The sequence below is a fragment of the Stylophora pistillata genome, chromosome 8 (assembly GCF_964205215.1).
Source record: "Stylophora pistillata chromosome 8, jaStyPist1.2, whole genome shotgun sequence".
NCBI lineage: Eukaryota > Metazoa > Cnidaria > Anthozoa > Scleractinia > Pocilloporidae > Stylophora > Stylophora pistillata.
The window spans coordinates 15,850,269-15,917,602 of record NC_142526.1 but is presented as its reverse complement, the minus strand read 5'-3'; the positions used below and the strand labels follow the sequence as shown (position 1 = coordinate 15,917,602).

Below are 67,334 nucleotides of genomic sequence, written 5' to 3'. Positions count from 1 at the left end.
AACGTGAACTTGGAACTATCTCGAGGAAAGACCTGGCATGGGAAGATAGATATACAGTAAATATAATTAGAGTGCACAGTTGTTGGCTATCCTCGAACCTGCCCTCGTGTTGCGGAAAGTGTTGTGCCCCTAAGCTGCAGGAGCTCCTGGGACTTGAGTTTGAAGACCCAAATAACAAAAAAAACTGGAGAGAATTGTATAATAACAATAGTGATTTTAAAAATAACAATGACAATCACAATAATAACGACAACTATAAAGATAGTGATAACAATATTAATAAAAATTGTAATAACTCGTCAGTGCCTTCGTAAAACGGTCAAGGTCTAGGAGAACGACCATGCAAAAGTCCTATGGGGCTTCAACATACAGACTGACTAGAACACATCAATGTGACTTGAAGAGTAATCTTTGATGAGCGCCACATAGTTTTATATTGTTTACATCAGATATATCGGATTTCGTAAACTCTTGACCCAATCTAATCACTATGACGTCATTAAGCCTTCAAAGCAAATTATGTAACAACAAAATGAATATTCAGATTTCTTGGGTTGCTAAGTCATCAACGCTGTTGGTCAAATTTTCCGCATTTTTTATGCAAATTTCTTATAAACAAGGCTCCTGAAGGATTTAAATTGTTCAGTTTCCTGTCAACTATTCGTGGAATATATCGTGTCGAAGGTATGTTGTTCAAGTTCCTATCGTTTTATCAACTGTCGGCCAAACTTTAAACTTTCCTTCGGTTGGGATAAGTTAAGCCGTTTCTACAGCTGTCATTAAGTCCCACTGCAAATCATAGTGTGTTATTTGTCCGTATTATTTTAGAAGGGCGACATTTCAACGTCGTCGTTTTTACTGAAATTAATTTTTTCCCAGATCCTAAACATGTTGTATTTCCTTTACAGTTTTTGGCAATTGATTCAGAGCTTAAAAGCAAATTTTAATCAAGAGTCAGACGAGCGAGGTCGAGGATCATCCATAATCCTTGTCAAGTCTCGCAGCCGCCGAAGTCTTCCAAGTATCGATCCAAGCAAAGACGAACGAAGGAGATCTAATTTTTTTCCTTTGCCTCGTAATCTTCAGTCTTAGTCAAGTAATTTAAGTCAGTATATCAAGCGAACACGGCAGATCATATCGCAACCGAGTTTATCCAAGTCTAAACAGATTACCTCAAGACAGATCATCGTAAGGAAACAACTTGGTGAAGATGCAAAACAAACGCCGCAGAATCGGTCCAAGACCTAGTTCTCCGGAAGATCCTTCAAAATGCATCAAATTCGCGTTGTTTTTCTTAAATGTTCTTTTCTGGTTAGCTGCGATCTTAATCCTTGGAGTCGGAGTGTACATGATGGTCGACAAAGACGTAGATTACCAAAGTTTGAGTGATCTGTCGTTTGACCCTGCGGTGCTGTTCGTGATTCTCGGCGGAGCATTGTTTCTTATTACCTTCCTCGGATGTCTAGGCGCTTTACGAGAGAACACTTCCATGTTATGCTGTTATGGCATCATTGTTGGCGTGCTTCTGTTAATCGAGGTTGCTTGTGGCACTTTAGGCTTTGTCTTCCGCGAAAAGGTGGAGGAAAACATCCAAATAAAGTTAAAGGAAGCAATCAATCTTTACCGTGATCCAGATAAACCAGACTTGCAGCTGATTATAGAGACTGTACAAACTGAATTCAAATGCTGTGGAATCACCTCGTATGAAGACTGGCAGGCAAACCTGTACTTCAACTGTTCTTCGCCGGGGGCAGAGGCATGCGGTGTGCCGAAAACATGCTGTAAGACTGAAGAAGACAGGATCAACAGCCAGTGTGGGTTTGGAGTTGGAGGAATGGATACCATCGAGCGAGAGAAGAGGATCTATACAACTGGTTGTTTGACGACCGCTGTTAACTGGTTCAAAAACAATCTAATTACTATCGGGATTGCGTCGTTCGGTATTTTCCTGCTACAGATCATAACCATTTGGCTCGCTATTACACTTCGGGACCAGGTGGCTGAGATCAAAGAATCGTTCAAGTCTCCATCCAACAGACGATGAAAATTGAGTCGAAAAAACTTCTTTCTTTGTTAAATGTAATAATAAGTGCAACACACTTTCAGTTTCGAATTTTGACCAGTAGTGGCAGCTTAGTTCCTTATTACATAGTCGTTACATAAGTGGAAAAATCAAAAGTATTTTAGAACTTTGAACAAACTAATTATTAGGTGGCCAAAGTTGCTATTATTGTTTACCCGATGTGAAGACAAGTGTTCTTCGGTCAGCCTTACTAGATGTATTATCTAAAAAACAGGCGATATAGGGTGCACAATAGCCTCCTACGCAGACGGTCTTTGGGCTCGTCACGCAATCTTCCTCCCCCATGTGGGAGAGGAAGATTGCGTGACGAGCCCAAAGAACGTCTGCGTAAGAGGCTAGTGCACAAGAGCTGATCGAGAAAATTGGAGAGAAAAATTCCATTACTTTAACAAGAACTTGGAAAGACTGGCTTGCTAGCTGTATAAATGTTTCAGGGGCGAAGTTAATAATTTGAATTATACCTCCGAAGGAACAGTATTTTTCGTTATTTAATTGTACGCGTTACATTTATTGTCTTTAATAGTAAGAGCTGGAAGTCGTAAGCCGTACCTAGTTTTGCCGCAGATCATTCGCTGATATCCATGCAATAATTTCGATGTATTTCTCTACAACGACTACATAAGTAAAGAAGTCAAGAAGATGCGAGTTGAGTGCCTTGTTTTTTTTTTCTCAACAAATCAAAATTGATTCACAGCAGGAATGATCCAGACATTTTCACAACAATAAAGGTTGCGCCCAGCATAGTAAGTAGAGGGGACGTCCCCTCTACTAACTATGCGCCCAGGCAGCATTCACAATGTAAGCAGTGATCCTGACGTGCGGCGAACATGCGCCGACGCAAAACAAAGTGCATATACAGAAAGGGACGTACTTGTCGGACGTAAATAAAAGAGTTTTAGATCCACGTTTGTTTCTGAATACGTGTGACCGCAAACCGCTAGGAATCACTCAAAAAGACTCTAGCGGTCACGTTTGCCGTTTGCGGTCCACGTTTGAACTTCGGGCAAGGTTTCAGGTTCGTTAACTCCTTTTCGCTATGCCTCCTGTTCGAAAGTTGTCATGCATGTCGGCCAGTTGGAAGATAGGGACTGGACTCTGGACTGGACTTTACTTTTTTGTTAAATTGTATTAATATTAAATGGATTTAATCTTTTACTAATTATTTTTAAATTTTTGAAAACTAAAAATTAATCTGAAAAACTACCCGAACGCTCCTCTGCGATAGCGCGTGGCTCGCGCGATATAAATTTTGTTCTGAGTGCCAGTGAGTGAAATATGCTTTGTTTCTAAGCTTGAAAAGTGTTGACAGATTCAAAACGCGGAATAACGAGTTACAGTACCTTGTATGCGAAAAAAAAGAAATAAACTGGAGAAAACGCCCTGCTGTAGTACATTTTACAGAACATTTTACTTTCAAATTCGTCTATAGATTTGTCAACGGAGTTGACTGATCATCTCCACTGACAACACTAGCGTATGTACACTTGGATCTAGCCTTCTCTTCTCCATTGTCAGAGAAACTACTACTTCCACAGTTCATTTTTTACACAGAGTTGACAGAAAAGAAATAACGTGGCGTCACTCGAGAGATTACGTGTCTCATCGGATTGTTAATCTTTAAACTTGCCAATACGGTCGTCAACACACCTGTCAGTAACCTATATGATCCAGATGAATAAAGGCTGATAGTTTCGAAAGAAACTGTTTGGGGCTGCGTCGGTGGGAGTAACAAAATAATTTGGATATATCAACAAAGTTGAAATGCGTATGATGCATGATCCTCGCAGTGGATAGCGCTATTTATGCAATAGCGAAAATCAGACTTGAAAAAAATCAGGCCTGTACGGGATTCGAACCACTGACCTCTGCGATACTAGTGCAGCGCTCTACCAATTGAGCTAAGTATCGCAGAGGTCAGTGGTTCGAGTCCCGTACAGGCCTGATTTTTTTCAGGTCCGATTTTCGCTATTGCATAAATAGCGCTATCTACTGCGAGGATCGTGCATCATACGTATCTAATACCGCAGTTTAAAATATATGAACTTCATATATTCATTGTATCTCATTTATCACTTTCACGGGTTTATTACGAATCAACTTAACGGCCTGCTCCCAGTTGGCTTGTTAGCTCAATTGGTAGAGCGCTGCACTAGTATCGCAGAGGTCAGTGGTTCGAGTCCCGTACAGGCCTGATTTTCGCTATTGCATAAATAGCGCTATCTACTGCGAGGATCGTGCATCATACGTATCTAATACCGCAGTTCAAAATATATGAATTTCATATATTCATTGTATCTCAAAGTTGAAATGGTAAATTGGCCACCGTAACGATTACAAAAGCTGACGTTTCGAGCGTTAGCCCTTCGTCGGAGCGAATAGAGGAATTGTGGGTTGTGTGTGCTTTTAAAGGCAGAAAATTGAGCTACGTTATTGGTGGGAACATGGCAACGAGAAAAACACAAATAAATTAGTGGAATGAAAAGCGTTCGTTGATCCCTGTGGGATTTAGACTGCCGGTTTGAAAGATAAGCTTTTTTGCAAGAGTTTTACGGCTTTCCGTGCTACCTAAGTGTAAGGAAAGACCGCAGATTGCCATATGTTGCTTAGAATGATTAGGTAAATTAAAATGTCTATTGCATAATTTGCACTTATTGCAAAAAGATATACATCGGCGAAACAGGCAGAAGACAAGGTGACCGATTCCGAGAACACCTTCGAGACGTGGAAAAGAATGACAAGGACACATCGAAACCAGTCGCTAGACATTTTAATTTACCTAATCATTCTAAGCAACATATGGCAATCTGCGGTCTTTCCTTACACTTAGGTAGCACGGAAAGCCGTAAAACTCTTGAAAAAAAGCTCATCTTTCAAATCGGCAGTCTAAATTCCACAGGGATCAACGAACGCTTTTCATTCCACTAATTTATTCGTGTTTTTCTCGTTGCCATGTTCTCACCAATAACGTAGCTCCATTTTCTGCCTTTAAAAGCACACACAACCCACAATTCCTCTATTCGCTCCGACGAAGGGCTAACGCTCGAAACGTCAGCTTTTGTAATCGTTACGGTGGCCAATTTACCATTTCAACTTTGTTGATATATCCAAATTATATAATCCAGATATTCCCAGAACAGAACCTCTGTCTTTTTTACTGACAATCGCACGCCAGATACCGGAAGTTTTCTCGCGCGGGCTTCGCGTGGACATGGCCAATCTATAGACGAATTTGAAAGTAAAATGTTGACATCGAATTTTTCTGTAAAATGTACTACAGTCGGGCGTTTTCTCCGATTTTTTTTTTTTTCATACAAGGTATTGTAACTCGTTATTCCGTGTTTTGAATCTGTCAACACTTTTCAAGCTTGAAAACAAAGCATATTTCACTCACGGGCAGGCTGCACGCAGAACAAAATTCATATTGCGCGAGCCACACGCTATCGCAGAGGAGCGTTTGGATAATTTTTTAGATTAATTTTTATTTTTGTAAAAATTGAAAAAATAATAAGTAAAATATTAACTCCATTTAATATTAATACAATTTAACAAAAACTAAAGTCCAGTCCAGTCCAGTCCAGAGTCCAGTCCAGTCCAGAGTCTAGTCGACGCTTTCCAACTGGCCACGCATGTCCCGTAAATAGAGATGACATGAGACGACATCTTCTGACCTCAAACTGCTGACCGCGGTTTGAGCTTTGCGGTTACCACATCAAATGTGGTAGCTAAAACTTTCAAATGAAAGGAACATACGATAGAGGTCGTCAAAGCTTTTTTCCCTCAGACAGAGAAGACGAAAATCTAAAAATTGTTCTCAACTTCTCCAGTAACACTGAGCGTATTTGATTTGAGAAACATTTTATAAATTGATAAAGGCTGAAAGTTTCTAAAGAAACTGTGGTGCTGCGTCAGTGGGGGTAACAAGATAATTGGTTATATCAACTAAGTTGAAATCGTAAATCGGCCACCGTAACGAATGAAAAAGCTGACGTTTCGAGCGTTAGCCCATCGTCAGAGCGATGTGGGTTGAATGCGGTTTCATATGCAGAAAGCGGAGCTTGGCACTATCTTTTCGAGCGAATGGAGGAATTGTGGGTTGTTTGTGGTTTTATATGCTAAAAGCGGAGCTTGGCACTATCTTTTCGAGCGAATGGAGGAATTGTAGGTTGTATGTGGTTTTATATGCAGAAAGCGGAGACTGGCAACATCTTTCCGCAACCTCCACTTACTTCATTCAAACGCGTCAAAAACAAAGGCAATTTTTTGGTCAGAAGTTCATTCCAAACTCGGCACTTTTAAATGCGCTCGCGCACGATGCAAAACTTGTCCCTTCATACACAACACTGAGAAAATAAGCGATCCATTAAGATCACCGATCACTTCAAGTGCACCTCCGCCAAAAAGTTATACATCGGCGAAACAGGAAGACGACTAGGTGACCGATTCCGAGAACACCTTCGCGACATGGAAAGGAATGAGAAGGACGCATCTAAACCAGTCGCTAGACACTTTAATTTACCTAATCATTCTAAACAACATATGGCAATCTGTGGTCTTTCCTTACATTTAGGCAACGCGGAACGCCGCAAAACTCTTGAACAGAAGTTAATCTTTTAAATCAGCACTCTTAATCCCACAGGTATCAACGAACGCTTTTCATTCCACTAATTTATTCGCGTTTTTCTCGTTGCCATGTTCCCACCAATGGCGTAGCTCCGCTTTCTGCATGTAAAACCACATACAACCCACAATTCCTCCATTCGCCCTGACGAAGGGCTAACACTCGAAACGTCAGCTTTTTTATTCGTTACGGTGGCCACTTTACAATTTCAACTTAGTTGATATAACCAATTATTTTATAAATTGGACGCAGTCCAAATTCTTTTGTTTTACCAGCAAACTTCTTCTCAGGTTGTTTGAATCTATACATTGTTCGCTGTAAAAAGCAGGGTGTTCTATAGCGCTCCTGGCCATTTATCGTTCTAAATAACTGTGGACGATATCATTGATGCATCGTCGACGGCTTCTTTAAACAATCTTTCAACTTCAATTCGTGGCACGGACGTAGATATCAACATTACCATTGAGTGCTTGAATTTAAATTGTCTAAATATGCTATTGCGTAAACCCATTTTTTTTTAAGCAGTTTTTTTAAGCAAATTGAAAATTGTGGTTTTCTTTGATCCGTATTTCAAAGGGATTTATCGGGGTACTGGATTGATTCTTTTGTGATCCACTTTAATCAAAAAAGCTTTTATACTTGATTACAAAGGATCACAGGATCAAAAACTGTGGTAGATGATCGACCTTTATTCCCAAAATATGAACAAAACAAAACAAAAAAAAAAAAAAAACAACAACAACAACAAAAAACGCCCGAGGGCGGGATACATGAAGCACTTTTCCTTGCTTGTTAAACAAAGAGTATCCTCCACACTTAGTTGATGTGGAAGAGCAAATCGCTAGACGTCCCTGTTTTCTCTCATGATTAATCCTCTGGTTGGCGGGCTCGTAGCCACTCCTCTATCTGTCTCCTGAGTTCAGTCGCTAACAATGGAATAAAAATATTCGTTACAAAAACTGGCAGAATGAGGAAATTCAGTGTGCATGATTAGGTATTAGATATATAATGCATGGTGTTTATTCTGCACTGCAGCGGTCATGCCACTTGCCTTCGGATATGTTATATTTCTTATTCATGTATCGTCTACTGGTCTTTATCGGACTGATCTGTTTCATAGAGTCGGTCGTCAAGAGAAAAAAAGAAAATGAAAGGATGCCGTTCTTTTCGTATTTCTTTTCTCACCCTCAGACTTGAAGAGCATGCTATCAATTTTAATCAATCCTATTTCAAACAGTTAGTTTGCAAAAGGTGTGAAATAGGTGTGCAATAGGTGTTACTGGTCAGTGCTATCGTGTGACCCACCTGGCTTTAGCATGTCCGTTGTAAGAGGTTGTCGATTAAAAGGATCTGTGTCAGAGTTTAATAAATGGCGCGTGATAACTGCCCTATCCATAATTTTACCACTGGTTGGTAAGATCACAGGCTCAAGCATGAGCGTCATCATGAGAGGATCTGTGTGGACGAAAACAAATTCTGTGAATATTTGGCGACACCCAAATCCAAAGGTACACTCGATATTTAAAGTTGGGCGAGGCCCTGTGTTTACTGCGAAGGACGACATCAACCAACTTGATAACTATTTCCGTGGCCTATCATAGAGCACGACGACAGCGGCTCAAGTGTCACTTGATTTACTTAACCACACAGTCAGTTCAATCCTGATCGCAACTAGCACCGTGGAGTAGACTGTTAACAACTTCCAAGCAGCGTTCTGTTTGATATGTTTGGTGTTGATATCAACTTCATTTCCACATGACGAAACAATGTTTCTGGGTCTGAAAAAAGATCCTGTAACAAGGTATGCGATATTACCTTTAAACTCGTCCGGTGCATCATCATAATCCTCATCGCGAGCAGCGTTTTCAGCAGCCTTCATTTCTACTTTTGTTGCAAATTCTTTGAAGCGATAAATCTCCGCCTGAGAGAATTAACATCAGATGATTTATGACAATAATTTTGAGGTTGACACAAACTGTTCTCCATTTAAACCCAACCTAGAAACTTTCGACAGTGCAGTAGCATGAAAATGAAAGAAAATACTGTGCAATCAGGGTCACATTTGTAGAATTCACGTCCTTTATATTCCGTTACGTGTGACCAGTTCTTACCTCTGTCTTCAGCAAGGATTTGTGAAGATGTTTCGCGGCATCGTTAAATAATTCTTTCCTATATGATCGCTAAAAAAGGAGAAAAAACGGTACAAATTTAAATTGCCCGGCGGCATAAACTAGCGGACTGTTAATTAGTTCGTTAAATAAACACCAGTGAAATGCCATAAAAAATCAACGGAAGATGTGTAAATCATCAACTGACAAACTTAGAGGTAAACCTCGTGGTCATAACACTGTTATGCAAAAATTAAAAAGGGAAATGGATAAAGGAAAAAGCCAAGTAGAGCATCCAAACCCAATGTACGGCGGTTGTTCGTTTTCATACCTGGTCACCAGCAACAGCTTTTGCAAATTCTTCCGAGTCTAGATTCACATAAATCTGTGTTAATCTATCCAGAAGAGTCTTGGGCTCAAATCCATATTTTTCTGGGTTTTTTACCTACAGAAAGACAAACACCATCAACAGTCTTGACATCAAGAATAAAACTGCTAGCATATCTGTTCTTATACCACTTGCTGACTATAACCTGCCACTACAGGCTAGCAAGCCTGTAGTGGCAGGCACAGGGGTACAGGATCAATCCAGTAACATAATATTACCTTTAAATTCCTGCACTTTGGTCCACAAAGTTGTTGTAATTTAAAATTAAGCATAGCAGCTATTCGATCTATCAATTCCTGCAAATAAGAAAACATATGAAAAGTTGAAAGACATCTTCAATGACTGAAACAAAAACATGCACGCTAGCCTGATTTTCATGATACCCTCACAGTCGCACTGTAGCCGTTATTGACCAAAACCCTAGATTCAATATAAACTTACAAAAAAACGACGCGTTTGTTCCAATGGCACCCAACAAAATGTACCATAAAAGGAATTCCGACCTACTAAATTCTAATTCATCTGTCGTCTTAATACAGTACATATTACATTTGACGGAACATCACATCCCTCGAAGGATGCATAGTACTCAATATGATCGTTGACCTATAAAAGCAAGTGGTCAGAACGTGGCTAACACCTCAGTCACTTTCACAACGTAATGCCACGATCCTTTAATCTCAAAAGAAGACAAATGTAAAACTTCTTAAGACTTACAGGTCTAAGGAAAGGCGCCTGTACGTGTTTCGTGAGGTAAAGCATCATGTCTAATGTCTCCGAGGCAAGGGTAAGATAAGACCGGCACTGCCGCTCATCGGTGGAAAGTTGTCGTAGACGAGAGGTACGCACGTCCTGTCAACAGATGGAACTCAAATTAGCCTGTATTCTTTGGGTAATGAACACCATTTTCCTCACGATAATTTCCAAACATTATGCTGGCTTCTCAAAAAAAAGCGCGATCCAATGATAACCAAAATATGTGCTTGTCCCATCGGTGCAGAGAGTTCAATTGTTAATTCAGTGTCATAAGCTATTTTGAACCTAAGGCCAGTTTTTTGTTTTTTCCATATCCCGTCTTTATGTAGATAACTTCGCCCACACAAACAGGAGATTTACACGATTGTTAAAGCTGTAGCATGGCAATGATAATCATTTACGGTTGTGATCATTACTCAGTTTTTGTGCTCTTTGGTTGTGTGCTCGGGTGACACCCCAATCACTCATGGACTTACCCTTGGTAATGCCTCCCATTCTGTTGTGTTGGCCATCATCTGTTGCGTTTCATTGATGCTCTTTAATGAATCCAAGGATTCATCCAGCAGAAATGTAGTGTCATTAATCAACATGTTAACAAAGCGAACAAACTGGGTCGTCCTAAAATAGATACAACACACGCAACTTCAACTGACACTGACATACTAATGAAGCTCTCCCTGGACTTAACTTAATGCTATAGGTTGAAGATCTTTTAAAAGAGGAACTTGCAAATCCCACAAAAAAGGCTATCAAAATGTCAATAATATGTGAGGGACCTAAACAGCGAGGACAGCAACGCCGAGGAAGACATCGATCAAAAATGAACTCATATTTTGAATTAGAATTTCGCAAATGGTTGGATAGGTTTACCGTCTCTTGCGACGCCACACATCAACTTCAGCATAATGTAAGTGAGAAGCGTTGGGTTCCCTATGGAAACTACTCATTAGCTCTTTTGTTTTGTCACCTAGTTGCCGACGTCAACGTGTTTACTTTACGTCTCTATGTTTACAGACAGCGCGACAATTAAAGACGTTTTCAGAACATTAGTGATAGGGAAGAGACGGTATAAGCATCTACTTTTGATTAACGGTGGCAGAAGACTTCGCGCCATGATTGATCTGTTAAACGGGACACAATATAACGGTTTTAGGTTCACCTGCTTTGCTTCATGATGGCTCCCCTGTGGCCTACATCTTGCCATAAACTTTTCATGATTATGGAAATATGATATCTTATACTAAATTTGTCGTAAAACTCATTTGAGCTGCCAGTCGTTTCTACATCTGCAAAACAAACAGAATAGTACATGCGAAAAACGGTGAAGATCAGTCTTTTTATCCTAAACACCTGACCAGGAAACAAGGTCATTACAATAATTCTTGATAAAGAACTGTGGGCTAGTTGAGTTTGTTCTCATCTACTGTCTTAGTGACTTTTTCTGTAAGTTACCAGAACCTCGAATCGTTTACTGCTTCACCTCCATGAATGCGGCGACATCTTGTCCCCTTTGCCTTAATCTGAATAACTTTAATAGTACTTTCAAGGTGACAAAGTGGAACGAAGCTGGAAAAATAAATGCGATTATGTAAGATAGACCAACGCCCAGCGAGCTCCAGCTCCACAGCCTACGAATTTGCCGCCAGTACAAGCCTATGAACAGCTAGTTCGTCTATCGAATGATACAAACCAGTATTAGTGTTATGTAATCCATTAAAGGTCCAAGAGGAGGACAAATAACAGAGGCAAAAATTTTAAAAGAGGAGGATTTACCTGTATAAAAATTCATAAGTGCTGGGGCTAAATGGTCCAAAGCCAGTGGATGAGAGACAATCATCTCATGGATCTTTGAGGCTGCTGGTTGAATGCTGGGATTCATCACAAACAATACCTATAGTACAAAACACCCATGTTTATACTAGGCTCAGACCAGGAGAAAATAAGGGGACTGAGTAAATTGGCTTCTGATCAATGTCTTAAGAAATTTTAGTTTCACTTTAAGTAATTCGTTATCGAAAGATTTTAAGTATCCGAAAAAGTCCACATGACAGCTTACACGTATCTGATCAATCAGCTCAAACGCGTGACTACATAAGTTCTGACTTGAAAAATGGCGGCCCAGGCTTGTTGTAAGAGAAAGGAAGTTTTTTCGAAGCAAATAAGTAACACGACACGAGTAGCCACAATTATGAACGTTTGAAGACGCAAAACGTGGCTCTTGTGTCATAGTATATGGATAGTTCGTGTTATAAACGGAACCCAGAACGTGGTAACTGAGCAAAAGTGAGGACCACCTCACTTGCGGAGAAGCCTCTAGGAAAACGACAAACAGCCTCCACTCCTAAAGAGTGGGAAACCATCAATACAGCCCCTACATGAGCTCCAGTGCCTGTACTGAGTAGAGGAACACGTTGCATAAGACATGCACAAGTCTCCGTGCGTGTCATCTGGGCACGCTTGGGGCAAGTTTGTCCAGGTTTGTGCAGAGCTGCAATCAGTGCAGCTCTAAAGCTAGCAGATATATTGTGGATAATATCTTCTGACTATGGTAACTGCAGGAGAAGTTCGAGAAGCAGCAGCATCCATTTTAAAACCTACGTTTTACACCGATCTGACAAGGACCCTCGATCTAGTTGGATAGTAAGATCGTCCCCACAGGCGGCTCAGCATTACTTGTCCTTCCATGAAGATATGTACAGAACAGTCTGCCCCAGTGGTACAACCTTGGATGCATAACAACGAACCTTAACCCCAAATCATATATTTTGCTGAATAAATTGAATGCCAACACGGTCGGAAAAGACTTTCTGGAAGGCCAACAAGTTTGTTTAGACGTGTTTTTTAAATTGCTGAACAAGAACGAACACTCGCAACAGATGATCTCAGCAGACAAGTACCAAAAATTAAAACTCTTAATAGCTGACCGGCTGGCTTTGGTGGTTAAGTCGAAATAACCTCTTCACTGTTACACCCTCGTATCTGCTGACGAAAGGTTAGGTTTAAAAAGGGACCGTCTATCTAGTTTAAATAGAATAACCATCCTTGTAGTAAAAATACAGCGGTTAAACATGTCACGAAACAGCACGTAATCGGTTAAAAGTCAATTTCACAAACCTCAACAATTTTCGCCACAAGATAAGGATTTGATATGTAGTTTGGTGAACAAACAAATACAACAAAAAAGGTGACGATGTCATTCATAGCAGGATCCTCCAGTACATGGTAGGCATGCCTGTAAAAAGAAACAACATACATGAAAATTTTGTAGTGAACAAGCAATGTGCTACTACAAAGTTGGCTCAGGAGCCAGGCAGCACCAGACCTGATACCCGACAGATTTTTTCACGTTTTGAGCCAAGCTGGAGAGGAAGGGGTACCCTTTCCATGTTTCACTTGCACTTTCGGTGATGCCCATCATGTTCCCCTACGGAAGTCCAGAGGGAACTGTAACAATATTCAAGCATGTAAAGCTGTGGTAACAAAAACAAACAAACAAAGCAATCTGAAAATGCACAAACTTGGGTCCAAGACTTGCTTATGGGTGAGCAAGATAGAATTCACAGCTTTCTAATCCAACAACAACGCTTTCAATGAAAACTGGCTTTCCCAAACCCATCACAAACACACCAGTTTGTCAATTCCACAAGAATCTTAAGCTCACAAAATTATTGATTCTAATACTGTTCAAGTTAGAAGAAAACCGAGGTATACTTAATACTGCCACAGCATTCTCTGTTGTTGTTGTTGTTTTTTTTTTTAATCCTTGGACCGTCACATTCGATCGCATGCAATCGAAAGAATCATTGGCTGCAACTTAGATTGCTTAAGAAGAAAAGTCTGAGACCAAACAAGTCGGAGTAGGCGTGTTGTGCTCTCGCTCTCTCGTCCGTTCTCTATCCTTAATTAAACCAAGTTGGTTCTACTGATTATGAAACGTGACTCTGAGTAAAATCCACACCAAACTAGAGGAACTGCCCGCGGTTCAGGCGCGTAGCGTCCTCTACGCATATACGCACGTGCGTACTTGAAGTGACCAGCAAATTTTGAAAACAATGTTGTGTTTGAGCCAAGTTTGCTCAAAATAAGGGCAAGACGCTTTGTCCTTTGCTTGTATTCACACAACTATTTCAAACAAGAAATAAAGAACGCAGTATTTTTCGCTCAGTTTACTTAGGTTTCTAGATCACATGTACCGCCTCCCGGTTAGCTCAATGGATAGAACGCTGGACTGTTATGCGGGAGGTCGAGGGCCCGGCCGGACCAACACTCAGGGTCTTAATTGATTGAGAAGAATTTGCTACCTTTCTATGACATCAAGAAATGGTTAGATATTCTAGTCTTCTCGGATAGGGACGAATAAATGGAGGTCCCGTCTCCTGTAGGGCTGGGGTAGGAGACGTTAATTTCCCGCACACGAGATTACTGTGTGATGGATGTCCTCCCCTGGAGTGGGATGGGTGGGTTGATAGAGGGCCACAGGATTATCAGTTTAAATACGGTCACGTGCTACCCTCTTGAAATATAGTCTCTCTCTCTCACTTGTGCATACTTGAAAAAACTGACCACGCTACGCGCCTGCGGTTTACTACTTGATTGGTATAATTGTGCAATGAAACCCACAAAACCATAACTTGTGCTAATTTAGTACATGTTAGGTATATTGTAGAATTATAATCCTTATACACTACAATCTCATTCCGCGATTCATTGTATCAGTTTCAAATATTATAGTCATTCTCTTACTGTGCGTACCGTTTTACGTAAAACGTCTATGCACACAGTTTCATACAAACGGAAAACACAAAGGATGGCCATTAGATATGTATCACCAACTGATTTGAGACGTGCTTTCTTCCCTAATATAAACTGCTTGCTTTTGTCATGTTGATAATAAGACAGTTCCTCCTTCCTGAAGATTTATAACGTAAATAATCTCAGCATTTTCTGCGAATACTTCCAACGCATTTCAATGAGATCAAGAGCCAATTGAGTGGATTCACAGACGTAAAAGAAGAGAACCTTCGTTTTGTGCCCTGTTTCGAGAGGAAAATTTGAGGCATAAGATTGTATTATTTGGGTTGAATGGCGTCCATATTGCAAAGCTTATACCTTTCCTTTACCTATCCATGCATACAGGCTTCAATTCGAATACTTACATGTTTACAAAGAGCAAGAACTCAGCCACATCGCCGACAAAATAGTCCGGAAGGGACGCGAGCTCCATGGCGATCGTTTCGGGCAAAGGGATACTAATCCTGTACACAGCAATTATATGCAATCAAGATCGTTAGCAAGTCTCGACTCCAAGCGACACACGAAATGTGTAGCAGTGAAAACGATCGGTGACAAGTGTTCATTAATTGATCTGTCACATATGACAGTTGAAGGAGTCAATCATGCCGATACAAATACTGAACATGGGCAAAAGTTGTGATCCTCACTGTCATCGCGGGAAAGGGGTGGGGCGGTGGGGTGGGTAGGAGGCAAAGAGGATTTCTTGACAATGCAAAAAAATACAAATACCACAGTAGTGCAAACAAATTTCAAAACACAAGACTGAAGAGAAGTCAAGTTGTGACAAATTACTGAAATTGTTACACAGAACACCACGTCCAAAGCATTGAAAGTAAAAAACAAGTGATAAATAAAAGGGACCAAAAGTAGCAAAAATGTTTGAAAACATCAGATTACGTTTACCCCCTAAAAATCCATCAGCACGAGGTGTGTAACAGACTCTCAATCGACCAAATATTCTAACTTTTTTACTTGCCCTTTTTTGTTAGGATCCACCAGTCTCAATATCCAAGTAGCCAAAAACCCATAGAACTTTAAACAGCCACGCAGAAGTTCATCATCAAGTAATACGACATCTGAGCAAGCCTTACCGTTTTCTAGTTTCTGAAATTGAAATAAACGACCAAAAACAAAATTGTAAAGCTTGAAATATTATCAAATGCATAAATACATAAAATGAAGATTTTAAAGAGCACTACAGTTGATTTCAAAGACCTTAACCGTTTACCTTGATCTGCTCTCTCCACTTTTTTAACAGGCCTTTGTTTCTAGAGGCAATTGGCGTTTCGATCCACTCACTTTCGTGGGACTCTAGATGTTCGATCATGCGTGTTAACTCCCGATGAGCTTTTTGTCTTCGAGAATGTCTCCTACAAGCTGGTAAAATTGCCAAATGATGGGCTTGAACGGCCATAAAGAAACACTCCGTGGGAAATTTTGGATCCAACCACGCATTTTTACCATCTGCAATAAATGAAAATCCTTTCAACATATATCTTCTAAGAAAAAGAAAAAAACAGTCTGCATCAGCGATTTAAACGATTAATTCGACTTTAAGAGCAGTTTTCATTTGAGTTTCGAAAACCAAAATAATCACAACAACCAATCGGAGCAAAAGGTTGACATCACCGTACGCCAATTAGAACTAAAGTAAAAGCAGGCAAACCGCATGAAAGGCGAGTAGACGCTTGTATCCAAATAGGGATTGGTTTTAGGCATGAATCTGATTGGTCGAGAAGGTGGCGTGAGTTTCTTGTAGACGAATCATAGAGTGAAGTTTAGCAAAACAAAAGCAATCATGGATTTCCCTGACACTCAGTTGATAATGGCCGTATATGTAGGAGGAGAGGCTAAAACTTCTTAGCTATTTCTCGATTAATCATGGGCAAGAAGATAAACATTTTTAAAGATATTTATATCGAAACTATGTGAAAAGTTGCCCTCTAAACTAAAAAAGTGAACGTTTTATTTGATATATTCTAATCCCTGGTGAAATGCGACTAAGAATCCCGTGTACATCAACGATGCAATTTATTAGTTCTCAGGTTATCACACCAACACCTAGGAAATACCGAGTTCTTGTTTCCATTCTTGAACTTGCTGTGAAGTAAGTTTCAACCTGGATTCTTGTGAGATGTTTACTCTTGATTTGGGATGATGGAGATACAAACTGTCAACCTGTTAAAAAAAGACAAAAAACAAATTTGAATTACCCCATTATCATCATCATCACAAGAATAATTCATAAACACAATATGGACACAATAATGGAAAAACTTCCATTTATTACAATGCGGATTAAACATCAAAAACGATTTCTTCCACTTAACCTAATTGACCTTTATTTAGTGTTACATTTAACATCAGCGTAAGTAGGACACGATCCTAAACATACTTGACTTAGAATTTCTCCTGTTCATATTTGATCAACAAGATTGTCGACACGTTTACTACTATGTTAAACAATTTTCTTTATTTTTCGGTCAATGGAGTATGGAGAGCAAATGCATCCATCATATTGTAAATTGTAAAAAATCGATTTCTATCCACTCAATATTGTGACGAAACATCAAAAACATTTCTATTCACTTAATAAGCAACTTTGGTTTTTAGTTAAAGTCAATGTCGAAACACTTGTTACCTTCTCAATTTTAACCTTTGTACACAGTTGTTGCAACACAGTCATGAGGTTTAGCATAAATCCATCAGATGCGACTTGTCTATCATCAACCTAAAATAAGCATCATTTGTTACTGTTTGGTTACTTGATGAGGAGGTGAACCAGTTAAAAGTAATCATTACAGTTGTGTACTGAAGTCCTTGAAACCCCTGATACTTTATTCAGTAATCAGTAATCAGTAATCAAAGTTTAATGTCTTTGCGTGGGCCATGGTTACCCATACAACAAATATATATGAAATACATATATATGAACTGCGGTTATGAAACGTATATGTGCACGATCCTTCGCAGTAAAGCACTATTTAAGCAATAGTGAAAATCAGACCTGAAAAAAATTCAGGCCTGTACGGGATTCGAACCACTGACCTCTGCGATACTAGTGCAGCGCTCTACCAATTGAGCTAACAAGCCAACTGGGAGCAGGCCATCAAATCAATTCGACATAAACCCGTAGATGATAAATCAAAAATCAAATATATATGAAATACATATATATGAACTGCGGTTATGAAACGTATATGTGCACGATCCTTCGCAGTAAAGCACTATTTAAGCAATAGTGAAAATATGTATTTCATATATATTTGTTGTTTGATTTATCATCTACGGGTTTATGTCGAATTGATTTGATGGCCTGCTCCCAGTTGGCTTGTGAGCTCAATTGGTAGAGCGCTGCACTAGTATCGCAGAGGTCAGTGGTTCGAATCCCGTACAGGCCTGAATTTTTTTCAGGTCTGATTTTCACTATTGCTTAAATAGTGCTTTACTGCGAAGGATCGTGCACATATACATATGGTTACCCATATTGCCCGAGCCAGAGGCTCATGTATGAAACGCAAGACAACAACCCACCCATCCCACCCCAGGGGAGGACATCCATCACACAGTAATCTAGTGCGTGGGAAATTAACGTCTCCTACCCCTACCCCTGCGGGAGACGGGACCTCCATTTATTCGTCCCTATCCGAGAAGACTAGAATATCTAACCATTTCTTGATGTTATAGAAAGGCAGCATATTCTTCTCAATTATTTTAAGACCTTGATTGTTGGTCCGGCCGGGGCTCGAACCCTCGACATCCCGCACATCAGTCCAGCGCTCTATCCATTGCGCTAACCGGGAGGCGGTTATTAAAACACCAATCTACAGTTTTAGTTCTTTGCAGCAAGAAGATAATCTGTTATTTACCTGTAGCTGTGCCTTGCAGTGATTTCTTTTTAAGACTGTAGCGATGAACTCCAAACAAGCATCCCGACTCTCAGTAGACACAAGCATACTATGAATGATCTTGAATACTTCTGTCTGTTTTAATTCAAGCACATGAACATTAAGAGGCATCCCTGAACTCACATCATAATTACCAGTGTCTTTGATACCATTATTACCTTCATGTTCCTGATTACCATTACATGGAGGCCCTCCCTTCATGTTCCTGATTACTATTACATGGAGGCCCTCCCTTCATGTTCCTGATTACTATTACATGGAGGCCCTCCCTTCATGTTCCTGATTACTATTACATGGAGGCCCTCCCTTCATGTTCCTGATTACTATTACATGGAGGCCCTCCCTTCATGTTCCTGATTACTATTACATGGAGGCTGGTGGAGGCCCCTCCCAGATTTGTACAGTAATAATAGAAAAACATTAATTACCAGTATTAAAAAAAGCTAAATTACCATTGCTATTGGGAAAGAAGACTGGGTTTAGTTTATAAAGCAATTTCTATACAAATTGTTCTAATGACTTTCAAGTTCAGTTGCAGACAAATTTGACTATCTTATGTTCAAAGGCTGCAAGTATCTAAGAAATGTGGTGCTACATCAATGGTGGATATTGAAAGATAATTTGACTTATCAACTGAGTTAATAAATAAATGTAAATTGACCACTATAAAGAATTTATAAACTTGATGTTTCTTGCATTAGTGCTCTAGCACAGAAAAGTCAAAATTAGAAAGTTAAACGAGATTTACTTGGAAGTTGAAGTTTGACTGAGATTCTGTGGTCATCATGAAGTGAAAGGAATCACATGAGATTGCACTAACCATTCCCAAAAGTCAATTTTTTAAAGTGGATGCAAAAATAATAAGAAATCCCCATGGGCGGGGAATTTTGATTGTATAACTTGCTTCAGTAGAAGATGGGTGGGCATGTGATTCCTTTCACTTCATGAAGACTTCACAGAATCTCAGTCAAACTTCAACTTCCAAGTAAGTCTTGTTTAACTTTCTAATTCTGTTACGTCATCATTCCGTGAAGGAATCCCATGAGAACTTTAGAGTTTTATTTGTGAGTGATCCACAGCGTTATGCAAAGTAAACAAACTTTACTTAAGACAGAATACTATGAGCTAGTTGTCCAGCATTGCGAATAGGTTTGTTATAGAACTTTGCAAAGGCTCTGCTGGAGGACCAACCAGCAGTTTTGCAAATAGTGTCTATAGAAACCCCCTTCCTGGTTGCGGCACTGGTTGAGCTGGACCGGGTGCTGTGGGGTGTGAGCCTCTTGAGATCGATTCCAGCAGCTCCCGTTGCTGACTTTATCCAACGTGCAATGGTATTCTTACTAACTTGACCATAAGGTCTAACAAAACTAACTAACAAATGAGTACAGTTCCCTCTTAGGGTTTCAGTACGTTGTAAATATTCTTGCATAACGGTAACAATACAAATCCTCCTGTCATGAGGGTAAGCTGGTAATTCCAATTTATGGATATGCTTTCCTGGTTTCGTATGCTTGAGTTTATCACCAACAGTAATTTTAACAATAGAAGGAGTAAGTTCCATGTTGCGAATGTCCAAGAAATGGATAGTTTGTTGTCTTTGACTTGAGAGTATAGCAATCAAAGCAGTGAGCTTAGGGGTTAAATCTTTTAGAGAAATTTTTTCCAAAGGTTCAAGGGTTTTCAAATAATAAAGTAAAATGGAAGGGTCCCATGTGACAATGTTCCTTGGTAATGCTGGCCTCAGCTGGAAAACACCTTTAAAGAACTGTTTGACAAGAGGAAGTTCTCCTAATGTGGTGTCCCCTGGCATGATAAGTATTTGAGACAATGCCAAACAAGCTGTGCTGAGAGTACTGTAGCCAATACCTTGATTAAACAGGGTAGTCAGAAATTCTAGAGCTTCAAATTGATTTTCTCTAAGGGGATCAATGTTCCTTTCAGTGCAGTATCGAATCCATCTGGACAAATAGACAAAGTACTGTTTCCTGGTACCTTCTCTCCATGACTGCAGAATGATGTTTGCAGGCCCCTCTGGAATTCCCTTGGTTCTGATGGAATCCCTGATAAGTAACAAGCTAACATCTTCATCTTGGTGATTAGTGGGTGTGCAGCCATTTTGTCTGTTGGTAAAATGAGAGTTTTCTTTGTCTGAGGCAATAAAAGGGGAGGCTTGATTAACAACTTTACTTGGCGCAGAAACCAGACTTATGTTGTCCAGAATGGGATTATGATAATTCCTTTTGTTTTGTCGTCTTCTATTTTCTTGAGAATCCTGTAGATCAAAGCAAAAGGAGGAAACATAAAAATAACCTGGTTTTCCCAGCTCATAGAAAAAGAATCTATGGCAATGGCATCAGGGTCTGGTTTCCAAGAAACATATGGCTTTATCTGATGATTTTTTCTGGAAGCAAATAAGTCCACCTCGGGTTTACCCCACTGTGATACAATGGAATAAAAATCTGGGGATTTAGTTGCCATTCAAGGTCAGAGTTTGTACTTATTCTGCTTTCCCTGTCAGCAACTGTATTCTCTTTCCCTGGAACATGTGCTGCTGACAGCCATATATTTCTGTCCATACACCAGAGCCATAACTGTTTAGTGATTTCATTACATTTTTGCATTGTTCCTCCCATTTTGTTTATGTAAGCTATGGCTGTTGTGTTATCAATCATGCATTGAATATGGACATGTGACTGGGTTGAGCAAAGTGACTTTAAAGAGAGAAAACAGGCAAATATCTCTAGATAATTTATGTGGTGGTCTTTCTCATTGTGAGACCACATGCCTCTTGCAGTATTGCCATTGCATACCCCTCCCCAACCAGTCAGAGATGCATCTGAATATACAATGACATTAGGGGAATGATGATCTAGAGGATTGACTGACGAGTGTACATTTGCAATCCACCAATTCAGGTCAGCTCTTGCTGAGCCAGATATGATCATGCTGGCATCAAAATCACCTTTGTTTATCTTAAGAGCTTGGGTTTTTTCCCTATCAAGATCATAATAGAAAAGTGGGGCATACATTACCCCATGGGAGTATGCAACCATCAAGCCCACCAATTGGGCTACCTCTCTAATGCTTGCCAAAGGGCTTATCAGAAGTTTAGAACTACAGCACTTCACTATTTTATCTGCTTTTGATACTGTAAGCGAAACACGCATCCTGGTTGAATCTAACAAAAACCCAAGAAAAGGTATAATTTGTCTTGGTTCAGGTGAAGATTTTCTCTTCATGTATAGTGAAGCCTAAACTTGTAAATAATTGTTTTGTCTGTGACATGTTGTTCTGACAATCCCCATATGTGTCACCCTGTAAGTAAGTGTCATCTATGAACCCAACATTTTTTAGACCTTGGGTCCTTAGGTGGGAGTACACAGGTTTCAGGATCTTTGTGAATACCCGTGGTGCACTTGCAAGTCCATTGGGCAGACAAGCAAATTGATAAAGTCTATTTTCCCAGACAAATCGAAGGTATTTTCTGTGAGATTTGCACATGGGCACAGAATAGTAGGCCTCTTTGAGGTCCACGGTAGCCATGTAGCAATTTTTTCTCATCAACAGTTTTGTATTCTCTAGGTTTTCCATTTTAAAGTGTTGGTACTCAACTGATTGATTGAGGTTTTTTAAATTTAAGATCAGACTATGGCTGCCATCCTTTTTTGGTCTTAGGAAAATATTTGAAATATATTCGCCATTAAAGTGACTGCATTCTTCTACAACCCCTTTGGATAGAAGATCTGTAATTTTGCCACTTATAAAGGTTCTCTCAGAATCATTAAATCTAATATGTACTCCTGTGGTTTTGAACTGGAAAGGTTCATCTACAAATTGTATTTTTGCCCCTTGTACATAATCAATACTAGTTTTGTCTAAGGTAATCTCTCTCCACTTTGGAAGGAAATGAGTTAATCTACCAGCTTGGTTTTTGAACTTACCTGAAAAGGTAGTTCTTGAGTTTTTCCTACTGCTTGATGCTGGTCCGTTTTTTCTTGTAAGGGTTTTTGTCCCTCTGGCCTTTGTATAAAAAAGGCCTCTTTGAGTAGTGTGCATGACTAGCCTTCCTATGACTATGATAGGTGTTTTTCCCTTCAGGTTGGTGTTGGGATGAGACCTTTTGACCTACTTTATTGGTCTCCCTGATATCCTTTATAGATCTACTCAAGTCATCTCCAAACAACATACTCGTAACAGGTATCTGACTACTACAAAGCTGGCTGCATTGTTTGTCGAGGTCAGGTTTAATCAGATCCCTTCTGATAGCATTTACTTCAGTCTTTAGTGGCATGACCTACAATAGTCATTGCATCAAGGACCAACTGGAGGAGACCTTTAGCTCCATCAGTGCTGATGGGTTCAGCTTTTTCTCTGCTTTTAAGCAAAGTCTCAGTAGTTCTGATTATTGGAACCATGCTCTTTAGCAAAACATTTTCTAGTTTCTGCATTGTTAGGTCCCTTGTTTTGGTGGCAGTTCTCAATTTTGGCCAAATTTGTGTGTTCACTTTAGTGCTGATCAGATTTTTACAGTTTTGTGGTCTATTAAATTTTTTAAGCTGGGTCTTTTATTCATTTATTTATTTAGCATTTTATCCACCAAATCTGCAAGGCTGTCCTCAGCATTTTCACTGACAGTGTCATTTTCATCGAGGAATTTTGACATGTCCTCCAGGACTTTGTCCCTGTGCTTGCTTTTTTCCTGGCCCTCAGCTGGATTCTTTTGGGACTTATCCCCCAGGTCAAGCAAATTTTGGACAGAGTTGTCTAGGTCAACACTTTCACCATTGTCCAGACCATCTTCAGATTCTGAGTCTGATAGGTCACTCTTGAGCTTTCCTCTTTACACCAGTGGTGTTTGAATTTTTGCTGATAGCCTGTGTTAGCAATTTTGTCAGGTTCGTAAGCATCTGATTCATAGAAGAAATGGACTCCTGTTGGAGCATCTTCAGTTCATTCAGAACAGAGATAGGAACTTGGTTGTTGGAGGATGGTGTAGTACCCAGTGGCTGATGTGATTGTGATGATGAAGCCTGTGGCTTTGTCACTGCAGGAGCAGGAGAAATTTGGTGCTCTTTTTCCCCTTAGAATCAGAGCGAAGACCTTCCTTGGTCCCTGTATCCTTCCCTGTAGTGCCACGTGGGCGAGTGTTTACGGTATTTGAAGCTTGAGAGGGCTCTCCTTTGGAGATTTCCTCCAAAATGTGCTTAAATCTGCTGCAGTACTTGTGTCTTCTGACATCTTGCCAAGTTTGACTTGAAAACAGTAATGATGAGTCGGATGAGAGCGGATTTCACAGATATTTTTGAGCAGAACTCAAAGGTACACGTCTGCCATTGACAAGGGCAAGGCGCACATTGACTTTTGGGAATGGTTAGTGCAATCTCATGGGATTCCTTCATGGAATGATGACGTAACAGAATGGTTGGATTTCTGATTTTGCAAAAATGAGTGTAAAACTCAAGAAAGAGAGGTTTATCAGCTAGCCTTAAAGAGTATTGAGACAATACTTTGACTAGGTAACACATATTTTGTTTGTTTTCTGTCATTTCTGTATTAGAAACATCACTCTTCATATCAGAGAAAAAAGTGATTTCTTTGGATATACTATGATGGTTATATTTGATTGTTTACCCTGACAATCCGAAGGGCACTTCTCAAAGTCACATTCACCAGCTTGACATTTTCTGAAGACTCGGAAAAGTAACGATCAACAATCTGTGGCTGAAGATGAACAAGAACAAAAAGTAAAAGCTGATATCTGACTGAATGAGGGGTTTCACAGTCACAGAGTCTCCATTTAACACATTAACTACAAAGATCTGATTGTCAATTCTCCCCTTCAGCTGCTACAGATTTTCTTGTCAATTAGATTTGATGATTTGGTGTTAGATCAAGATAACAACATCTAGCTAGTAAGTTTGAGTATTCTTTGTTTGCAGGATAAGTTATGGATATTATCAGTAGAAGTTACATGCTAATAACTTATGGGAGTTAGAGGCTAAAGTAATCACTGTTGCTTACTCAATCACTTGACTCAAAGCAATGCAAACTAAATTTAAAGGGAAGAGAACCAGTACCTATAATATTGTCTGATATTTCAACAAACAAACAAATAACTTAATACACATTCTTTAGGAAAGTTTAGAGGGAAGGAAATTAGCAAATACAGTGTATATTGTCTGATATAATAACAGATGTCAAATAACTTACACATTCTTCAGAAAATACTGACAAACTGAGAAATGGTCCAATGAGAGATAGTCTCTCTATTTCCTTTCCTTCAGCTTTTGATAATGGTGATGGAATCCACATGTTGGACAATGCAACCATCTATAAGGTGTAAAGAACAGTATTAGATGAACAGCAATTCACAATTTATAGCCTCCACTACCCTGATTGGTATCACGCTGAGAATCTTTCAATCAGTCAAGCCATTAGCAAAGGGATTTTGACCTTGAAATGCCCCTTATTTGGTGTATATATTATAATTACTCTTATTTCAAGGCTCAATTTTAACATAAATTATTATAATACATAAAAAGCAGGAAGGAAAAAAATTTTAAAAACATAGCAGGGCAGTGAAGGTGAACAACTATAGAACTACTTTTCAACTTGTGAGAGACCATTCACAAGTTTCTTTTTAAATTTTCTTTACCATTCCATCAGTTGTTGACAAAATGTGATGTTTTTTACCTACCAAGTTACAAATAGGTCTCACAGAAGTTGTTCCCAGGCGGATATCACATAGTTTTGACAGTGCCTGAGACAAAGAGAAATAATTGACATTCAGTTTTCATCATAGGGAAAATAATTTTATCCAGGCTGATTCTCAGCTTTCTTTATCTCTGACCCCTCAGAGATCCTTATAAATCACGGCTCAAGGGCAAAGGATGATACAAATCAAATCTTCATTGCCATTTTCATTTTTTTTCTTTTAAAAACATCAGTTAACAAAAAAATACACAGTCTTCCATTGAATTTATGAACCAGCTGATGCAAGTCACCAACTTACCAAAAGGGGAGCTTTAAATCCTTCAGCTGCAAGATGACAATTTTGCATTTCTTGATTTAAGCTCAACAGCACTGGCTTAAAAATCTATGAAAAGGCAATTCAATTGGTTTCATGTGAGCGAAAAGTGAAATTTTCTTACAAAATCACATATTAATGTGCAAGACAATCAAATCCATAAAACGAGAATTCCCATGAAAACATTTATCAGAAGTATTGCCCAATCCCACACAATACCTTATACAATCAACCTTTTTTCCCCATAGTTCCCTACCAATATCCCTACAAGAAGTCTTGCATAGAGGTTTTTGTCTGCATTCTTCAGTTGAGAGATTCTCTGGTGAGACTCCTCATGAGGAAAAATTGATTTTGGAACTAAAATAGATTAAGAAGCATGGTGATAGGTGAAAAACTTTCCAAATCCTGGAAAACCATCTGTATTTTGACCAGTCATACCTGACCATTTCATACCTGAAATTTTGCCAACCATTGGCTGAAATGTTGCAATCCCCTTAGCCCAAAATGTGATGTTAAACTTGACTACATATATCATGTCTCACAATATTAATGAAAAATTCTGCTGGTATTAATATTAAACAATTTCTAGTCTCAACACTAGTTATTCACTAATTTTGAATGAAAAACACAATCAATACTAGTAATGCATACTTCACCTGCATACATAAATGTGAGTCACTTGCTACTGTTGTGACAAGATCAACAAGGAAAGGAAAAGGAACGTCACATTCTTCATTGGTAAATAATTGTACCAAGGGTGACTTCTGAAGGACTGACCTATCATTAACAAGAATTGCAAAATCCAGGTTCTTGACAACATAAAGATAATCAGATACATCAGACAGAGTGAGGACACTTGATTATGACAAATTTTTATGGAGAGCAAAACACACCTGTCTGCAGAAAAACATCCCTGAAGAATAAGTACTGAAAATGACACACACTGGCGACGAGCCTGAGTTAATGAAGTTATCCATCTTTCTTCCTGGGATCTCTATAATAAAAATTTACTAATCATTAAACAAGCTATTCAAGCTGGTATTTGAAGCCAGCTTAAATCAAGCATAACTTCTTCTGTTCAGTCTGTAATTAGTACCCTCATTCTTAGGGCTGAAAACATGAAACAGGCACACCATTTTCATGTAGTGAAAACCCTCTTCAAAATAGCACCCCTTATCAAGGTGCTCCACATCTGATAAGCACATTCCCATCCCCCTGCCCCCATGTACTCACAAAAAAAGAAACATAATTATCCACAGTAGAGAAGGCCTTTCAGAATCTTACAGTGCAACAATCCTTTACTTTTGCAAATTTCTCAAAAAAACTTGAGAGAAACAACATGGACAAACGCAACATTGGAGCTGATTGTAAGGATTACCAGTTGCTTAGTGACAACTGGGCATAATACAAAGTGACAACTGGGCATTATAAGGTGACCACTGGACAATACAAAGTGACATCAGAGTATGGTATAACAAAGAAGTTTCCCATCAGATTTAGTTACAGCTATGTTAGTGGCAGTCTATACACTTTGCAAATACACAGTTTCAATTTGAAGCAAAAATCTGATACATTGAAAAATTTATTTTCAATACTAGATGTAGTATAGTTTGAACAGCCAGTCTTACCTTGGGAAAATTATTTTCTTCATCCAATGAGCGATTATAGCTATTTACCAAATATTTTAGCAGCTTGGACTGATACACAGCAGTTGACCCTTTTACACAGTTTGGTGGTGATGGATCAGCTTTGCCCTCCCCTAATAAACTGATAAATTCAGTTGACCTGCAGTCTATTGAATTATCATCAATAGCCATCTGTGAGGTTTCCTCAGCAATTGTAAGAGTAGGACTAACACTCATTCCACCTTGATGTGCACAAAGCTGGGTTAATCGCTCCATGATCAATTGATTTATGACATTACAAACAGTTCCTGTCACAGAGAAAAGTATAATTGTTATGCTTACATATAGTTGTGATAAATAGGACTGATATGAGTTAGAGTGTCAATTTGATAGGAGTAATAATGAATCAAAACAACCCTCTTGAAAGATTAAAATAACACTCCCTGAATGGGTTAAGAAATTAATTTTGTCATCCATTTATTTCTATCATGGATATTGTACTGATGAAGCAATTTTCTGGAAGGTAATGTCAGTAATTAGTTTTTGTCTGCTTGATACAAATTTTACCGCATGTCAATAGCCATGCAGTAAAACAGACAGATAACAGTCTCTACATGTATGTCATGTAGAATGCATTGTAAGTAAATGCAAGGAATTGTTTTACCTGGGCTTAGATCCACTTGACTAAGATCCTCAGCTAGTGTCGGTAAGAAAACTGAGTCACAGGAAACCTCTGAGTTCTGAAAATAGAGTCCATATGTTAGCAAATGGATGCAGCTGAATGGTTTCACCACTGTTATTTGGAATGACAATTCAGGAATTAAATCACTGTTATGATTCTCCGTGAGCTTGACCATTTACTTAAAGTATTAACATACCTATATACATACTTTCTTGCAAGCTTCCCCAAATTGGGGCCTCTTTCACCATATATCAAATTATATTAAAATATGAAGTTACAAAATTAAGATAAAACAATTTACAGATAAAAATATAGACTATAAAAACAGCTTACATTTCAATAATAAAATAACATCTTATGATCTATGAATAAATTTCTGAACAGTGTTGAAATCACTCCCAAAGGTAGTCAGGAGTCAAGTTGTTTATGCCTTTGTAAACCATAACTAAGTCATTAAAGAGCAGTTTGTCCTTCACATTAAGCCATTTAAGGGACTTCAGGGCTTCTGAAATATGATCGTGCTTTTTTATGTCAGTTATGATCCTGTAGGCATAGTTCTGAACTAACTGAAGTTTTCTAACATTATCTTTGCTGTTGTTATTCCAAACTGTTATACAGTCAAATAATTTCCAAAAGACAAAAGCAATTATGAGATACATCGGAGTTCTTCGATCCAAAAGGTGCTTTATCCTATTGACCATCATTAGCAGTCAGAGGCAGTTTTAGTGATAACAGATTACAGACAGATTTACATGTATGTTCTCCTAATTTTAAGCAAAAGCTTGGGAAATAACCCCCAGCTATCACCAAGCTGTCTTCTTGATAATATATAGTTAGAAGTGAAAAGGTGAATGGTCAGTCTCAATAGTGCCTATGGAAGGGTTTCTTGCATGTGGTAAACACACATCCATATATACATGTTTCCATGGAAATCATATACATTAAGAGCAGAGCTCACAGAGCATAGCCCCATAATTATACAAAATGGTAGTAGTAACCCAAGCTGAAAAATTTGGACTTATGACCGTACAGGCATCTGTACAAGGTGCTACTCTTAGCATGTACAGTCAACTGTACCACAGGCATGCCAACCCCATGGCTTTGTCCAGTAGTCCAGTGGTCAGTACACTGGGCTCCAAGTGGGACAACCTGGGTTCTAGCCGTGGCCGGGGCAAGGTGTTGTGCCCTTGAGATGTGTGGGAAAAATAAATGCGAGCAATAAATGCGACCTTCACTTTTAGGCTTGGTTATATCCATACATTTCTTCTATAAATGTGCAGGACATTGATTAGGGCTATAAGCAAAAAATAGTACCTTCAAGGAAACTTTAAAAATTTTGCAAAGACTTTTTACAATATGTTCATCTGTCACACTACTCATCTGTAAAAAAAAAAAAAGGTAGATATCATTCAGTCTTTAAATCAAATCCCAGTACTATTAATATATAATTATAATAAAAATATATATAGAAAGAGACGTCAAACTTATCTAAAACAATTTAAAATCATTTTAAAAAAGTAGTTAAATTCAATCAGTTGTAATGTTACTAAAATGTACTCAAGGCTGTACCCTTAGAAAAATTGAAGGGAGCCCAGTGCTCTGATACAGTGAAATCCAGGGTGCCCAGCATATGCTTTTTATGAAAAAACTAAGATTCCTGAGTTGCCCAAGAGCAAACGTAAGGCTCCAGGGGCCACCGGGCATTACTACACCACAGCCCTGGTACTACTGTGCAGGCATGTAACCATCACCATGCAGAATCTATGAGTGGATTTACCTTGAAAGTACATGTAGGCGAACCACAGAGTAATAGCAAGGGGAGGAATTTTGGTCTCTTTGGGTCAATGAATTTAGTGTAATGGAATAAACATGGTAATAAAGGTGTCAGTCTTCACAATTCTAAGAGTGACACAAGCATGACTACAAGTCAGACTACTTCTGTCAATACATCTTAAGTATAACCCATGAAGGAAAACCATGAAACACCTGACCTTAACCTGAGAAGTGTCATCTTTGTCGTAACCATCTCTTGTCCTCTTAAATTTAAAACTTTCTGAAGGAGAAGAAGAACAAGTTGGGGAGGTGCGCTTGCCACATTTGTCACCAGTGTCCTGTGATTCATCAAACTCGAAAGATTGTGACAAAGAGCCATAACCACTGTCTTGAGTGCTGACTGCAGAACCTTCTGCCAAGGGTTTCAGGCTTGTCCTTACAGGTATAGAGTGACTGTCAGATGGAGAATGGGATGATGTCAAGGTACCCTGGTTCAACCTAGCCAGGCGACGACGCCTAACCTATGAAAAAAGTACTTTGCATTAATCATCTACCTGCTATCATAAAACCCTTGTGCCAACAGTAGCTTGACATAAGTTCTACTTCTAAAAATAGGTACCTTGAACAAGTTGAAAGATTCTGCAGACTAGATCACATCTATTTACATACCAGTATTAGTATGATTATGCACAACAAAGCACATTCTGCAACATTTAGAAAAATTCTAGAACACTACTCTTCCCAACCACAAGTAACTACTAAATGGTGTTAGGACTAATGCTTCAACCATAAACTCACAGTAGCCCTTGTTAAATTGGATTTAAACATGAAGGCGCCCTATAAAAGGAGCCTTAGGTCCCACTGGACCAATTGTCAATCAACCGTCGTGTGATGTGGAACTCTTAGAGTCAAGTCAGCTTGAGCTACAGCTACTCCAAAGCAGTGAACAGCGGGCGCATTCCTTAAAATTGTTTTATGTCTTCATCACAATACAAGAATTTGTGAGATTTGTATTTCCTTTCTCCAATGGAAAATGTCTTTATTTGGGGCGGTAAATTTGAGATCGAAGTAGGTGGTTCGCACGTTACCTCATGCCACCATGCTGGTGGAAGTAAACAATAGACATCTCATTAGCTCCTCTTGTTCATATACCACCATTTGAATTTGACCCGCTCACGTCAACGGTGAGTGACAAATGAGCCTAGGTCTTCCCAGGGAAGACTTCCTTATATAGTGCGCCTTCGTGTTTAAAAGGAAAACTTAAAAGTGTAAAGTGCTCCTCAGCATTAGAGGTAGGGAAAAACTGTTCAATGAGAAGGCTCGGTCAAACACATTGCATAAAGAAAAACAGTAAAAAAGGACAGAAAAATTTTGAATGGTTTGACAGCTGCAAAGTTAGGCAGATCGGAAAAACAGTGACTTTTCAATTCTGACAGGTACAATGTATTATTTAGCCAATGTACAGTTGCAAATTATTGACATTTGTGACAGGCTGTACACATGAATAAATATTTGATTGATCTGCACTTAGTAGGTTTTAACTGTTTTTCAACTGGCGCACAGAAGTAAATTTAGTGGTAAACAATAAAGACAATAGAGTGTTTATGTCTTGGGACTATTGCTTTGATAGTTCCTTGACAGAAACACTCTATTGTTTTTAAAATAGAGCATGGAGCTGAGGTAAAGCTGTCATGCCATCTGTCTATTTGTACTTTGTCTAGCTTTTTTTCATTAATTGAAAGCAAAATTTCTGAATAAGCGAGCAGGTAAGTAGCGACAGAAGAACCATACAAAGGCTTGTAAACATGCCAACTGCCATAATTTGCATTGTTATAACATGTGCAGAGATGAAAATCCTCAAAGAGAAAGTAAAATGGACAGTATGAGTTTTGAAGGTTTTCAGACTCAGTTAGATTGTAAACTTGCATATGGTAATAAAAATAAAACACAGCTAATGCTCGTATAGTATGTATAGTTTTGTGTGTAAAAACAAACAGAACAAAACAGGTATGATGACACTTAAAAATTTATCCAAACTAGCATAAACGCTAAAATTCATACTAATCATGATGATATCAGAGCGACGGCAATCATGTTGAGATCAATCTCAGCCTCAGAAGTCTGATATCCTTTCCAAAGTGTTGATTAGAAGGCCACATCAGTCACAGCAGCCAAGGTTTACAGTGCTGTCATTCCAAGCAATCTTCTTGTTCATATGAATTTGGCTGTCATTCATTTGTAAAACACACACCTTGAGCTGTTTGTTTTCTAATTCTCACATGAAAAAGACTTGCATGTTTTTATGAGGCACAATTTCTCTGAACATTTCAATTTCAGATTCTGTAATAAGACTAAAAAAACTCAAGGAAAAGTGTTAACTTCTACCCGCCAAACTAATGCAGATTGCGAACTTTGATGGTTTGACTTTTTTGACAGCTTCAGTCTTGTTCAACCAATCAGATAACTTGAACCATTCTAACAAGGATTCTGATTGGCTTATTTTAGCCTGCTCTTTGAGAGGATAGAGCATGCTGACCACACTGTTGTATGCTCTAGAGATATAGTTTGATTTGAAAATTGGAAGTTATGCATGTAGAATTTAATGATTCTTTATAAAAAAAAACAAATGGGAAGCCTTGACTGTGCTGTGTTCTGTTATAAAGCACTTAGGAAGCAGCTAGAACACTCAGGAAATGAGAAACACTTGACTATATTTAATACATGCATGATGGCGTGTGGACGTGTATCTGAAGGCTCCACGAATTCCGCTGAATTTGTTGCCACTGAACCTTCTTCATCTCCCTTAAACCAATATCTACATTGGGACGACAAACAAAGTCAATTCAAGTGGAAAGGGAGCCTAACACAACTTCAGGGATTTTGTTCGAAAGTCCTAAATTTGGAAGTTTCTGCAACCGCGAGTCCCTCTGAAAGGTCTAGTTCTTTGAAGTCAAAGACAATCACGCTGGTTTTATTTAACAGTACCGGTACCCTTCAAGTCCAAGGTCCGGATACAAAAGCAATGAAAGCCAAACTGAAGAAGCTACTCCAGATACCGGCTGATGACGACTCAGTTATTCTCGTGAATGAAGAAGCTTCTACTCCGGCGTTTAACAAGAATGCCAAATCAGTACAAGAGGAGTTGGACTGTCTGAAATCTGAAGTGCTGAACTTATGGGCTCATATAAAAGAGAAACCTAATGAGGAAGACCTGAGATCCGAAAATTCTCGACCTAGGGAGATAATTCTATCTTTGAAGGAAGAAAATAAAAAGTTAGTCCAAGAACGCGATTATTTAAGTTTTGCATTGCAAATCGTATCCAGAGAAGCAGCTACTCAATGCCGTTCAATGAGTAACACCTCTAACGAACATACCATTGTCCAAAATATGGATGAGTCAACACCTTGCGCCAACAAAGAACAAGGCTTCATTGTGAAATCAAAGAACAAAAGAAAGAAATCGAAAGGTAAAGGAGGTCCTAATAACACCCTGATAGGAAAAGAATCCGAACCCGAAAAACAACCAAAAGAGCGCACAACCCTGCTCATAGGAGATTCGATGATCTCAAGAATACCTGGAAAAGATCTGGGAAAAGCAGTTGGCCACAGGGTTATAGTCAAACCTTTCTCGGGCGCTACGACAATGGCCATGAATCACTATCTCAAGCCAAATCTGGAATCTTCGCCCAATGAAGTGATTTTACACATTGGGACTAATGATCTTAAAACCAGGGAACCAAAGGCTGTTGCGGAATCGATTGTGGATCTCGCGAGACAGATCGAGGGCACCTGCGATACTACAGTTACGCTGTCGGAGCTTGTATGCAGAAAAGATAAGCTGGACCAGGCAGTGAAAACAGCCAACAAGCATCTAAAGAAGTTCTGCATCAAAATGGATGGAAATTAATCCATCATGAGAACATATCTCATAGTGGACTCAACAAAGGTGGACTGCACTTAAATTTTAAAGGTAATGAGCAGTTTTATAATCATTTTAAATCGCACCTAGAATGAGATAATGTGCTGTCCGTCAATGCCGTGCGGGATCAATTAAACAACCAAAAGGCCGAAAAATCTGTCTCAATATTGCCTCCTTTGCGCGGTTTTAGAATGGCATCACTCAATATTAATCAATTAATTACTCATATAGACGAATTAAGAATCATATTAGCAAACAATGATATCGATATTGTTTCCATAAATGAAACGAAACTGAACGAGAGTATTCGAGATCAAGAAGTTCGTATTCCGGGATACGAAATAGTTCGCCACGATAGACTAACAAAATGCGGTGGAGGGGTATGCTTCTATGTAAAAACTTCAATCAACTTTACAGTACGAAATGACCTACACATGGATACACTAGAAAATCTTTGCTTGGAAATCCATAAGCCAAATTCAAAATCTTTTGTGATTGTTACTTGGTACAGACCACCTGACTCTCCTATTGGCATTTTTTCACCTTTTGAATCCCTAATTGGGAGATTGGATAGTGAAAATGTAGAATTTTTTGTACTGGGAGACATGAACTGTGACATGATCACGACTCGATATGACAATAACACATCCAAATTAAGGAGTATTGCTGATGTCTACGGACTCGAGCAGCTTATCTCTGAACCGACGAGGATAACACCCACCTCATCAACTCTAATTGATTTAATCTATACCAACTGCTCGGATAAGATTGCATGTTCGGGAGTTTGTCATATCGGAATAAGTGATCATAGCATGGTGTATGTATATAGAAAACTTGCCCTAAATGGGATGTCTAACGGACATAATTCTATTACATACAGAAATTTCCGAAATTTCGATCGCCAAAAGTTTCGTTATGATATTCTATCTCAATGTTGGGATAATGTATACGAGTCTTCCAACCCAAACGTGATGTGGCAGCAATGGAAATGTACATTTCTGGCTATCGCTGACAAACATGCCCCACTGAAAACGATGCGCGTTCGTTCACGGAGTTCTCCGTGGATTACCTCTGAATTGAAAGACCTTATGCATAATAGAGACATATTAAAAATCAAAGCTAGCAAGACAAATGATCCTAACGATTGGGCATTATTTAAGAAACAAAGAAATATAGTCAATAAGCAAATACGCTCAGCTAAGCAAGCTTATTACCAAAATAGTTTTAATAAGCAAACCAGCGACTCCCGAAAGACCTGGCAGACTATAAATGAGCTAACTTCTCGAGAATCTGGGAAAACGCCAGTGGTGTCACTAAAAGTGAACGGATTAACGATAACTAATCCGTTGGAGCTATCAAACGAATTCAATAACCACTTTGCTAATATTGGTCCAAAACTTGCCAGTGAGATAAATTGTGATAGTGGTAGCTATCAAAGATATCTTACCGCAACAGATAAACGGTTTAAGCTCCAACCCACCAATCCAACTAAAGTATTTTCACTTTTAAATAAACTAGACAAGTCAAAGGCAACAGGCCTTCACAAAATATCTGCTAGGTTTATCAGGGAATGTGCTGATCTCATTTGTGTGCCGATATGTGATATTTTCAATCAATCTATTAGCCAAGGGACGTTCCCAGACGACTGGAAATATGCAAGGATTACCCCTCTTTATAAACAGGGTGACCACGGTGATGCTAACAATTACCACCCAACATCGGTGATTCCAATAATGGCGGAGGTGTTTGAAAGGATAGTTTATGAACAGTTATATGCCTATTTGGAAGAGCCCGATATTTTATGTCAAAACCAATCAGGGTTTCGTGCTAATCATTCAACTGTAACAGCTTTGTTGGAAGCGACAGATTCTTGGGCATATAATATTGATAACGAGAAAATCAATGGAGTCATTTTTCTAGATTTGAAAAAAGCTTTTGACACTGTTGATCATCAGATCCTTCTATCGAAACTAAACTATTATGGTATACATGGAAAATCTTTCAGATGGTTTCAGTCATATTTGGAAAACCGAACACAAAAATGCTCTGTCAACGGGTCGCTATCCAGTAGCTACTCGTTGACTTGAGGCGTCCCTCAAGGGACCATCCTCAGTCCATTATTGTTCTTATTATATATCAACGATCTTCCAAATTGCTTATCAAATTGTAAACCGAGAATGTATGCCGATGACACGCACCTCACATATGCGGGAAGTAATCTTGAGAACCTTCAGTTTTGTCTAAATGAAGACCTAGAAAACGTCTTCAACTGGCTACAAGCGAACAAACTCACGTTGAACATGACTAAAACCGAATTCATGCTAATAGGGTCGAGGCAGAGACTGAATACTCTCACAGCTTCACCAACAATTAGAATGAACAATACTCAAGTGAGCCAGGTTTCAGCTACAAAATCGCTTGGTGTAATAATAGACAATAAACTCGATTGGCATAGTCACATCGAAAAACTAACGAAAAAGATCGCCTCTGGTATCGGGGCCCTAAAGCGAATTAGGCACCTGATCCCAGCATCAACCTTACATCTCATCTACCAAGCTTTAGTAAAACCTCACTTTCATTACTGTGACATTGTTTGGGGTAGCTGTGGGAAAACGCTACGACACAAACTGCAGAAATTGCAGAATAGAGCAGCCCGTGTGTTGACATTCTCTAACTATGATGCTGATGTAACTGAGCTACTCGAGTTTTTAGGGTGGAAAAATCTTGCACGCCAGCAGGAAATCCATAAAGCCACCATGATGTTTAGATGTCTGCACGGGCTAGCTCCAAGGTATCTATATTCAAAGTTTACGTGGCGTGACTCTGCTTATGACCTCAGGGACTCTGAAAATAAGCTTAATGTTCCACTACCGCGCACTAATTATTACAGAAAAAGCTTTAGCTACAATGGTGCCACATTATGGAACAGTTTACCACGGGATATAAGGAACACAGAGTCTCTGGGGTTATTTAAACGTAAGATCAATGACATTTTTAAAGTCTAACGCACGGCATTCACGGAAAACAGCTTTAGTGTTATAGTATGTAGTTTTAATTTTAAATATCTTAGGGTATGTGATATGTATTTTTATAGGCTGATGAATTGATCGTGTCTAAATAAAGATTACAATACAATACTATGAGTTTCAAAGCTGATGTTTTGAGCATTAGCCCTTCCTCCAAGCAAGTGATATTTCGTGGGTATGTAGTGTACTTCTACATATGATGCACGATCCTCGCAGTAGAGAGTGCTATTTATGCAATAGCGAAAATCAGACCTAAAAAAACTCAGGCCTGTACAGGATTCGAACCACTGACCTCTGCGATACTAGTGCAGCGCTCTACCAAATGAGCTAACAGGCCAACTGGGAGTAGGCCATTAAGTTGGTTAATCAACGGCCGTTAAGTTGGTTAATCAACTTAACGGCCTGCTCCCAGTTGGCTTGTTAGCTCATTTGGTAGAGCACTGTACTAGTATCGCAGAGGTCAGTGGTTCGAATCCCGTACAGGCCTGATTTTTTTCAGGTCTGATTTTCGCTATTGCATAAATAGCGCTCTCTACTGCAAGGATCGTGCATCATATGTATCTAATACCATAGTTCAAAATATATGGACTTCATATATTCATTGTATAGTGTACTTCTGTTGTATACTTTTTCCTTGAAATGCTGTATCTGATACGACAACAATTATCAATTGTTTTTGCCAAAATTTGTGTTGTAACAGTTAAAGTAGTCTCTTTCACAGCTGTTTTTTGGTCTCATCAAGCAGCATGCTCTGTCTCCCGCTGAGGCAGAGAACTGGGGAGAGAACACATTGTGAGACCAATCAATGACTACAAAGGAGACTACAGTATAAGTCAACTGAATGAACCCTCGGAAGTTTGTCCATCTCACTTCTTGAGTTTTCTTGGAAGTTTCCAAAAAGTAACGGAAAGATATAAAATGATGGTAACCACCTGCACTAGAGGCAGTCTACAAAAGCAATACAACATAATATCCTGTCTGTATCAAATTTTCATATGCAAATGTTTTCAAGTTTAGATGCTGCCATTCTATTTTTCCTTTACCTGGCCCAGTCAAATTCCAGTGTTTCCCATTTGTACATCACTTTTCATCTGACTATTGCTTAACATTTCCATTGTAAGTGCATGATATTTGTTTAAAGAGTTCTATCCTGCTTGCACATCATAACTTGTAATGTTAAGTGTATGAAAAGACTGTTCTTTCATTGTTGAGACAAAAACTCCTGGTTGGATCTATTGATCAGTACAAAATATAGTTGCTGCGTTGTGTTTTTAATGTAGACCCGTTTTGGAAAATTTTTGACCTAAAATTAATCTCAGTTCATGATGCAAACCATCTTCCTCTGGAACGCTCTGCACTTTTGCAGGCTATGTTTATTATGAAGTGGCATATTCCATGATATGGGATAGGAACAACAAAGTGATTGTTATGGTCTTTATGCTGAGAAGCACACGAAGATAATAATTATGACCTATCATTAAGTCAGCATCAGAACTGGCTGAAATTACATCACCGTTAAGAAGAGATGATTTCGAAGTCATTGAGAGAGCATATCAAACATTCCCTAAAACTGTCGCTTTTCACCATTACTAAAACAAATGCAAATCTGGGAGTGAAGTTTTGATGTACTGGAATCGCGTTTTGACACTCATGACAGTTCAAAATATTTTCATTGCGCGAATGAGCGTCAGAGTTAGATCTATTTGTGTTAAACATAAAACTCACATTGGATCTTTGACTAAGATCACCAAACATGGGTCTTGATAAGGAACTATACATACCTCGTCGGGTGGTAGTTCACTCATTTACAAAAATATCGCATGTGTAGCTAAAAAAAAATTTACGTTAGTTTTCTTCCATTTTTTCCACTGAATATCGTCGTCAATCAGACAGATGAAGATTTTCTACTAGTGAGCCCGCGACCAATGTGGTGTTTGTTAGCTGACAAGTCACGCGCAATGAGGTATCGCAAGGCTTCCTGGGATATACTGCCGATTAATCAAACAGGTTTCCTCTCTTCGCCGCGTTTCTTTGCAGAATCGACAAATAGAGGTGGAAGCTAACTATGAGCAGGGACAGAGCTCCGAGAGTCTTTCTCGGTCGACTACCTCGAGACTGCAAAGAGAGAGACGTCGAGAAGTTTTTCCGTGGATTTGGACGAATACGAGAGATAAATTTAAAGAATGGATTTGGCTTTGTGGTAAGCGTTTAGAAGTTAATAATGATGAAGCTCCTTTTATGCGGTATAAATTTTGTATGTCTTCAGCTCACGTTGAATCTATGCATAAACTCTTCCAGTGCATTAAAGTATTCAGTTCTTTCAGTGCTCCGCTAAGTGCCTCAAAAAAACACTGGTAGGTTACGTTTCTGTTTTGTAACAAGGAATAAGCCTACGAACAATGGCTAATTTCTTAGGCGAACCGAGTAATTAACAACAAACGTGGAAGCTTCAGAGGAAGGACAGCTGTAGTTTCAATCAGTGCGCCAGAACGTATGTGGAGAACGACATTTCAGAAGTTCGCTCTCATCAAGAGAGGGTCCCAACTGATGAAGAGGAAACCTTGATAAAGAAGATGTATTCAAGATACGTGTTAACTCTTAATGGAATGTGCAACAAAAAGAGAGCAAAGACGAACTATGAAGAGCGGTTTTCTCTGATTTGAAAAAAAATTAATACATATATAAGGGTCTAGATTAGTCCATGTACCACAGGGCGATTAAATTTTACATTTGGATAAGCACGGTTTAGGATTGTTTCGACAGAAGTTGATTCGATCCACGCACATGTAGATAGTCACTTCAAAACAACTTCACTTGTTTCAATACAAACTAGTGAAGGAGTAATTGGATGTTTAATTGATAAACCAAAATCAAAAAACAGAGGCAGAAAAGTGAGTCTTTTGCAAGTTAAGTGGCCAATTCAAAACTCAAATGTAACATTTACGTGTTAGAGTAGTCACCTAGCTTGTGCAGCCCATGCTCTAGTTTGAACTTGATAAAAATAATTGAGCACTGACATCAAACTTACATGAATACATTTCTTGAGTCATACATGCTGTTGTGTTCACTCCTTCACAGATGCAATCTCTTCCATGACAATCATGGTATCTTAAACTCCCTTTATCAGGCTGGTAGAAAATTGAAAACATTCAAATTTCTCCTTTGCTATTCAGGTGCCCCTGAGACGAAAATTGACCATTTTATTTTGGGCGAATTTGTTTACAGAATGTTGAATTGGGTCAACTTAAAACCCTTTTTGCCATTAAAAACTCAAAACAAACCCTTGATGACCAATTTTTAGCGCTTCAAAGTTGTCCAAAAATTGTCCGCCATTGCTGAAAACATGTTCCAGCTGAGCCCGCAATTGTACAGCAGAAAACATCATGACGTCAAAGGCTCAACAAACTTATGCTTTGCTTTGTCACAACTTTCTTTGTTCGCTGCATAGAGAATCACACATGTTACTTTTTTGAGAATTGTTTTATTGTCAGTCGTGAAATGTCAACTTTGTCTGATGATGAATTGTCCCAGAAATCACCTGAAGCTTCTGTGGATAGTTTTGCACCGGCAAATGATGAATTTTTGCTAAACACAGAATGGCATGTGGCTTTTTAGTTTGCATCACTTTATCGCCTTCAAATTGTATTTTTGCTTGTCGTAAGGGATTTTTCTTTTTTTTGTAAGAAATTATTGCGTGATACATAAAAATTGTTTTCGGCAATGGCTGATTGTGTATCAAGGCAGATATTGGGAGTTTGTGACAGCCATTTCCAAGCCATCCAATTGTCTGCCCCAATACATTTTGTCAATGATATCATTAACCCTTTCCTGCATGTTTTTTACTACTGGTGCTTTGAGAGGTTTGAAGAAAACTCTGTTGTTGAGTTGCACTTTGGCCTCTTGTTTTTTCTGTCTTATTCATGATGACTGTTGTTGTGTTGCTTCAGTGAGGTTTAAAACCGGAGCTTGTTTCAGCTCTTTTAGAGCCACGACCTCGTTGCGTTACAAAGTATTTTTTGGCTTAGATACAGTCTGCAAGTTGTGTTATGACAATTATTTTCCAAGTAGCTCTGAAGGGCGATGGAAGACTGAACTGGTGGCATTCAATTTGACAGAAACAGATGTGGTTCTTTGTTTTGTCCATGAAAGGTGCAACAGAGGCGCATTTGTCTTGTGAATAAATATCGCAAAAGTTGGCCTGATTTTACATTCGTTTGTCATGGGTGTTGTGATGAATTTGAGACCCTTTGATGGCATGCTGACTTGGCTGTCACAGGGTTGATAGTTTGAGAGGATTTTGTAAGAAATTTTCATTTTCTCAGTTTTATGGCTGCAAGCCTACATTTTAGTGTTTATACACTCTGCGCCTTAAGCTGGTTGTTCTACTTTTGCTGATATTAAAGCCAGCTTTTTTTAGAGTCAGAGTACACAATTATATTTTTCTTCTCTTTCATCAGCTCTTAAAAGTGTTTGAGGTCAGAAATCTTGAATATTCCTCATTTTGGCTATTTTATCATTCTTCTTTACAATGTTCACCGAGTACTTTCCTTTGTATAAGGTTTTATGCCAGAGAGTTGTCAAAGGCAGATAATGATCAGCTCATATGTAAAGGCGACAAAACCCGTGTAGGTTTGTAGACTTCACTTTCGTCGAGATCGCGCTCAGGACGGGTTTTTGTGATCCTTTTTTTTAATGGTAGACACTGAACCCAACAGAATTCTTCACCTAGATCCTTCAAAGTACACAGATCTCTCGAAACAGTCCTCCGAGAAGTGTTTGAAGCAGATCACAAATATTCCTGCAGGATTGAAGTTTACTCAGCGAGTTTGCCCAAATTGCATCCGTTTCTCCTGCTCTGACCTATTTGCAAGGCTCCAATGCAGAGAAATACCTGCAGCATGGTCTGCACGATTACCTCAGCTTTGAATTACGCATTGATGCCTCGTCATTTTTGTTTAGTTTTTGTAAGAATAGAGTAAAGCACTCTTTTATGTTTCCTTAACATTTTGCCATGTGAGATTTTTGCGTTGAGCCTTTGATGTCACTTCCTCTGAGTCCTGCGATCAACTTCTGGAACATGGTCATGTAATGGCGGATGCAAATTCACGAATTTAACGGCCCAAAAAAAGATATTTCTGGTGCTCGGTCTAGACTCCTTCACAGATGCACTCTCTTTCATGACAATCATGGTATCTTGGACTCTCTTTATCAGGCTGGTAGAAGATTGAAAACATTCAAATTTCTCCTTTGCTATTTGAAATGACTCAAGTTGTATCAAATGACTTCCTGTATATATTTAATTGACTTAATCTATTTCAGTTTGTATTGGATCAACTCTTATCCAGACGGCTGGTCCCAATAAGCACAATGTGAAGGGGAAAATTAAATTAAAGATAGGTTTTTACCAAAAAAAAAATCAAATCTCATCTATGACATCAAGTAATTTGTAACAATTTTACCCATCCAGTTACTAGTGTGATCCTGTCCTGCAATCTTTTACAAGTGAAAGATTGCTTTTTGTCCAAAGAATATAAATCTTATCTATGGTGTGAAGTAACTTGTTACACTTTCATCCGTTTGTTGCTAATCCATCTTGCAATCTTTTTCAAGTGCAATCCTTGCATGTTCTTATTGCTCCAAGTGGGGACTACTCCTAGACTAGTCGCTAGAGAAAGTACAGAAAAATGCTTTGGCAACTGAATTTGCATGGACAGTTACCTGTGTTCAGTACTTTTTTTTATATGAAACTTTAACTTTTCCATATGCAGTGTCCATGGTGTAAAGTTAGGTGAGGTTAACATTTCCATAAAGTATTATAAATACATTATCATCATTGTTTGGTTTTCCTTGGGGTTACTTTGTATTTTTTATCGCCATTTTTCAACTTGTGGTTAGAAAATCAGGAATTTGAAACAAAACTAAACTTGAAGCCCTGATATTTATTATTTAATTCTGGATGTTGCCAATGAAAATTTAGGAATTTGATGACTATAAAGATGCTGATGATGCTGTTTATGAACTAAACCACAAGGAATTCATGGGAGAAAGGTATATTCAAATACACATGTAACATACACAGCTCTTGGTCATTTTGCACTCAAATTTTGTCAAGGAAACTGAACAAGAAAATTGGAATGCAAGCAATAGGGATATTGAAAATTGCCCACCAGGTACAATATAAGTAGTGTAGAAGATTTACTAGTGCAGGTGCATTTAATAACCCGTAAGATACTTGCTAAAAGCATGAATTTATGGGTGGGAATGGCTGTAAAAGGAGGTTGGAGACCACCAACATGACTCATTTGTGAAACTTTTAATTTAAATTGTTTGGGAAATTTATGTTCCTAGGGAAAATGAGGGAATTTTATAAACTTATGACTGTAGCAACTGTGATGGTGGTTATGCTTCAAATAGTGGACTGACAACTTTTTCCTCAAAGTACACTGGTGAATGTCTGGTACCCTTAAGTTTAGGTATTGTAGTGGGTGGATTTTGTTTAGAAGGAAAGAGTGAAATAGATGTTGGTGTTTTGCAAAAATAAAAGCTTTTTGAGGGAAATATATCGGGTAAACCTTTTTTTCTTTTAAAGAATAACAGTGGAACATGCCCGTCCAACATCAAGGAGTGGAGGTGGTGGAGGTGGGGGTGGAGGTGGCAGTGGTGGAGGAAGTGGAATGAGAAGAGGTGGTGGATTCAGGTTTCGAGACAAGTCAGTAATGCATTTCCAATCGTAGATGGTCTTTTCTTCACATGCAATCAGTTTTAATTTAATGGGAGATTCAGGAGTTTTCATTCAGTGTGTGTTTAATGTTTGCCTTAACTTTGACATTTCTAGTGAGCAATTAATTAATTGGGAAGTGATGTGAATAATTATTATTTTAAGATGTGAAAAGACTGGCAAACCCAATTTTATAGACACCAAGGTAAATCTCCACCTTCAACAAGATTGAACTCCTTGCTTTACCCCATTACATGTACACACAGATATGGAAACATCTTTTTTTTTTCTAGGAATATTTTGATCTGACAGTACCTGTCTCTTTCGTATGTGGTCACTTAATGAAAGCAGCCACTATGAGATGCTAAGTGGTCCAAGTCTTCCAAAACTGTTCAGGCTTCATTCAACTCAGACGATAGATATTTTTGCTTTTAGATTTTTCTTTTTCTTTTTTTTTTTTTTTTTTTTGGATTTTTCTTGGTGATGCAGGGGTCTGGGTTCAAATTTCTTGGGGGAACATTGAACTTCAAGAACATTTTTTCTTTGTCTCCTGCTAGAGACAGAAAACATAGTCTAACCTTTTTTTTCATTGTTCTTGAAAAACTTCTTTATTCCATATTTAATCCCAGTAAGCAAGACCAGCTCTGTCCAGTGACTTCCACTTTCTATTTTCTTTAGTTCTTGACTACCTTTTTTAAGTTTAAGTTTTCGACATTTGTTTAGATATGGTGCACCTTATAACACTGAATTCAAATTGACTGTGGAAAATTTGTCATCCCGTGCAAGTTGGCAGGTGAGAAATTCTAGACAAGGTTGATTTGCATTATTTGTATTCAGAGATACTACTTCTTCATTAAGGGGGTAGGAAGCCATCTTGTTCCAAGAAAACTAATTAAAGCAAAGGAAAATATTTCCAAATATGCAAATACACTCAACCTTAACACACACCTCAGGGAGATGCAGAAGTGTCAGACATACTTCAGAAGGTGCAAAATATGATAACATGATACATGTACATTTCAATTACCAGTAGCAACTGACAAAACTGACCAATCACGACTGACAAGAGCTTTGTAGGTCTTCCAGCAAACAGGCCATAATGACCAATTAGTTAAATGGAACAGACATTAAGCAGTCTTACCTCAAACAACCCCTCACTTTTCTTTGATAATGACCTCCTCTTAGTAAACACTGACAGTTGGTAATTTTCACCAACAATGGTCATTTCAGGATTATTCTCACCCAGATGATTTAAAAAGACTGTCAATTACTCATGGTAATAATTATATTTAGCACCCGCATTCTGATAAGTGCCCCCTTTCTAATAAGCACCCCCAATGTGCAAGCACACTCTTCCTAAATGCTTCCCTATTTTGTTTCAGTGAAAACACTGCTCAAGTACATCTCTTACCATTATTATGCAAATATTCACTATAAAATTATACAGTGGAACCTCTCCAAACCGGACCCTCATTAAACCAGAATCCTCTCTATACCGGACCTTTCTTTCGCCTTCAAAATCTGTCTTACATTTTTCTCTATTTTTAACCTCGTTAAACCGGAACCCCTCACTTCCGGAAACCGGATGTTCTTTTCAGTCTGTAATCACATATTGACAGGGCTCGAATTTAATTTTTTGATCACTACCCCTTCGGGTGAATAGACATCTTTTTTACTAACCAAATTGTAAAGTTTCGTATCCAGGCTTGCAAGTTACAATATCTCAAATATTAAACATTTTGGTAATAACGACTAGGACAAATTAAAGAGTAGCTGAAATTGCATGGTGATCTTCAAAACGTTGACAATTATGAACCTATTTTATTTCCCTCTCGTTTACCATGAATAGTCAAAAACAGTACATCTACACTGCACATTCTCTAATAAGAGTTTAAGTTGATTAAACAACTTGAGTATTCTAAGAATTCCTCTGAGAGTCCGGTCTATGTGCTCTCTGTCCTGAGGTCTTCCAATTTTTTAATATGTCGGAAAATTTTACTAACCATGTCGGGTTAGTTGGACACATTTTTAGTAACCAAACATTGAAAATTACTAACCATTGGTTAATGAGTTACCGTTAATTTCGAGCCCTGACTGACAAAGAAATTGACCTGGTTAAACTGGACGTGAAAGTTTTAAGCTTGCCACCAAAATCAAATCACACATTTTGAAACATGATTAAAATGAAAATCGTAATCATGTAGCTTTGAAATCCCAACCAGAAGTGAGAAATGCGCATCAGCTAATTACTCATTGTTCTATCGGTTCTGAAGCAAAAAATCTAAAGTCGACAATTGTGCCACTGTTGTTGGGTTGAATGAAGACAACAATAGGGGTCTGTCGTGTTGTGGGTGAAATCACTTGTGAAAACAAACAAAGTGGCAAACGTCACTATGTCTAAGAGACCAGCGAAATGCCAAAGAACCGAGTTATTGTTTGAGAAGAGAATTGAGTGGATCAAATGCTCGGAATCAGCGCCTAAACCAACACTGAAGGCTCTAAGCGGTAAATGTGGGATCGATAAATCAACTGTATGTGATATTTTAAAGAAGAAAGAAGTCTACTAATGAATTTAAAGTGGTGATCATATTACCCTGTGTGTAATGCTGAATTTTTTTTGTAGATTAAATAAAATGACGTTGAAAAGCTTGCTTGTGATCCATGTTGTTAGTTCCTTTACTGATGTGGGTTATTAGTGCTCGTGTACCATGTACTGGTACTTACAGTCAGACAGTACATTATGCATAAAATTGCCTTATGGGTAAAACCTCGGTACACCACACGCCCCTCTAAACCGGACATTTCCTCCGGTCCCAAGGGCGTCCAGTTTTGAGGGGTTCCACTGTATTTGGAAAAAAAAACATCAAAACTTTGTTTCACACCTTCTGCTATTGCTCAAAAAATAAATAAATGCTCTCTCCCCCGTTCCAAATAAATGGTATTGATCAAAGCAGCAGTTATGTCTTAAAAGAACATGCTTGTACACCAGTAACATATTTTTGTTTTCTGTCATTTTTTGAATATTCAATATTTCTTCAAAAATTTACCTTTTTTTAATTACATGTTCTATTATTTAATTTTGTAACATTCTCTGGTTATAAATGATAAAATTATTCATTTGTTTACTTTTTAAACTCTATAAAACATTGCTTAAAGTATTTCCTTAAAGGCAAAAAACTGACTTGCTTAAACAGCAAGCACTTTGTTAAGTAATTAATGAAACTAACTGCATTTCTTTCAAGTCAGTTATTCATCTGCAAATTCTGTCTATCAAATAGCTGAAGATGCTGATTTTTCAAAATAGTTTAAATTTTATCAAACAGATGTCCCAAAATGCACTGCTTTGAATTTTGTTTTCAACATCATTTTATTATCAATGTTGCACAAACTGAGTAGCTACTGTTGGACTTTCACAAGGTGAAACTGGAAATAGTCAAAATCGATACATTAAGGAAACAACAGTGATCTTCATGTTCCTTGCAAATGGAAATAAAAACGACTAAACTTTTTACACAGTAGTCAGTACCTTCCTGTTTTTTTGTTTGTTTTTTTCAATTTGCTTGCTAACCCATTTGCTCTGACAAAGGCTAACTCTCAAAATGTTAGCTTCAAAACTCTTTATGGTGGCCAATTTATTTTATCAACTCAGTTGATAAAAACAAAATTACCTCTTCAGAGAAAGCAAAAGTCTGTTACCAGACTCTGGTAAACATAGATGGAGTTGGGCTGAAAAATAGTGAAGGATTAACACTGGTCACTAACTTTATGGCCAATTTGCTCTTAGGGCAACCAGTTTTGTTTTTTGGTTGCCCACAATTTATTTTGGTTTCCCACTCCCTAAGGACCCGTTGCCCAAAGGAGGCTTGTTAAATTTCATCTTGTGACCCTCAAGACAATCTTGACATATGGGTGACATGAAGTTTTGTCCTTGAATGAGGACATAGTAAAAGCTATAACAAACTGTTAATTAATAAGTTGATATTCACCAGTCACTTGATAAGTAGTAACTTGGTAAATGCTTTGCAAAAATATCAAAAGGGCATTTGGATGTATAGAATCTGGGTTCCATTGTAACAGACATTCCTTTCCTGCAGAGAAACGTTGCTGCTATGAAAGTGTTCATATCTTCTATGGCTATGGACGTGTTTATGTATATTTAACTGGCAAATAAATAAGATAGCAAAGAGATGTATGGTTGTTTATATCTTAGTTGTGTTAGCAGTCACTATTATTACAAGTCACTTTCTTCCTTACAAATCAGATTATTCTGTAAAACATTAGTCTGAAACAAAAATTTGTTATTGCCCTATTGGGAACGTCGTGAAGTTGTTTTACCTGTTAACAGAGACTTTTTGCTTGCTCAGGGCAAAGGGGCAAGCATTGGTGTCAAACACTGCTGGTCATGTCTGCCACTAAGTATGTTTTTCCGCGAATTGTCATGTCAGCAACACTTAAAGCAAAGATGTATTGAAAATGGTAAAAATTTGATTCCAGTTTGTAGCAGTTTTTATTGCTAAGGAGGCCCAGGCTAAGGTTGTTTGATTTCACTCACAAATTGCATTTTAAGCCCAGAAACACATGGGTGAGAGCAAGTGTTTCACACAAAGGCTTCAAGAATTTGTAAAGAGAATGTGAAAGGATGAAAGTTCTCACTTTTTTGTTTTAGCTTTCCACTTGTGTCACTGTGCAAATTTAACTTGTACTTTAAATTTTAGCATGTAGTACATGTATGCTTGAGGTCTAAATTTTACTATTTTCAGTGCCTGAGTAAACTAGGTATGCAGTTATGCATCTAGTGTTGTCTCAAAACAGCGTTTATTTCTCTTCTAGTAGGGACCAAATGTGCATATCTGTCAACAAATCTTTTTTTCAGTTTCTGCCATTGAAGCCCTCCTACCAAATCCTTAAAATGTTCCCAATGGGAAAACATTAATGATGAAAAGAGTCGATTATGAGAAAGAATGCCATTAGGATGAATTTCAAATCTCATTCATTTTATGAGTGGGTGAGCTTTACCTTTTGCTAGTGTTTGAAAGAACAAAGTTTGTAAACTTAGTCAATTTCTAATTGATCACTAAGTAGAAGTTCACACTTGATTCCTGAATTTAGAAACATTTAATAGAGTGCAAGAGTAATGCCAAATTACAACATGTAGTAGCCCTTACAAACATGGCTTGACCTTGTATCATCACTGTGATCTATAGTACGATTAATAATCAGTCTTTGCCAATGAGCATGCAAGAGTGTTGTTTAAAAATGAAAGTAAAGGGTAACTTTCACATTTCAGTCAGAGTGACAGTCCAGTCTTAGATATTAAGAGTTCTGAATTGAGTGTAGGCTTAAGTACCATAGAAGTAACTTCCTTCCTTCCATTTCTTCCATCTTTAGCCACAGTACTAAGTGGTAAGGTACTTTATGGGAGCTTGGTTTAGGCAGAAATCAATTCCTGATCTATGACCTGGTCTGTGCGTAAAAAGGGGAAATTTAGTGGCCCTGGCATAAAATATGACACTTGGCTTGCCGTCTTAAGATTGTGTAGATCATTCAATTCGTGGTGTGGTTGCTTGGTTGCTCAGTGGCCCTGTTTACTCATGGCTACCCTTTTGGTTCTTAAACAAGCTGACATGGGATTTGGTTGGCATGAAGGCCTTGGTTATCATCTCGGTTTAATTTGAAGTTCTTGGTCTTAATAATTAGTTTTGCAAAGGTAAGGTTTGTATCTCTGTTCTTCAAGGATTTTTTGTACAGCTCAGAGGTTTGAAATATTGACTTTAGCATACAGGTGTAAATGAATGCTGCAGTCAAAATGCAGTGTTTCTCATAAGTAGCTTTTTTATATAAATATACTCCATTTAACTTACTGACTGATGTATCTTGCATTTCAGTTTGTATACTCAGCACTTATAATGTTGTTAAATTATCAAGTTTATTTTCTTGGGCATTTGCAGCTTAAATTGAAAGTCTAATTCCCATTTTACCATGCTTGTCCCTTAAATAGCTAAAATGTCTTTTTTATAGAGTCAATCAAACAAACTTGCCATCTCCTTTGGACAGGAAAAGGGAAGTACTTTTTTTCTGTACTTTCTGGTAATATCTTTGCTGTTTTTCAGGATCTGAAAGATTACATGCGTCAAGCAGGGGAAGTGACTTTCACCCAGTGCCATAGAGACAGAATAGGAGAGGGGTAAGCATCGCTTGTTGTAGCACAGTTAAAAGGCACCATTCCAATATTGATGACTTTTGTGTGGTATTATACGAGTTTTTATCTTCAGGGTAATACCATTGCATACACGTATTTCGTGCATTTTGTTGCCCTAATTTGCTAAAATGGTAAGAGTGGTATATATTGACTTGTTTGATTCATTTCAGGGTTGTTGAATTTGCCACCCTAAATGACATGCAAAGGGCACTGAAACGTCTAGATGGTACTGAGTTGCTGGGAAAGCGCATAAGGCTGACAGAGGTTTGTTAGTAATTTTGGATGCTTTTCATATTAAGTGTCATTGATTATGTTACTTGACATTTGGATAATGCCTAAAACATTTGAATGGTGGAAGTTTGGACAAAAGTAGCCCTGGCAAGATCTATAGCAACTACAGTCCGACCTCTATTAAGCGGCCACCCTCCATTGTGCGGCCACTTTCCGAAGTCCCAATTTATTTCTCAGTTAACTGCTGCATTTGATACCTCTTTTCAACGGCCTCCTCTATTAAGCAGCCGCGGCCACCTTTTTTCTGTCACAAGTGTACTATTTACATTGTTTTTTACCTCCATTAAGCGGCCAGCAAATTATCTTTCCAAGGGAAATGGTGACAGATGTTATAAGGTGATAACTAATAACAACAAGAAAACAAGAACTGCAATATAATCTCCACCATAACAAGTCACAAGCCACATACACGTGCAAACTTTTCACATCTGGCGTTATACAAACATAACAATAGCTAACAATAGATAGAGCTGAACCACTGTTTTGTTACAACCAAAATCTGTAGAGGAAAACTTTATTACTACTGTACTGGAAATCTACAAAAATCCTTGCTCCTCAAGTTTTGATTTTAACCATTGAATTGAAAACTCGTCTCCTGTGAAGCAGTACTCGCATTGAATTTCTAAACCATAGCCGGCCCCTCTGTTTACATGTTTGCCTTTCATAACAGCTCTTCCTTTGTTTGTTGGCCTCTTGAGAAATTTTGTATTTAATCACTTTCACCAGAGTGTGGTGAGGGTCGCACAACAGAGCGAGGCTCCAAATTAAGTGCGCCCTATATCCCACCAATCCCACCAGGGGAGGACATCCATCACACAGTAATCTCGTGTGTGGGAAATTAACGTCTCCTACCCCAACCCTGCAGGAGACGGGACCTCCATTTATTCGTCCCTATCCGAGAAGACTAGAATATCTAACCATTTCTTGATGTTATAGAAAGGTAGCAAATTCTTCTCAATTATTTTAAGACCCTGAGTGTTGGTCCGGCTGGGGCTCGAACCCTCGACCTCCCGCACAACAGTCCAGGACTCTATCCATTGAGCTAACCGGGAGGCGGTTGTAAACCATAGGGCCATAAGCCCTACGTGCCCTCTGTTTTAGAGCAAGAACTATGCCTGGGCTGGAAATGCACTTGATGTTTTGTTACAATGAATTTTGGATTTATCTTCATATATGTTCACTTTTTAAAAGTATTTTGCAATATAGAGTTAATAAAATCATGTTTTCTGCCATTCCTATCCAATTAAAATTGTACCTCTATTAAGTATTAAGCGTCCACTTTTCAAAGTCTCGGGGGTAGCTGCTTAATAGAGGTCGGACTGTATTAACTTGACTTGAAGTTTTATCATAATCAAATCAACCTGTTTATGTGTTTGAAGTTTCAAGTTCATTTATTTGTTTAAGCAGGTTGATTAATTGGCAGCTGTAATAGCTGATGTGGACCTGCTGTCCTAACCCACCCATTCCACCCCAGGGGAGGACATCCATCACACAGTAATCTCGTGTGTGGGAAATCAACGTCTCCTGCCCCAACCCTGTTTTAGTGTATTGATCACATCATGTGACCTGACAAGCCATGCTGAGATCTCGGGAATTGTGCATATCCAACTTCTCTGTGGATATATCAACAAAGTTGAAATGGTAAATTGGCCACCGTAATGATTACAAAAGCTGACGTTTTGAGCGTTAGCCCTTCGTCGGAGCGAATAGAGGAATTGTGGGTTGTGTGTGCTTTTAAAGGCAGAAAATGGAGCTACGTTATTGGTGGGAGAATGGCAACGAGAAAAACATGAATAAATTAGTGGAGTGAAAAGCGTTCGTTGATCCCTGTGGATCAACGAACTGTGGATTAGACTATTTTATCCAAAAATGCCGCCATGATATCAACAAACTCAATTTCAAACGTATTACCAAATTTTCTAATCTCTCTTCTGAAGAGTGGTCGGCTCTAAAAAGTCTTAGAAAACGCAAAGACATAGTTATCAAAGCGGCCAATAAGGGCGGCTCAGTCGTTGTTTGGCGCACCAACCTCTACCAAAAAGAAGCTTTGTGGCAACTTTCTGACACCTCTTTTTATCAAAAGATTGACAACGACCTCACTGCCAGCAATCAAAACTTCATCAAGAATACGATCAACCAACTCATAACTAAACAAGAATTGCCGGCCACAGCAAAAAATCTCATCATAACCACTCCTAGAACTTCTCGTATTTACTTTTTACCTAAAATTCACAAACCTAACAACCCGGGTCGGCCCATTGTCTCGGCTTGCAGTTGCCCTACCGAACTTATCTCCAGCTATCTAGACAAAATTATGGCTCCCATCGTCAAAACTTTACCATCATATATTAAAGACAGCCAACACGCTCTTCAAATTTATCGAGACTTTAATTTCCTTGGCCAAAACAAACTTCTTTTCACCATGGATATTACGTCTCTTTACACTGTCATTCCTAATGGCGAAGGCCTTCTGGGCCTTAAACATTTTTTTAATCAACGTACTGTTAAGGAACCTAAATCTGAAACACTACTACGTTTAGTTGAACTAGTGCTCACACTCAATTGTTTTTCATTCGGAAACAACTTCTTCAAACAAACCAATGGTGTAGCCATGGGCACCAAAATGTGACCTAGCTATGCCAACCTTTTTGTAGGTTTTGTCGAACATCAATTTTTCAGCCAATACAACGGGTCCAAACCTGAACTCTATGGTCGCTACATCGACGACTGTATCGGCGCTACCTCCTCTACCAGAGAGGAGCTCACTAAATTCATAACCCCAGTCAATTCTTTTCACCCGGCTCTGAAATATACTTGGGAAATTTCTGACAATTCTTTATCCTTTGTAGACGTCAAAGTTTCAATTGAAGGTAACGGTTTATGCACTAGTGTGTATTACAAACCTACAGACTCGCATAATTACTTGTTATATTCGTCTTCGCATCCATCTCACATTAAGAATTCCATTCATTTTTCTCAGTTTCTAAGACTTTGTCGTTTATGTAGTGATGACTCTGATTTCCACCACAAATCAGAGTCAATGTGCCAGTTCTTCGATAAACGTGGTTACCCTGTTTCCGTTGTTCAAGCGGGTTACCACCGCGCTCAACTTACTGATGGACATTCAGCACTACAAACGTCGCATAAAGAAGATTCTGACCGCATTCCATTCACTCTCACGTTTCACCCTCACAACCACTCAGTTAAATCCATCATTCTTAAAAACTTTAAATTACTTCAAAACGATCCAGAGACAAGCACTATCTTTTCGCAGCCTCCTCTCATTTCATTCAAACGCGACAAAAACATAGGCAATTTTTTGGTCAGAAGTTCTTTTCAGACTAATGACCAACCAGGCACTTTCAAATGCGCTCGTGCATGATGCAAAACGTGTCCTTTCATTCACAACACTGATAAAATATCGGGACCTAACCGATCCATTAAGATCACCGATCACTTCACATGCACCTCCGCCAATGTAATCTATTTCATAACTTGCACTTATTGCAAAAAGATATACATCGGCGAAACAGGCAGAAGACTAGGTGACCCATTCCGAGAACACCTTCGAGACGTGGAAAGGAATGACAAGGACACATCAAAACCAGTCACTAGACATTTTAATTTACCTAACCATTCTAAGCAACATATGGCAATGTGCGGTCTTTCCTTGCACTTAGGTGGCACAGAAAGCTGTAAAAATCTTGAACAAAAGCTCATCTTTCAAACCGGCAGTCTAAATCCCACAGGGATCAACGAATGCTTTTCATTCCACTAATTTATTCATGTTTTTCTCGTTGCCATCTCCCACCAATAACGTAACTCTATTTTCTGCCTTTAAAAGCACACACAACCCACAATTCCTCTATTCGCTCCGACGAAGGGCTAACGCTCGAAACGTCAGCTTTTGTAATCATTACGGTGGCCAATTTACCATTTCAACTTTGTTGATACATCCAAATTATTTCGTTACTCCCACCGACGCAGCCCCAAACAGTTTCTTTCGAAACTATCAGCCTTTATTCAACTTCTCTGTGGTTGGTTTAAATAGATTTCCTGCGAAGTCTTCTTGTAAACCAATGTACATGGCCTGTTTGAAAGCAGTCATTAGATATATTGAAGCAAAATAATGCTTAAACCCCTGATTCCATGACTGGGCAAAAATGCATCGGAGCTTTTAATCATTAATGGTTGGCAAATAAACTCGGCAGAATTTGCTCGCCTCAAGGTTGTCTGCTTCTGATATGGAAATATGTATCCCTACATGTGACCTTTGGAAGTTAGTCCTTGAAAATGTTTCTATGTTCTATTCTTTTTCTCTCTATCTAAAATTTTTCTTTTCATGTATTATTTAATTTTGGAAAAGTTGCATCAAGCAGGGGTTTCATTAATTTTTTCAGTAGGAGGGCAACTGGTTTTCACAGGTGGGCAAAACTTTTTAAACTAAACTTCTTTATAAGATAAACCTTCCTCCAGATTGTTAAACCAGGTGTGCAAAACCGTCCTTACAACTAGTCAATTTGGCCAGTGCCCAGCCCTTAATGAAACCCCTGATCAAGAGCCTTGTTCTGGGGCCACCTTCTTCTTTGGATGAGTATAAACAATGTTTGTGAACAGCTACATTTAGTTATTAGTCCAGGAGCAAATGTAAGTAATTCAAGTCCCATGGGAATTTCTTGCTGAAAGTAAGCCACAACACTAGATATGTTAGGGGGACTCTAAATAACTGGAAAAATCTTGTTGCCACTTTTGCAACCTGTTCCAATGCTCTTCAAGGGAAATGTAGACCTTACATGGAAATAAGGCTACTACATAAAACATCTTATAACTTCATTTATTATGGGCCAAATAGCACCAAAACGGCACCAAAGATATAAATCTATGTCCTTGTTGATATCATGAACACATGTGTTGTAACTGAGTTACAAGATTAGTCATGTGACTAAAGGAGTATGGAAGTGAAGCTGGTTTAATAAAATTTTTTGGGGCCCTCCTACAGTTCCTAAAATGCTTTATAATGTGTCACAAACAGCATAAATATTTCTTTCAGCTTAAACTGTTCCTTTTCAATGGAATGTAAGTTTATTTATTCACATTGAACACAAAAGAGCTTATGACAAAGCTCGTAAGAATGTGCACGTGCTAAATACTAGAAAATATGTTATAACATATAATAAAAAGTATGAATATTGTAATCTTTTACAATTTGATTTATGACCCATCCCTTCCAATCTGAAAATGTGTAGTAAGAAATCCCCAACTACTATAGCTACTATGATGTATTATTAATTAATTAATTAACCATCCCTATCGGTAGCTCGGTTATCAAACATGCCTCTTAAAAAAGCAATTCTAAGTCGAACTTCTTCAAAGCTTTTTTAAAAGCCTTGATGTTTTCACTTTTCCTAACTTCCATAGGTAACTTATTCCATAGCTTACTGGCAGTGAAGGAGAAAGATTTATGCAGCCACTCAGAATTAAAATGAGGTTGAGCCAAATTACTGCATTGACCCCTGAGATTATAGCCAACATGTCTTAAATTTAAAACTAGGACGAATAGAATTAAGGCATTTATATATCAAGATGAATGTCTGATAATACCTACACTGTCTTAAAGTACTTGATTTAACTAATTCGAAAACACTTTCATAACTGTTATTTTTAACTTTAAATAATGTTCTTAAAATGTAATAATTGGCATCTTCAAGTCTATTGGCCTGCACTCTGCCAAGACCAATAAATAATATGCTACAATATTCTAAATGTGGGACAATGAATGCTCTATATAATAATGTCATAGTGTTCACCAGTATGAATCGGGAAATTCTTTTTAAGGCAGCAGTCTTTGCAGAAACTTTTTTAAGCTGTTCAGTGGTATGCCTTTTATCCAAGGTGATGCCCAGAAGACCATCAAGTTTGGCCAGCTAATTGGAAGATGAGCAGTTGTAGCATGGAGGTTAGAATGCATTGTAACAAGTGAAGATTTTTCTAATATCCAAAGCTACTGAGAGGAGACAGACACAAAGATTATTGTACATGCTGTTGATGCTACAGCCAGAGGTGCCACTGAGCTTCAGATACATTCTCCTGACACAGACATTTTCATCTTGGCTCTCAGAGGTTATTTAAGTCTTTGTAAGAACACTGGCTTTGTCACTGGTACAGGCAGGAACCTCCATTAAGGAGTTATTCTTCAGCCAATTTTTTGTGCCTTATGCTCCAAAATAGCAGCTGCTCTCTCTATGCTTTAATTGGGGCAGACAACACTGGTTGTTTATCGGTAAACAGGAAAGCCATATTCTGGAAAGCTTTCATAGAAGCTGAGAAAGCAACCGTCAATTGTCTTTCAGAGCTTGGTGGTGCAGGTGTGATTCCTGGAGTTGAGATTATGGCTTCAATTGAGAAGTCTGTGTGTCAGCTTTGTCTCCCCAAAACCAAGATGTGTTCTGATGGTGGCTATTTAGGAAGAGACAAGCTCAGTTGGAGAGGCTACCCCCAACCCAAGCTGCTCTTCAACAAGCAATCTTAAGAGCCTATAATCATCTTTTGGTGTGGAATAACAATATGGTAGCAAATCCCACCCTGCCATCACCAGAAAAAGTTTGGTTGGATGCTGGATGGAAACCTGTTGGTTTCAGTCAGGACCAATCTCCCGCCAGCACATCAAGCCATTATTCATATTGTAAAATACAAGTGTGCTAAGGAGAGATGTTGCACAAACTGTTGCCAGTGTAGAAAGAATGGGCTGAACTGCATAGATCTTTGTGGGTGTTCAGTTAGTGGAGAACCTTGTGAGAATGTGTGAAATGATTAAGACAATGATTCCAGTGATGATAACAAGAGTGATGAGGAAGAAGAGGGTGATGAATTTGATTCTGACATTTTGAATGATTAAGTTCTGATAAAGGACACTGCCAGTCCCAAGTTGCTTAAAGATTTGCTTAAGGTTTCATCTTGAAAGCCAGCAGCCCTCTCGAGTGAAACAACTGGACTACGTCTGAGAAACATTGCATTTAAGTAATAATAATTTTTTTGCATAATTAAAATCTCGAGAAAGACCAAATATCACAGCCTTGCTCTTATGGTTTTTGAAATTCACAAGACCAGTGCATTTATTGAAAAGAAAGAGTTTGAGCTTAAAGAGATATTTATGCTGTTTGTGAAGTATTATAAAGCATTTTAGACATTGTAGGAAGGTCTAAAGAAGTTTTAATTGACCAGCCTTGCACCCATGCTCATTTAGTCATGTGACTAATTTTGTAACTTTAGTTACTAAACTTGTGTTCATGATATCAATAGGAGATAGATTAATATCTTTTGAGCCATTTGGCCCATAATGAACAAAGTTTTAGGATGTTTTATTGTGGTAGCCTCATTTCCATGCAAGGTCTACAAGAGCATTTCTAAAACACCCTGTAAAAAGCATTGATTGCAATAGTGGTACCATAGTTTTTCAGTTAGAGTCCCTTAACATATTTAGTGCAGTGGCATGCTTTCAGCAAGAAATTCCCACAGGAGTACAAATGCAGCCAGACAAAATGTTCCATTATTTGATTTAACTTCAGAGAAACCGTCCACGAAGATCCCGTTCACTCTCACCACGGCGCCGAACTAGGTAGCTGTTTCAATTTTTCTTTGAATTAAGTAAATTACAGATAACATTTTATTTTAAGAATTTTGAGGAACAAGTAGTTTCATAGAGCTAAACTTTTCCTGCTAACATGCTCAACTATTTTCGTTTATAACAGTGTTATCAAAATGATTAATCAAACTGTGTTTGTTCTGGTAAAACTGATTTAGTCCATTACTCCCCCACTCTAACTTCTGAACTATAAGGCTATACCGAGCAAGGTGTTTGTTTCTCAACAGTAGGTCCAGGTCACGTTCGCCAAGGAGGTCACACTCGCCTGCCACCAGAGGACGACACTCACGCTCTCCATTGGCACAACGTGGTCGCTCACTGTCGCCACGCCCTAGTGGAAGTCCTGGAAGACGATTATACTCAAGTTAACCAGAGCTTAGCTTGCTGTATCTCATGAATACTGTGGTTGTTAGCTCTAGCTTCAAGTTCAGTTATTGTTTGACCAAAATTGGCCTTTGATGCCATTTTATCTTTTTAGATTGTTGTTTTGAGTTTTTGTTGTGATAAACATTAGAGACAATTCACTTAAACTTTGCAGTCAATCACTTTGTGTATTGTTGTCAAATAAATGAGATATGATCATTTTTGTAGTGTCTTTTTAATTTTTACCCAGACATTCCCATATGGGGCCTGGGTTGAAATTCTAGGTTCATTTTTTTCTCTTTTTTTCGTTCATTTGCAAATTGCCATCATATCCCTTAGACACATGTGCAAAGTTATCTATGCAAGTAGCCACAAGTACAACAGCAGGTACATATTTAATACCATTGGTAATGGCAGAGACCTAGAAAGTAAAGGTTTGGAAACTGGAAATAAGCAAAAATACTAGGGCAGGGAGAGGTTTAGCGATGAAACAAGCAGGTCACCTGTTCATGTACTCTTTAGAATGAACAGTGACACTCAAGTGAAACAGGTTTGTTTTATTAGAATAGTCTGTGATCTCAAGGTTAGTATCTTTCACTTCCATCAATGAATAGAAGTTGATGAATAATGAGACAAAAACATAACCATGAACCAATGGAGCCACCAAAGGAAAAAAAAAGTTTTGAAGACAAAACAAGCTTGGAGATAAGAAAAATAAACAGGAAAAACAGTGAAGGTGTTCACAACAATGTAGAGCTATGGATTTCGTAAAGAAACATACATACATACTTTAGTTAAGGTATCAAAGAATAAACAACACAAATAATACCCCAAAAAGGAAGTTTAAGAAGTTAACCCTATGTAAATAAACTTCCAAAGAAATAAAATTTAAAAATGTATGCTCATAATAAAATCTGAGATGGATAAAAACCTAAGAAATATGTATGTATAATTTAAGAGCTGTTTTGAAACGTGTTAGTTATCTATCTCAATGACATTGGCGGGCAGGTCATTCCATTCAAGCAACAAGAATTGTTAAACAAATAAGCACAGTTGTATAGAACTAAGGATTCTGTCAATACTTTCGTGAAAGTCTTTGCTTAGCAGAAATATTTTTGTTATACTTTGACATAATTTGAACTTTTTTAAGAAATGCCAAATATTCTTCAAAATCTTTTTTTTCTCAATCAAGGAACAAAGGCATGTGATGTTTTAAAAGTATTAATAGAGTAAATGATTTATACCGCTGATATGAGTTACTAAAAAATGTTGTCTTGCTTGTTTACATAAGTCTTCATTTTTTCTCTACATACCTGTAGATTGGCTAATGATGTTAAGAAAATATAAAAATGCACCCTTATCTCTGCACTGGGATATAAACATGCCAGGAAGCATAGTCTTGGTAGTTTTTTGGATACATCTTCATGTACAATGAATATATGAAGTTCATATATTTTGAACTGTGGTTATAGATACGTATGATGCATGATACTCGCAGTAGAGAGCGCTATTTATGCAATAGCGAAAATCAGACCTGAAAAAAATGAAGTCTGTATGGGATTCGAACCACTGACCTATTCCGTACAGGCCTGATTTCGCTATTGCATAAATAGCACTCTCTACTGCGAGGATCGAGTATCATACACATCTTCATGTGTTTTGGACAAAACTATGACCATGGTTAGGGTCAGATTAATGATGCTCAAAAACTCAGGCATTATGCTTTTGAGCATAACCCATAAATGCATTGCATTATGGCCAAAATTTAGGCTAATGATTTTCCATTTTGCTTGCCCGAGAGCCCTTCAAACTCCTCCTCCTCCTTCCCCCCCCCCCCCTCCCCCTCCATGTTACCAACAGGTGAAACCTTACTGGAGAGAAAATACTTGCCACACTTCAAAACAAAACATTGAGTACCCGACACTAAAAACTTTACAGAAAAGTACTAAAGATTTTATTCATATTTACTGTAACTGTACACAGCCCTTACTTTAAGATGAACTCAACTTTTCTCAGCATTTACCTGTAGAAGTAGTAATTTAGTATAGTTGTGTAGTTTTCATTGCTAGTTTTTATCATTTTAATTTTTTCAAGGGCCCCAATTGATAGCAGTGCTTAAGGCATCTGAATAGGCTACCGTGAATAAATAAAGGTCTCTCTCTCTACTAGAGATACTAGAGTAAAAGTGCACTTTCTTTCAAATAATTCATGTGCCTGCCAACGAAGTCCAGGTTTCAACTGGTAAATGCCTTGAAAATTAGTAACATTATATTACAGTTGATCATGGTTGCTATAAAGAACAAAATGATTACAAGTTATTACAAAATACAAGTAGAAGGAATAGAAAAATGCAAAACAACAAAGGAAATGCAATCAGACAAGGAAAGACTTTCAAACCTTATATGACTTGTGAACGCGAAGGACAGAAAAACTTAGAGAAGAACAGTGAAACAAACGATGTCAAACTTAACAGACTCTGATACAACGTTCAATTTAAAGAATGAAATTAAACAAAGCAAAATTATGGGAATCAAACTAACAGAATATAATGGTAAGAATGCGAAAACAATGAGAAAAAATATGTGTGCAAAAGCACAAAATGCAATTAAGAACATGAAGAAGAAATTGCCAAGCAGGAATGATGTAGTAACAACTCAAGTAACATTTGAAGTTAAACATTGCAATCAACTTTCTTTAACTTTATTTCAAAGCCAAAGTAAATTTGAAATGTATAGCTTGTGTGTAAGGGTATACTGTAGACTAATCTCCATGCAGGCTACATTTATGCCACTATTGTAACCAGTAAATATTTAACCTTTTTGTTCAAATGGAGGTAAAATGGCAAAGCATAGCTGCTTTACATTTACTGTGCAATCACTGTTAATACTCATGTGTTTTGAGACGGCGAACAACACCCGGACCTTTAAAAGACTGTCTTGAAATGCGCCAAAAGTTTGACTCGAAGGTCAGCCAGTTTCAAATTTATTAAGTACTTCTGCCAATTATATATGTTGTACCAAAGATTCAGACCTATTTTCCCCATCTCTTGGAAGTCTATTGCCTGTTTTCACATGACGTCACGCGGTATCCATAATTGGGTATCCGCCATTATGGAGCACCTCTGCAGCGTAATCCCATGCTAGCCAGTTGACACGAGTCTCGCAGTACTTTTCAATTTGATCATGGATATTTCACAGGAAAACTGCGATGAGGACCTGGATAGTCTTTCTAAATATATACCAGTGCTTTCTGAGTACGCAAAATGTTTAGAAACGCACGTTAAGAGGAGATATTTACAAAAAACTTCACAAGTTGGAGTCGACCCGGTTGTTACGAAAACTAAGACCCGGCGTCTTTTCATTGATTTTCACTTTTCCGGTGGGTCTTAGTTTTCGTAATTACGAAAGTTCGTTACGAAAACTAAGACCCTATCTTATTTTTCTTGTTTATCAATTTTATTTTATTTTATTTTAATAAATAGAATATGTTGAAATGCAAAAAGCGAATAATAGACAGCAATTAACACCCCGTCTTTTCAGCACTTCTCCGGTGGCTCTTAGTTTTCGTAATTACGAACATCATTACGAAAACTAAGACCCCATCTCATTTTTCTTTATATTTATCAATTTTTTGAAGGTGAGCTGGAGAGTTCAGACATCATCTTGATTTGTTGCTTTTTCGGTTGGATCGAAGAACCTGGTTGCTTTAAGATTAAGTGGGATTTCCTATAACCTTTCCTTGCGTTTCGAAGTATTTTCTCGCGCGACGGGCGATTCTTAATTTTCCCCCAAGACACTGAGCTATTTTTGAATCGTTCTACAAGATGCAAAAATAATGGAACTTGAGGAAATTTTTTTAAATGGAACAGTTCAGACTTAATCAGGGTTTGCCCACTTTATGAGTAGTGTCGTTAGTTGTAAAACGGAAAACATTTTTTATCACATTTCAGGTGGGATCTTAGTTTTCGAAAAAAAATACTGTTGCAAGTTGCATGCACGACTTTTACGTGTAATATCCCTTCATGGAACCGAATTTTTTTTTTAAGTGAAGAGTTGAATCGTTTTCTACTTTCTGCATCAATTTTTTTTCAAGCTGCACAACAAAAATGCTTGTAGTAAGGCTCTTGCAACTTGTTTCGCCGCACTGACTGTAGTCGACATATGCGTCATTTTCAACTTACGCAATTTTTGTCGCGAGACAAGTTGCATGGTATTTGTAACGTGTAACATGGTACGTGCAACTTGCAACAAATTTTGTTGCGGGATAAGTAGCAGGAAAAATTGTTACGCGTAACAGCAGCTTAAGTGTGCAAACCCTGATATTAATTCTGAACTGTTCCATTTGAAAAATTTCCTCGTTTCACTATTTTTGCATCTTGTTGAATGACCCAAAACAATTTCCGTTTATTATTCAATTTACTTTTCATACGCTTTTTACATTTCAACATATTCTCATAAAATAAAATAAATAAACAAGAAAAATAAAATGGGGTCTTAGTTTTCGTAATTAGCTTTCGTTATTTTTGCATTTTGTAGAACGATTCAAAACAGTTGCAAAACAATTCTTAAAATAACTCAGTGTCTGCGTCGCACGAGAAAATACTTCGAAACGCAAGGAAAGGTTGTAGAAAATCCCTCTTAATCTTAAAGCAGCCAGGTTCTTCGATCCAACCGGAAAAGCAACAAATCAAGATGATGTATAAACTCTCCCGCTCACCTTAAAAAAAATGATAAATATAAAGAAAAATGAGATGTGGTCTTAGTTTTCGTAACGAGGTTTCGTAATTACGAAAACTAAGAGCCACCGGAGAAGTGCTGAAAAGACGGGGTGTTAATTGCTGTCTATTATTCGCTTTTTGCATTTCAACATATTCTATTTATTAAAATAAAATAAAATTGATAAACAAGAAAAATAAGATGGGTCTTAGTTTTCGTAATGAGCTTTCGTAATTACGAAAACTAAGACCCACTGGAAAAGTGAAAATCAATGAAAAGACGGGGGTCTTAGTTTTCGGGGTATTAGGTCTTAGTTTTCGTAACAACCGAGTCGACCCTGCTAGTATCCCCAGTGATCAGTTCGATCCCGAATGCTTGCCATCTGTCGAGGCTACGGCCTTGGTTAGCTACCTAATTTTGGAAACTAGTTACTACACTAAGCAGCAGTTTAAATGCCACAAAAGCTTGGAGGCTTACAACCAGATGGTGAGCGGATTTGTTTCAGACCAATGGCAGTGACTGCAGAGTGTTTGCGATTGCTTTTGCAACATGTCTTGCATTTGGTGAAAATCCAGCTCATATGACACTTGATGTACCAAAATGCGGCCACATCTGGCAACATGCCTTAAACACAAAAATATTTCTTTGTTTCCACACTTCTGGGCAATATCAGAGTTTTGGAGACTCCCGATAATGTCCATCCAACCCCCACCCCTCTTACAGAGTTTATATGAAAAATTCTAACCACTACTCCCACGCCCCTAGAATTTCCAATCCCTTCCTTGAGGGGAGGGAGGGATTTATGGATATTATTTTCTGGAGCCACACATATCATTTTCTTTGTAAAAGTCTGATAAACACTAGTGGCATAGCAACATACCATACCCCTCTGTTGTTTTTTCCTTGTGTCAGTCAGAAAGTAAATGTCTAGTGTGCACCAGACATTTTATCTGATCAGAGCTAAATGCAGGCATTTCAGAAAAGATTTTCTCAATGTTACTGAAAAATAAAAATATACTGTTTAAATTCATAATCCCTCTCAGTTAAGCACTCAATCACCAACTGATAACCTTTACTGAAATAGCTGTATGTCACAAATGCTGATATTTAGATAATGTCACAACCAGTCAACCTGTAGGGGTTAACATTTCAGAATTGAAGTGATGTGAAGTTTGAATAATGGGCAGTTAAGCATTTGCAATCACTAAAAATGATAACCAAACCACTTCTTAATGGTAGCTTCTGCAGTTAGGTTTATTCATTAGCTGTATTTTATTAGAGTACAGTACAATTAAACTGCTAATTAAAATTTGATAATTATTTAATTTTTTCATTTATATGCATATGTACAAGCAAAAACATTCATTCATAGGGATTTACTCTTGTAGGCATAAATGCAAGAAATAGCATTTAGCATCTCTGAACATGCTCGGAACTTGAAATATTAACAAATTTCAATTTTTCACAAACCTTTCAGGATGATCAAATATTCCGAGATATATGTTTTCTCCATGCATCAAAGGTCATAAAAGGCTGCAATGTTTGCAGTAACAATATCAAAACAAAGTAATCAGAATGCCTTTACAAAAACAATGACTGAGGTATTGATACCTCATTGGCCTGGACCCCTCAGTTGTCATGTTTTGAGCCTGGATTCTACAGGAAAATAAAACTGCATTCCTTTCTTTTTTTAAAACAGGTGAACTATTTGAAACAATTTCACAAATATTTCAATTTTTTTCTGCCAACAATGGCTTTACACACCAAATGCAGTGAATTCACAGGGGAAAAAGTAGTTTGCCAAGATGAAATATTTTTTGGAAAAGTGGGATGAATAAAGAAAATATTAGCAATTGATATGCCATTCAATTGCCATAGAAATTATCACTGGATAATTTATACAATGTTTATGTAATTACATTGGCAAATATTTATTAATTCCACATTTCCAATGATATAACCAACTTGGACAACCACTTGTTTCTCTGTGGAATGTAGCCAGCACACTTGATCACCCCTCAAAATTCAATGTTATAAGGCAATTTTAAACATGGAAATTGCAAACAGAAAGAAACCACTCCAGCAATCGAAAGGGTGGCATAAATCCATCAGTTGATTTGACAGTCAATGCAGACTATCTGAGAAGTATATCTCAATATAGCATTTTGGTTAAACTAGCAGGCTAAACATCATATTTCCCATTGCAACATTGAGTTTCTTTGGTGCATACTGCAGAGATTAGTAAAAAGTGGTATTAAATATGAACAGTAATGCCTATCAATGGTATTTGATGTCGCTGGGATAGACACATTTACCTCTTATCATATCAATTCCCCTGTCTAGCCATTTTGTAAACATTTCTTGGGTAAACATTTTATAATCACAATCAGTTGGCTGACTACACTCAAGATGATCAAGAGTCTCTCACCTAGAGTGTGTAAACATCGAGACAATTGCTCTAAGTTTTCAAACAAGAAAGAATGGTCCTAAAGCTCTACTAATGGGTACCTACAGACCTCCCAATCTATCTAAATCAGTCTGGGAATCTCAACTTAACAACATGTTACTTCGTGCTGGTCGATTTAATAATATAATTCTTGTTGGAGATTTGAATTGTGATTTACTGAATCCTGACGGAGGTGCCAAGGATGGTTGTGCACTTATTGATTAAATGGAAGTCTATCGCTTATCCAGTCTGATAAAAGAACCTACAAGAATCACTAATACTTCTACTTCACTGATTGACGTTATATTTACATCTAGACCGCGATCATTTCTGTCTTCTGGAGTCTATGATACAGGTATAAGTGATCACAGTTTGGTTTATGCTGTAATGAGAAATTAAGCACAAAAGAAACTTCAAACACTTTGACCAAGATGTTTTCTCAAGAGACGTCAGTCAAATTCCTTTTCATGTCACCTATGTCTTTGATGATGTTGATGATGTTGCGGATGTTGCGTGGGCTTGGGGAAAAATGTTCACAGGTCTTCTTGACAAACATGCTCCTGTTAAGAAAAGGCTGATTAAGCGGGAGCATGTTCCCTTTATGACCACTGAACTACTTGGTGCTATTCGTCGTCGACGCAGATTGAAACAAACATACTATGCAACAAAAGATCTCGCAGACTGGCAAAAGTACAAGGAACAACGAAACAAGACCTCGTCGTTCAGACGGAAATTGATTTGCAAATACATAAGAAGTAAATGTGACGATGCGAAAGGTGATCCTAGGACTTTTTGGACTGTAATTAAGCCTTTTATTCACAGCAAATAGAACAGTGGTGACAATACCATAACTCTTAAAGAAGATAATGAACTTATTACTGACAATAACGTCATAGCTACGAGGTTTAACGACCATTTTTCTAAAATTCAAAACGATAGTGTTGATTATGCAATGATGGGAAGTTCCTATTGTTCTGACAGTCATCCAAGCATTTCTGCAATAGGAAATAATTGTCCTAATATAAAGAGCTTTAACTTTCAGCTAATCAGTCCTGCAGAAGTACAACAGGTTGTAGGTAAACTTGAACCAAATAAGGCCACTGGTCATGACGGGATTCCTGCGAAAATCTTACGGGACTGTTCAAAGGAGTTAGCTTTACCTCTTGCTAACCTATTCAACTTTTCTATTTTATCTGAATGTTTCCCAAGTGACTGGAAGTTAGTAGAAGTCTGTCCTGTATTCAAGAAGGGTGACCCTACGAACATATGTAACTATAGACCGGTATCTATATTAATTTAGATAAGATCTTTGAAAAATGTCTCAATCGTCAATTTGTGGAGCACTTTGCGGCGATTTTATCACCGTTTCTCTCAGCTTATCGAAGAGGTTATAGCTGTGAGGCAGTGCTTCCCCATCTTATCGAATCATGGAGGCAAGACTTGGACAAAGGAAAGACTGTTGGTTCAGTGTTGTTGGATTTAAGTAAAGCCTTTGATCTCATCCCTCACAACCTGTTGATGGACAAGCTGAAGGCGTATGGTCTCTCTGCCCAGAGTCTTAACCTAATTAAAGATTATCTTAGTGGACGGAGACAGTGGGTGAAAGTGGCCAATGCCAAGTCTGACATTGTCAAGATTCACGGAGGAGTTCCACAGGGGTCTGTTTTAGGCCCCTTGTTCTTTAATATCTTTTAAAATGACTTATTTTACTTTGTTACAGAGGTCAAACTCTCGAAACTACTTTCAAGTGATATAGCTCCAAGCATGGTTCAGGCTGCCCTCATCCGGAACTTACGAGTCACCTCCAAATGGTTTCATGACTGTGGTCTGACCCTAAACTTGGACAAATGTAAACTCCTAGTTTTGCCCAAGCGAAAAAGTGATCTAGTAGAACTGGATATTGATGGTTTCCTAGTCAAAGTGACCGATACTGTGAACTCTTAGGGGTTGTAATTGACAACAAGTTAAATTTTAAGAGTCATATATCTAGGTTAATTAAGAAAGTAGGTAAACAAATTGATGTACTTAATCAATTCAAACACATTCTTTCGTTTTCGTCAAAGATACGTATATATAGGGCATTTCTCATGCCTCACTTTACTTATTGTAGTTCTGTTTGGAATAGCTGTCTCCAAGATAGTGACCAGTTAGAGAGATTACACGAGATTGCCCTTAGATACGTGTTTAATGACTTTTCCAACGGATATGATAGTCTATGTTATAAGATTGGTTACTCATTAAGTTGTAGACGGA

At 38.2% G+C, this 67,334-nt stretch overlaps 4 protein-coding genes and 1 pseudogene across 7 annotated transcripts in view; 2 read left to right on the top strand and 3 right to left on the bottom strand.

The window, feature by feature from the left end:
* Positions 1 to 527: 527 nt before the first annotated feature.
* Positions 528 to 2,728, top strand: LOC111321518 (tetraspanin-33 pseudogene; annotated as a pseudogene). The gene is made up of 2 exons (XR_015991284.1): positions 528 to 684; positions 909 to 2,728. The product of XR_015991284.1 is annotated as a tetraspanin-33 pseudogene (transcript).
* Positions 2,729 to 7,370: 4,642 nt separating this feature from the next.
* Positions 7,371 to 38,646, bottom strand: LOC111321521 (ubiquitin conjugation factor E4 B). Of its 2 annotated transcripts, none has more exons than XM_022924428.2 (28): positions 38,489 to 38,646; positions 29,981 to 30,283; positions 29,304 to 29,369; positions 27,972 to 28,047; positions 27,311 to 27,615; positions 26,576 to 26,676; positions 26,339 to 26,459; positions 25,668 to 25,751; positions 25,353 to 25,415; positions 24,866 to 24,985; positions 24,287 to 24,376; positions 18,617 to 18,730; positions 17,389 to 17,478; positions 16,820 to 16,925; positions 15,976 to 16,211; positions 15,724 to 15,851; positions 15,110 to 15,208; positions 13,068 to 13,185; positions 11,727 to 11,844; positions 11,113 to 11,239; positions 10,430 to 10,571; positions 9,915 to 10,049; positions 9,416 to 9,493; positions 9,141 to 9,254; positions 8,813 to 8,881; positions 8,517 to 8,622; positions 8,007 to 8,156; positions 7,371 to 7,627 (listed from the first exon to the last, which is right to left on the bottom strand). In XM_022924428.2, exons 1-28 carry the CDS (start codon positions 38,510 to 38,512, stop codon positions 7,569 to 7,571), a joined length of 3,342 nt encoding a protein of 1,113 aa, XP_022780163.2. In that variant the 5' UTR covers positions 38,513 to 38,646; the 3' UTR covers positions 7,371 to 7,568. The 2 variants fall into 2 exon arrangements, with proteins under 2 accessions (XP_022780163.2, XP_088585616.1); XM_088729490.1 differs by having other exon boundaries at positions 29,987 to 30,283.
* Positions 20,769 to 23,859, bottom strand: LOC111321522 (uncharacterized). 2 transcript variants are annotated; one of them, XM_022924429.2, is made up of 3 exons: positions 22,849 to 23,859; positions 22,597 to 22,682; positions 20,769 to 21,833 (listed from the first exon to the last, which is right to left on the bottom strand). In XM_022924429.2, the coding sequence occupies exons 1-3, from the start codon at positions 22,944 to 22,946 to the stop codon at positions 21,040 to 21,042; spliced, it is 978 nt and encodes a 325-aa protein (XP_022780164.2). In that variant the 5' UTR covers positions 22,947 to 23,859; the 3' UTR covers positions 20,769 to 21,039. The 2 variants fall into 2 exon arrangements, with proteins under 2 accessions (XP_022780164.2, XP_088585617.1); XM_088729491.1 differs by having other exon boundaries at positions 20,769 to 20,927.
* A 53-nt stretch (positions 38,647 to 38,699) lies between the features above and the next one.
* On the top strand, positions 38,700 to 58,141 carry LOC111321523 (serine/arginine-rich splicing factor 6-like). The gene is made up of 8 exons (XM_088729492.1): positions 38,700 to 38,907; positions 42,685 to 42,755; positions 43,297 to 43,416; positions 44,149 to 44,218; positions 49,536 to 49,609; positions 49,795 to 49,888; positions 57,481 to 57,530; positions 57,785 to 58,141. Exons 1-8 carry the CDS (start codon positions 38,773 to 38,775, stop codon positions 57,924 to 57,926), a joined length of 756 nt encoding a protein of 251 aa, XP_088585618.1. The 5' UTR covers positions 38,700 to 38,772; the 3' UTR covers positions 57,927 to 58,141.
* A 9,182-nt stretch (positions 58,142 to 67,323) lies between these two features.
* LOC148725193 (DBH-like monooxygenase protein 2 homolog) overlaps positions 67,324 to 67,334 on the bottom strand; it is a 7,493-nt gene continuing 7,482 nt past the window's right edge. Inside the window, exon 3 of the mRNA XM_088730391.1 lies at positions 67,324 to 67,334. This exon is cut by the window's right edge and continues 1,878 nt beyond it. The gene's annotated coding sequence lies outside the window, so the exon portion shown is untranslated.

Bases quoted from the DNA above. Each gene is read 5' to 3' on its own strand.
- LOC111321521 (XM_022924428.2), bottom strand. From the start codon at position 38,512: ATGAGTGAACTACCACCCGACGAG. The intron at 18,731-24,286 runs GTAAACAATCAA...GAATTAAAACAG, and splicing joins GTGCCCTTCGGATTGTCAGG to ACAGAAGTATTCAAGATCAT. The intron at 15,852-15,975 runs GTAAACGGTTAA...TTTCAATTTCAG, and splicing joins AGTGGAGAGAGCAGATCAAG to AAACTAGAAAACGGTAAGGC.
- LOC111321522 (XM_022924429.2), bottom strand. From the start codon at position 22,946: ATGCCACTAAAGACTGAAGTAAATGCTATCAGAAGGGATCTGATTAAA. The intron at 22,683-22,848 runs TACGAGTATGTT...AGGCCTTTTTTA, and splicing joins TGTAGTAGTCAGATACCTGT to TACAAAGGCCAGAGGGACAA. The intron at 21,834-22,596 runs GTAAGTTCAAAA...GGTTTTTGTTAG, and splicing joins CTCAAGAACTACCTTTTCAG to ATTCAACCAGGATGCGTGTT.
- LOC111321523 (XM_088729492.1), top strand. From the start codon at position 38,773: ATGAGCAGGGACAGAGCTCCGAGAGTCTTTCTCGGTCGACTACCTCGA. The intron at 42,756-43,296 runs GTATATTCAAAT...TTTCTTTTAAAG, and splicing joins AAGGAATTCATGGGAGAAAG to AATAACAGTGGAACATGCCC. The intron at 57,531-57,784 runs GTAGCTGTTTCA...GTTTCTCAACAG, and splicing joins TCACCACGGCGCCGAACTAG to TAGGTCCAGGTCACGTTCGC.